We start from the raw sequence: 67,471 nt of genomic DNA, 5'->3' as shown, positions 1-67,471 counted from the left end.
CTACTAATATTCAAAATAGATTGCTACTTTCGTTTTTATATCAGGCCACTAGATGTCTCTTTCGGGCCACCAAAATTTCATATTTAAAGATTTTGGTGGCCCGCACAGGCCACTAGACAAAAACACGAGTGTTGAGTCCTGCCTAAAGGATGTATGTTTACTGGTACAGTGTACTCCCATTATAAGAAAGTCCTCGGGACCGGCAGTTTTCTTTTGTTATATTGAAATTTCGTTATAACCGAACAAATAAACAATAAAAAAAGATAGAGCTGATAATGTTGTGGTCTGAATTATTACTTCACTGCAACCGGAATTTCATTATAACCATGTTCGTTATAACGGGAGTGTGCTGTACTTCTATGCTGAATGTGGTATTCCAAATATCACATAGACCAAGTTCACATTGGTCCCCGCGACGCAGGGACAGCCACAAGAGATCTTATCTTTTTTACGACTGACCGTTCACATTGGTATCTCATCTGTCCCCGAGCTGTAGGGGCATTTTGGGGCTTGGAGCGAGCTCTGCCACTTGAATCCAGGCATAGCGCATGCGCACATTTGATGACCACAGCTGGACGCTATCAATTGCGCCCCAAGGTCACTCTCCCCTCCAAATCTTGTCCCCGTACCCGACTTGCTTCGCGGGGACGAGGGGACAAGTCCCAGTGAGCGTTCACATTATGGTTTTGGAGGAGAAAGTCCTGCGGTGTGGGACTTTCCCCACATCGCGGGGACCAATGTGAACGCGGGGAGTATAGCTCCGATTCTGACTCCGAAATGCCCGCTTTGTCTTCATCTTTCTTAATGTGTACAGTGTATGTTTGTATTGAGCTAGTTTTGACAATCCATTGTACAGTGCTTATTCCAGCTGATCAAGAATTTGTGGAGATTTGTAGAAGCAACCATTCTGGGAGGGAAGTTCTCTGAATCTACGTGAGGTGATGTTCAAAAATCTCATTTGATTAATTTCATTTTTGACCACACTGACAACCTGCAAGGCTGGATTTGAACCATATGATTGTGCATCATAAAAGTCTGAAAAAAATTCACACTGTCAGATATATTTTTGTGATATACATACATTGTTTTTGAATAAAGGTTTAAAGCATGTCAAATGTAAAGAAAGTGCTTTCTGGAGTTATTATTTCTTTCTGTCTGGGTAATTTTCATAAACTCTCATCAAAAAGAGAAAAGAAAAGAAGAAAGTGAACACTATTTTAAGCTCATATTTCTTATAGAATATTTGGCTAAAGATGAATGTATAATTGTATTATACATGTGTATCATTTTTAAAGGGATGGTATAGTTCTGGTTGAGATGGGGATTCAGGTTTTAACTTTTTGTGCGGTAATTAGAAACCACATGCATGTACATGAAATATTAAAGAGCACACAATTCTAAGATTAATTAATGTTTATTTGATGGATGTAGGTTTTAAAATGGCTGAGGTATCTAAAAACAAATAAAAGCAAAGTGGTCCTAATAAAAGGTGGGACCCACTTTGTTTTTAGATATTTCTTTTAATTCCTCTTTGAATCAGACGCTTTTTAGTATTTCATATACAGCTGTAAAAGGTTTCTGACTTATCTTGCAAGAAGTTAAAACCTGAATCCCCGTCCCAACTAGAACTATACTATCTCTTAAAAGATAATCTAGTTGGCTATCAACCTGGTAGGTCAATTTAAAAAAAAAATGGAACCTGACACATAGGTGAACACATTCATGTTTTCTTTTCCAATGCACAAAAGTAAAAATTGCAAAAATGAACAAGTTGTCATTCATATATAAGTGCTCTTCCCCATAGCAATGAGAACAAAGGGCAAATTTAAGACAATAGGAAACATTAATGAATTTGCAAAACTAAACCTACAATCTTTATACAGTGTCTTTGTAGCCCCAAGTATAAAGAAAGGCTAAGATAATGCAGGAAAATGAGTCTTCTGTCAAATCGGAATTTAAATCACAGTAGAGCAGAAGCAATATTAACAAAATTGGTAGAAATTTGAATTAGAAAATTCAAAAATGATATTTGGGTCTTGAATTTGTGTCATGTATTCCTGGATTCATGAATTAAGAGAATGAAGTAAAGAAATTCCATCCATTTAATCACATTTATGCCTTTACCTCTTAGGTAATTAGAAGTACGAGTTGACAGAAAATTTTTATTTCCCCCTTGTAGTTCCCACTTTATTTTTGCTTTAGGCTGTATAGAGATACAGAGGAACAGTCACAGTGCTGATGAGAAAGTTACTGGGACTTATACATGTAGTAAAACGGGGTGAATGCAGCAAAACACGACATCACCATAGGACCTAACAGCCTGTAACAAAACTTGGAAGCATTCCATACAGTGGGGACGCGATGGGGAATACGACATAGTCTAGCCTGACTAGATACTATGAGAACAGTAAGCAAATAATCAACGTTGGTGAAGGTGATGGGACAAACTATCACTTCCGAGGCGATCTGGATGTAGCTATCTTTCCGAAGCGCAGCTGAGGAAAGATAGCGTACACATTCAGATCGCCGAGGAAGTGATAGTTTGTCTCATAGCCTGAAACTAAAAGTTGATTATTTGCTTTATATTCCACATCTAGGGTCCTAGAAATTCCCATTTTATTCCACATCTGAAACCGTTTTAGCTGTCTTTAGGTATCCTTATTAGGGCTTAGGCTACGTGCGCTTAGATTACAAAACAAAACAATGAATTTGCTGCGCGTACCGCGCGGAACCGAAGTGAAAGTGCGTTGCACTGTGTACTATCAAGTGACCTAGGTCACATGATAGTCCACAGTGCAACGCACTTTTATTTCGCGCGTACTCATCTTACGTTAGGACTGTGTGGACTGTGTGGAGATCAGCGAAACAAAAGGGACTATCAACATAGAGTGGAACAAACTTTTCTTCTCAGGTGATGTGATGGGCAAAACTATGCTTCATCACGTGATCAGCTCTGAACCAATCCTATTGCAACATTCTTAGTATGTGGAATATAAGGTCTGATAGCTACATGTTCACTGAGGGAAAACTGGAAAGAACAAGACTTGTGTCTCATATCAGGGGAGGATCCAGGAATTCTGTATAAAGGGGAGGCGCCTTTACAAAATTAAAATTTCTTTTGTTTAACAAAAAAATAATAATAAAGAGGGGGCGCGCGCCCGGTGCGCCCCCCCCCCCCCCCCCCCCCCCCCCCCCCCCCGTCGATCTGCCCCTGCATATTGTAAATGAATGTCTATGTAGTAAATAATGAAGACAGATAAATGGATAGATTAACAGACCAAAAAAAATAAAAAAGATGGATTGATAAATATGTGAATGAGACACAAAGATGATAAAAATTAAAGACAAATACATTTCAATAAGACTTCAGTTGTCTTATCAAAATGATAAGGAAAATAATGTATCATTACAGAATTTTTTATGAAAGGAAGGAATTTTTAATGGATGGTCAAATGAGTATGAATAGAAATTAGAAATAATTCTTGTGAAATTTTCTCATAATAGTATATAAGTCGTTAAGAATTGAAATAAAGCATTATTAGGCATACACAAATAAGAATAAAGCACAAGTAAATTTGAGTACGTAGTGTCAAATATAGTATTATGTAACCTACAGTATTGCATTTTCAATGTTTATTGCATTGTGTACTTCTGAACGAAAGACATGTGGTAGTTCTTATCACGACTGAAAGAGAACATCCATGATTTTTGCTGCATTGTTCCTTGTTCGGAAATCAAACAATGACATCCTTGCACTCAGTTTACCTGTAATATGTCATAAGCCGATGACAGAACATGCTTTAGACCGTTGCATATTCTTTAATCTATAGGCCTATTGTCCCCCCCCCCCCCCCCCCCCCCACTCAACTCAGGTGGTCATCTATCTGTACGGCATGCGCGTTCCCGATTTTTCGGGAAAGCAGTATATTTTAGCAATTTGAATAGTCCGGGGAAAATTCCTTGATATAGGGGGTCTTTTACTTTAATCAGGAGTAGTTTTCAAATTTTCAACTTTTAAACCCTCGAAAATTCTGAAATAAGGTTGCATGTTTTGCTGCAAAGCATGCCAGGCTTCTTTTCGCAGGACATTTCGCCACATGCGTCGCACCAAGGAGGTACTAGTACCTCCTTAGTCGCACGTATGTCGTGCTGCTTACGTTCATGAGCAGACGACGAGAGCAGATGGGGCCTACACAATGCATGCACAGAGCAGGCCGAGGTGCAAGTTCTATTTCGTGGAAAGTGTCCAAATTGTCGGAGTTGTGCAAACTTTGACGGGGATCCAGAGTCGTGTGGGGGCTACCTATGTGCCATGGCACATTCAGGTCAGTAGTTTGTCCTGTAATTTGTAGCAAATTATGCAATATTATGTGTACAGTGTATCAGAATTTCTAACTCATTTGCCTATACGTCAGTGGAACAGAGTCCCATTTAAGTGCAACTACAAGTAAGTCAATGGTGATATATAAACAACCCCTTCCTGGATGAACTGAACTCGCACCAACACATTTGGTCCCCATCTCAAGTACTTTTAAGAAACAAAGTCCTGACTCGACTGGACTTCAAAATTTTGCTCAAAAATTTCACCTTTTCTGTAGGCTATGTGACACCACTAAAATGCCCAAGTACTGTATTGAATTTCTTTCTGAGGATCACTTCTTCATGGCATGCCCCCACTACTTGCCATTCCAGTCTGTACAGTACCATGCCCTTGTTAGTTTATATACAACATGTACGCATATCCGGGGCATATCCGCGGCATATCCGCATGGATACTACTCTAGCATAAGAATTAGCCTAATACCACTTGCCAATAATGTGCACAGCATGCCTTCATCCCTGAGCTGCGTCAGCTATAAACATTAACAAGGGTAGGGTAGGCCTATAGTAGAGTTCCATTTTTTATGAATGATTTAGATGGTATTAAATTACGTTTTTGTTAGTCTGAACAAAGTGAATTGCAATGCCACAGAAAAAGTGAAATTTTGAAAATAAGCCTTGTTCTGATCAAGAATTCACACTGTGTTGGACAAATTTGTCCTACATCACTGTCTGTTCCTCCCTACCCATACACGTAACATAAAAATGATTACCACGTTTTTGTGCATTTGACTGTCTATGTGGTCCGGCACTTACTTATTTCAATACACGATTCTCTTTATTTCTTCATCAGACATGTCCATCTGTATAATCCCAACCTGGACCTTGAGTGAAGGAAAGTGCTGTGGGAAGTACATATTTTCTGGTATATTCAACATAATAAATATCTTCCTCTCCATTCAGGTGCTGAATTTTTTTTTTTTTTTTTTTTTTGGGGGGGGGGGGGGTTCCATCCATATACGCACAGTCGTAGTCAAGCGCAGTGGCGGATCCAGGCAGGGGTGCAAGTAACCTTTTGACAAGGCCTCGTGGCTGAAGAGTGAGACAACTTGCCACACCGAGGCATTGCGAAACGGACCAAGTGGCTATAATATGCCTGCCACTCGGTCTCACGTTCACTCGTTCCCTATAGTCTTCTCCAAGCCTCAGCGTCGAAGCCTTGTCAAAAGACTAGATAGGGCGCTAGGGGCGAACCCCCCCCCCCCTTATTTTTTTCTTCAAATATATGTCTTTTATTATTCTAATTCTATTAGGCCCTACTCGCCTTTGATCGCCTTTGATATAGCGCGGTTTTCAAACATTTTCTTCAGGTTGACTATGTATGCGTCCCTCGCGACGATTTGACTTTTTTTCTTCTTCTTCTTTTCGATCTGAACCCAAAGCGATAGAACGCTGTGAGAACGCTGTATTTATGACCAACACATGCTCGATTATTTTTAAGAACGCCTTTTGAACTGCGATAATCGTAATGGATATTAGGACGATGTCGTTATTCGCTGAAAGCTACACGCTCTTAAAATATGCTTTGGGTGCGATCTGATCTAGCCAATATTATCCGATCTATAAACGCTATAGGCCCGTTATGTTAAAGACCATAATAAGCTGTAAGCGACCTCTGAGATGATTATTATCTTCACGCTGTTTGCCCGTCCAGAGAGCTGAAAAGTGCCCGATGTGCCTACAAATACCCCGATTTCACTTCCATTCCCAACCAAAAGTGGCCTAATCTGGTACAATTGTGGAATCGTATAAAGCTCTTTATTTCATCAATGGATTTCCCAAATTTCTTTGACTGATCTTCTCATAGTTTGTTTTTTTCTTTTTTTTATATCCTTGCTTTTATACCTTGTCATCTTTCTGTTGTAGACCAGATGGTAGACTGGATGGTCTGTTAATCTGCTTTGGTTTTCTAGATGTTTCATCTGCTACCACTTCTTCAGCCTCGACAGGTGTAGCAAGAACTTCTTCGTCCCCCTAGCCAGGCCCGTACCCAGGGGGGGGGGGGGGGGGGGGGGGTGCGTCGGGTGCGTACGCACCCCCCCCCCCCCCAAATTCTGAAAGGTCCACTTTTTCATAATAACGGTTTTTAGCAATTCTCAAGATAACAATCCAAATAAATATAAAGACACATTATATGCTACGTAAATGTGGAAGAGTACGTTTAACAATGTTAAAAATAATTGTACGAAACCCTTTTGTTGTATGAACCATCGGATCGTCCCCATGCACACAAACACAAATGTTATGTATCAATTTGTGCGAGCTATTATCATATTGGCACTGCATGCCATGGCCCTTGGCGCGTGTGACCGGTGTTTTTTTTTTCCACTGGCCGCCCGAGTACGTGCGATTCGTGGATGACATTGAGGTTGATACTTGCATTTTTTCACAGGAACAGAGGTAAGTGGATGAAAATCTAATAGCCTCAAGTTTACATATATGATGAAAATTAAAGAAATTTCCTCGAAATTACTATAATCGAAAACCTGAGACATTTTATATCTACGTCTCACAAAGATATAGTACATGTATATATAAGTACATGTTGGCATGATAATGCCTGGGGATAGATTATTATGTCAACTATTTTCCATTATGAATGCATGCTCCAATCAAATTGTGAAAAGGTGGTCATGAATTAGCATTTCTTACGAACGATCAGGAGAGACAAAACAAAATGAAAGGCCTGTCTTAAAAACAAGACGTATTAGTACAAACGATTTCTTGAGCCTGCACCGTTTCAGGCTCTGTTCTGGATACGGCGGTAGAAACTCATTCTTTTTTGTTGTTTATTTTATCATTATTTACTAATCTCTTTTCTAACTTACAGGTAGCGGATTTCTTTGCAGGCCAAATTCGGAAATGTACTGTTGATTATTACTTACACATTTTCTCGTGTTGTGACAGTTCTATTGGTTCTCATTTTAAAGTGAGCCAAAACCTAAGAACATTCTCACTTATAATTTCCAAAGAGTATTATGCAGGCACGCAAACTCATTTTAGTTGTATTTCATTTAAATGTAATGGGTAAGAGGGTATGAGAGAGAATGGAAAGTGCTGAGCTATGAAGTAAAATGGTAAAGTAAAAAGTTTGTCAGATAGTATTACAAAAGAAACTCATTCTTTTTAGTTTGTTTATTTTATCATTATTTACTTATCTCTCTTCTAACTTAAAGGTAGTGGATCTCTTTGCAGCCCAAATTCGAAAATGCCTAGAGACAGCTAGTAACCAAATATGCTACTATAATTTAATAAATAAGAAATAACCATTCCAGTATGTATCTTAGTGTGCACAGTAGAATCAAATAGGAAAACATCTGAGCACTAAGCCTGAGGTCTGAATTTGCACTCAACTTCTTCCAATGGCTAACGGATGTTTGATTTTTGAATTTCACTGACCTCCAAATTTCACAAAGAAAACCTTCTTAGCATGATGGTTAATATGACATTTGACTGATATTGGAGATGTTTGCGAATCGGATCTACTACCTTTAATATTATTAAATCTAAAATGATTATTTGAAAGTTCGGAAATGCTGGAAATATCCTACCACAAGGAGGCAAAATATAAATGGTTCACATTTACAATTCATTTTGTTTTAAAAATTGTCTTATTTATTTTCGTTTTTGACAAACTCGCATACCAACGGCTGATATACTGTATAGTATAGTAAAATGAATGTTTCATCTTCCAAACAGCATCCAATGGGATGGAAAACTCCAACTGAAAGGTGGACACCGTGACCATACTCGCTAAAGAAAACGCGTAATAGGGGTCGTTTTTTCTCACGGATTAGATGGAAAGTGTGATATACGAGCGTATATAATCAAAGGGTATCAAAAAGGCCGAAATTTGGGAAAATGGTATGTTGTTCAATCATGATGAAGTACTTCTTTAGGGTGCAGGAAACATTTAAGGAATACTTGTTTTTAAGGCCCGAAAAAATCATATGATCATTACTCGTTTAGGGGCCATTTTGAAAGTCCATGTATGAGCATGGTGTCCACCTTTAAATTGTCGCTACCCCTCCCGGGACAGTATCAAAGGACCGTTTTGTTAATTAACGCAATCCCCCCTTCCTTTAAAAATCCTGGCTTCAGGCCTGCTAACGCGGGTATACAATAGAAAAAATAAAAGTTAAAACAACACCAGGAAAATCACTATTCTCAATTTTGCGGCGCGCTACGCGCGCAGAGTCTCGAACACAATTAAACTTTGCAACTTCCTGGCAAAATGAGTTTTTACTATTTCCTAGATGAAATACCGTAACGCGATTGCATGCAACAGACAAAAATACAAATTTCCTCGAGACTTTAAAACGTCATTAAAACAGTCAAAATTCACAATTTGCGGCGCGCTTCGCGCGCAAATTCTTATACAACTTTTGTAGTTCGGTCGTCCAAAGAATATATATATATATATATATATATATATATATATATATATATATAATTGTGTGTGTGTGTGTGTGTGTGTGTGTGTGTCATCATTGGTATTGGTACCGAAGGTCCGTTTTTTTAGTGACCGCACCCCCCCCCCCCCCCCCCCCCCCACCCTTGAAAAATCCTGGCTACGGGCCTGCTAGCTGACATTTTCCTCTCTTGAACCACCTCCATCTTGGCAAAGCATGTTTGGTCGGCAGCGAAACAAGGGGAATATATTATGATATCGTTTGATTCGGCGAAGATGACCGCTTTTATATCGGCGAGAGCGGGATTCGGGCGCAAATAAAGCGCAGGATGCAGGAGCAGCGTAGTTGTAATGAAAACAGCGTCACTGAGAGCGAGTAAGTGTCATCTAGGGTGGATGTAGAGCGCCTGTTTCAGCGGGATAGTGATTGTCGTCCTTTGATCTTCTTTTTGTTACGTTACGTCCATTAGAAAGACCTCGCTATATTATACGTTCATCCCGATGTCTTTACGTTGCAATTACGTTCTTCCCGCTTGCCTTATACGATCCTAAGTGGGAAAATTTTGATCGGGACGATCGGCGGGAAAACTTTGAACATGTTCAAAATTTCTTGCCGATCTAAAACAAAAATGCCTGTTTCTGTCCCGTCATCACAACGGTGCTGCTACATAGAATGCTTCTGTATAAACGGATCACTGAACGCATTTGCCGCTCTTCCGCGATCTGATGGATTGAGATAATGTAGATAAGGTTCCAGATAGTGATAGTGCTGTGGAACGGGAGCTTAAGTGCATTATTCAAAGTCAATATATTGTCACTCAAAAACAAGAGGTATCATCTTCCTTCTTTGCTATTCAACAAGCAATTCATTGAATGACAATGTTTAAGTTATAGCATCTTTACCCTATAAAAAGCTCTCAAAACGTGATTATTTTTTTACATAATTATTTTTTTGGTCTCAAAAGTCCTTGTGACCGTGGGGGGGGGGGGGATCCCCCACACTTCCCTCCCCCCTCCCCCCTCCCGCTCGATTGTTAAAATTCTGGATCTGTCACTGCAGTGTATTTTTGTTTTTATATTCGCGTACATATAAATTGTCTTCGAAATAATCTTAGGGAAATTCACATGAATTCAGTGCCACAGGTTAAACATCTTCAACGCAAATGCATTATGTATTCGTAATCTGGGGGGCGTTTCATCAACGAGTTCGTCGGAGTTTTCACCGACAAATTTCCTATCAGCCAATCAGACCAAGGATTTCATTAGCTTTTAACAGTTGTCAGTGTAAATCCTTGCGTCTGATTGGCTGATAGCAAATTTGTCGGTGAAAACTCCGACGAACTCGTTGATGAAACGCCCCCCTGATGTCAATATGCACCATGTGCAGACGTCTGTAAAGCACAAATTTCCATGAAGAGTCACATTAATTTAGACATCTTTTCTTTTCTTTTTTTGCAATGTTTCCCCTTCCAGTCCAATTTGAAGTCAACTGCACAGAGTCCAGAGCAAGCCTGAAAGTCGGAATTAGGATAGCTGATACGTATACATTAGTGTATACAGAGCACGCACATAATGTATAGTCCGCCCTCTTTCTCAGTATTAGTTGAACCTCTGGCGGATCATGAATGATCGAGTATACTTCCCTGCCTCACTGCAAGTTCTTCTACAGGGAAATTGATTCATTTCGAAACCTTGGCAGACCACAATACTTAGCATAAAATCATGAAAAAAAAGAAGTACAAACGACTGCGGAAGAGCTATCCATAAAAGTATCTCGAGTTTGAAGTTTGAACCCCGGCATGCAGATATTGCGCAATCTTTGCTGAGAGGCGCCATCGATTCTCTGTTCGGGGCAAAGATCAGTGCAGGGCCGCACCCTCTGCTCAACTTCAAGGCAGGGCGTCCCCTGCAGACCACCACCGAAATGGTGATAATGAACGTCAATATTGCCTGTTTGCTCGGAGAAGGTCACGGCGCGCCGTGATCGGGCAGCTGTATGGATGTGGAATAGTTTGTTAACAACCGTGGCTCGACTGGAACAGGTACTGCAGCTGTATATATAGGCGCGATCCCGTTAATTGCACAACCGAAGGAAAGACCAAATCTTGATGTTGCAAGATGGCAAGCTGTTGCATACTGTGTCCGAATGAGAGGAAACTTAGCAAAGCATGGAGCAAAGCAATAGACAGACGGCTAAAGAAAGACGGACGGGCGCTTCTCGAGGAAGATAAAGTCGTAATGATGGGAATGGCAGAGAGTGACAGGGATATGTTTCTAAGGCATTTGCGAATCCGCTTCGAACACGATGATACCGTTGACGAGTCTCTGATCGAAGAGTTTCGACCTATCATCTACGGTAACATCATCCAAGGCGTTCAAATGCTGGTAATGGCTCTTAATCTTCACAATGTACCCTGGAGTGATCCAAGAAACGAGCAATACGCAGCGCTTATCATGGACTGTGATCGCGATGCGAAATTGGCGCCAGAAAAGTTCAGGAAATATGTAGGACCCTGTCGAGCCCTGTGGTCGGACTCTTCTATCCAAAGTATTTTTGAAGATGTTGCAGCTTTTGGTCTGGTGAGTTGACTCAGTGTGATTGCTTACACTGAATCATTACCACAATGATAGCAGTGTTACCATTACCTTTTGAACGTAACCTTGTCCTTGTTTTAGACCTTTCCTACCATCACTTTTAGGATCCTGCATATAGGGCCCGTCATGAATACAAATATTAATATTTACCCCGAGATATACCCACTGAAAGGGGAACGGAATATAGAGCAATAGTAGTGGGGCACATCAGCGAAGTTTGAGGAAAATCGGACAATCCAAAGTTATGAATCTTTAAACTTTTGGTGCTGCCATTGCCCGATGAGGAGACTGCAGTTGTACAACACTTTGTGACGTCATGTTTGGAAAACGATATACAAAGAAAATTATGTATTAAGAAAATTCCACAAAATTTCCTCTTTTTTTAATGAGAAGTACGCACTCCCTCGATTTAGTACGTACAGACATAATATAACGGTAATATTCTCCCTGCTTTCTAAAAGATGGAAGTCAAGTGCTCTTTCTCTGTGCCAGCAAAGTGAAAATATTTTAATTTTACATTTCAAAATGAAATAAAAGGTAGAAATGAAACATCCTCATTGACATTGTGTGAATTTCTTCCACAGCCGCAGTATCATTGTGATATGACAAGGTATTTTCTGGACAGAATCAATCAAATTGGTTCCATGGTAAGTTCAAATAGCATTGTTTTTTTTTTATGAATGTCAATCTTTGCTATCTTCTGCATTTTGTTGGCTCTTGCTCGTTTAATTAATTCAAACAATGCCTGCATAATGCTAATACACATTATCCCAAGGGTAACAAACCATGACAAGGATAAAGAACAGACAGGAAATTGAACTTTGCAAGCCAAACAAAGATGATATTTTGACAACATTGAGCAATATTATTGTCCAACAATTTATCAGCCTCTGAGAGTTTAGTTCAAATTTACATTTAGTTTCACTGCAGCTTACGGCTCTCTCTCTCTCTCCCTCTCTCTCTCTCTCTCTCTATATATATATATAATATAATTATATATATATATATATATATATGATATATACATATATATATATATATTATATATATATTATATATATATATATTATATATATAATATGTTATACACGTATATGAAATTGAATATTCATTTTCAAGTATCACTTCATGCGAAAATAGGAATGATGATAATCATATTCCAACAAAGCCATGTAAACAGCATAGAGTTGATAACAGAATCAGGGGACATAATAACATTATCTGGCAGATTTATAACACAATGTATCAACATCGCCCATTTTATGAATTGGGAAACCTCAACCTCTCTTTCAAACATAATATACACATTTGACATTATTATAGGACTATGTTCCAAGCAAGGGGGACATTCTACACTGTAACAGGCCAGAAGATGGGGCCAGAGAGCTGATCGTCAGAAGCACCTTTACGCATTCTCGTCTTCACATCACAGACGTCGGTGGGATGAGCATTGCACAGTCCAGAGTACGGCAGATCTTCTATGATGTGGAGTGCATCATCTTTTTCGCGTCGGCCCAGGACTTCGACCCAGTCCCCTCGGCGAATGGCATCTCAATCCCGCTCCTCGAGGCATGCGACCTCTTTGACGCTGTCATCAACGACGTTAACTTGCGATCCGTTCCCATCCTCCTCGTCTTTACCAAACTGGACGCGCTGAAAGAAAAGATCAAGTGTAGGAGCATCAAGGAGTCCTTCCCAAACTTTAAGGGTAAACCTCATGATATAAAGGACGTCAAGAAGTTCATTGCAGACCTATTTCTAGAGAGGAGTCACAAGAGAAAAGAGAAGCCGTTTCACAGCTTTGTTACGCTGACAAGTGCTGACCATGCAAATGATCTCTTCTCCCGTGTTGAGACTAATGTTGTAATGAAGAGGCATCAAAAACATTCTCTGTTCATAGGATACCATCGTTTCTAGGGAGAAAGCTATACCAAGAGAAAACCGCCAACAAGGTGATCCCTATACTGTCCCTATAATTAAAACTAAATGAAGTACACTCTTCGGATGTGGTTCACACATCACAAACTGAATTAAGCCTGCCGCACACTTATACGATCAAACCAGTCGTTTACGACCTTTAAAGGGTGTGTACAGTTCTGGTCGAGGCGAGGATTTATATTAGCTTTTAACGTTTTACGAGATATTTAGAAACCACTCTATGAGATTTCAAAGAATATTCAATTCTAAGGGGTATCAAAAGTTTATTTGATGAAAATCGGTTTTGAAATGGCTGAGATATCCAACAACAAGTTGAAACAAAGAGAACCTAATAAAGTTGTGGCCTGTCGCCTTTTATTATTATCACTTTTTTTTATATCTGAGCCATGTGAAAACCAATTTTCATCAAATAAACGTTGAATCCTTCTTAGATTATAATAATGCTCTTTCAAATTTATTTCATAAGAGGTTACTCATTATCTCACCTAGGAATGTTCAAAACATGAATCCCTCACCTCAACCATTACTGTACAGTGTGACGCCACCAGCCTTGCCAGTTTCCAGTCGTGCGACTGGATTCAGTCAAATTTTTACCATTGAACTCTTAAATTGTGTTCTTTTATATCAGATTTGCTGATATTCGAACTGGATTTCCCCTTTAATGTCAATCGTAGAGATTTCACATGCCGAATTTTCACTACCGGTGCTTTCAGCCAATGACGTTACAGTATAATGTAATGAAGCCACAACGGTCGTATAAATCCTAGTCGTGTATCGTATAGTAGTGTGTGGTGTCAAGTTGTCTCACCTCTCTGGTCGTGCGACCGGTCTTATCGTGTATAGTGTGCGATGGGCTTTAAAGAACCTATATTCGAAGGAATAGCAGAAGGAAATGGTTAAAGTCCAAACTAGACAAAAGCGAAAATAATTATGAATATATTTCAACCTCAAAAATAAAACTGAAACCAAGTTCATGCTGTAATCTATCACCAACAGTTTATTTCGGCTCACAAATTTTCGAGCGATTCGCTCTTCCTAAAGTGTTCTTGATTATCAGTATATCATGAGGTGATGGCATCACTATTTGCTCCAGATCTCCGTTGACTGTAGGCTGAATTGTATTTTTTTTTTCAGAAACATGCCATGTTTCACGATACGCTATTGTTTAAGCACTGTATATACATGTATTTTGGCTGATTGGCAGCTGCAACTGTTCATAAGGTGCTTAACTCACTGTCTGCCTTATGTCATAACCAAAGCATCATGCTGAATTTTTGATAGTAATTCTCTCTTGTCCACCTGCTTGTCATGCATGTTGTATACATTCAATTGTAATGTAAGATGAAATAATAATTATTCAATGACTGTATACATCGTCATCCACTTTGGCTGATCACATAATGGTCCTACATTATGCAAATGTGTACGTACAGTAAACTCCATGTAAGCTTGCATACGCGAGAAAATCTGTCGATTTATCCATTAAGTCATCGAGATGTCCACTTTACATAGTTATAGCATGCATGAGAAATATTTTCAATCAAATTTGCAGTTGTTGAACATTCTGATTTGTAGGATGATGTGACATTGGTCTGATGCAATAAAATTTTGTTATATCGGTATAACATCTCGATGTTTGAACACATAGACTGTCGACTTATACTCTGGAAAGTCCATGAGAAGCAGCATGAGCCAAAAATCGGACCTTTTAATTGCGTCGACAATAAATGCCCACTTTTGTGAGGTTCACTGTATTGTGCCTGTACCTGTATACATGTATCAGTGTATATGATAATGTGCATGATGTATGCGTGTGTTCGTGTGTATGTACGTATGATGCATGTGAATGAACTTGATTGAAAACATGAAGCAGTGTAATGTGAGATTTTTTTCCATCTTCCTGTAAAAGATTTGAGAAAAAAAGAGAAACATATATTTAGATGTATTTTGATCATGTAAATATTGTGTAAATCATTACACTCAGTCTGATATTGGTGGTATAGTGGCCAACACGCAAGACCAATGATATACTAGTACTTTGCCTATTAGCTGTTACATGCAGTAGATGTATTTTGTCCTCGAAAGCTAAGATAACACAAAAAGTATAACAGTTACTCCATCTATACAATAGAAACAAGTAGAAAAGGTGTATGCCCATACATGTTATGAAGAGTCGGGAATAATGATGTATTTTACATCAATCATTTCACCGTCTTTCTCTTTCAGTACTGTATTTTGTGGATTCATTTAGAACTTTATGCAGACATTTTCTTTTCCTAATTGTCGTGTTTATGTATAGCACACATTTTTAAAGTATATCGTACTAATTAAGTAGTGTATTTAGGGGCATTTCTTTATATTGTCATTATTGTGGATGGAGAACATGAAAATTTCATCTCCTGAAGGAGCATAGCGTGTGTGAAGATGTATGTAATCATTACAATTAAATTTTACACATAAACACCATCTGCTTAAAACAATCAATTTGACATGATTTTTTCATTGTGCGTGATGTGTGTGTGTCATATCAAGAGAAACACAAGAACTCATCTACACTTTCTTAATTTTCTCTCTCATTGTCATATTCTAAAGAACAATTAACAGTAGAACAAAAGGAAAACATATAGTTTGAAAGAAACTTCGGAATTTCAAACGTGGGCATCATCTGTATGGGCAGTCTGGTCAAACACTTCTAGTCCAGTCAAAATACGACAAAAAGTGGGTTAACCCCCAACTGATTGCAGCAGAAACGATTCCACTTGCATTATTTTGACCTGGAAGACCTGTCAAAACAACATATCAAAACTTCCCTAAAATTCGAGTGGTGGATTAGTGTCTAATTTGCATAAAGTCAAAATGGCCGCCATATACAACCTATCTATGCCCATATCTCGGGAAATAATCTGCAGAAAGTAAATTCTAGCGTCTAAACCTTTTTTTTTTTTTGAAGGTCAAGGAATACAATTATGATATCTGTAGTAACTTTCAAGCATCCCTATATAGTTTTTGCACACATTCGCATATACAACGTACATGCAAAATGGCCGCCATATTGCCTGTGCAAGCCCATAGGCCTATCTCCGTATTTTATCTGTAAATGACCCCTTGTCGTCTGTGGTCTTAATTCTATATACTGCTAAGAATCATTAATGTAGCACACTCTAGAATAAGTCGCTAAAGATCTGCATAAATTTACATTTTATAGTATCTATTCAAATTACAACGTGTATACCTATGTTTATATAGATACAGGTATACCCGTATATAACCTACCGCGTAATACAGATACATAACTTGCAGAACGTTACATGATCAGGACATGTGCCTATAACCGTGAGTTCAAGTGCAAAAATGTTGGCACAATACCATTCACAACCAAAATGATTATCCTTTCACCTACAACAGTTGCATAAATATGCATTGATTAATATAGTCACATTACATTTTTTTTTTCTTTTTCAGATTAAGCCTCTGAACATGTTCATGTGGCAGGAATTGTTTATGATATCTCGTAACTGAATGTAATCTGATAATTTTCCGTCCGAATGCTTACCCGTGTCTTTATTTCAATACTTTTTTCATTTATCATTTATTTCCATTTTTCTCTCATATAGCTTTCAAAGTGTGTACGGTACACAAAAATTGGTCTGCAATCATTCAGCAGAATTTTTTCGAACATTTTTGTTCTATCTGTGATGATTTACCTCCATGTTTAGTTGATACCCGTGCATGTCTTTTGTTGCAAAACTTTTGGTAAAGGCATGTTTATCAATGAGCAACGTAACGTAAGTCATATGACCGTGATAAAAGTGATTTTGTCATATTTTTGCGCGGTTTCACCCAGTGACTTTCTGAAAAATGTAATGCTTTTTTATTCACAGCCAGATACATAAAAAAAAGAAATGCCTTAACATTTCTATTACTAATACACTGGATTCATCAGTCGATCAATATATACAAACAGCATCCTTCTCGTCGGCTTCAAGCTCATACGACATAAATTCTGTCTTACTTTTACCATTTTTCATGTTATTGTTTCTGCATCATTATTAAAAGAAATGTTTTTTATTGCCTTGAGGCTTCGCACTGTTAAAATTTTTCAGCACCACACATTTTTTTTTTCCTCGGAAATGCAAGCAGCATGAAGGCTGAATTTAATCGTGCTGGTGAAAAAGCAGTCTGACGTAAGATAAGAAACAAAATACATAACATTATTCTCTGTACCCGTGCAACGTTTCCAAAAGGTCCCTTCCCTCCACTTCAGCAGCAGCTTTTCTTCAAGTTAAACAGTGGAAGGGAAATGACATGTATACAATCATTGGAATTGGGACGATTTGAGGGAGATATGTTCCGATTACTACAGAAAAAGCTGCAGCTATTAAGGAACTCCTGAATGAAGTCTGATGCAATTGCAAGACAGGCTGTTAGCAACCAACAGTGTATATAGTTGCAGGGCAAACATACTTGACTGCACACATACCAGTGACAGATGTGGGCCATTATAGATCAGGCACTTGTAATCTTACATGTCTAAAATATGTGAGGAGTCAGATGAATGCTTTCCTAATTGGTGACATAGGAATAAGGAGCATTTCTTGAAAGACATCAACACAGTTTACAACAAACGTGAGACTTACCACGCTTCTTTATTATTCATATTATACTTCTGTATGAAATGGAGCCGAGATCTTGTTTGCTTTTATATAATCAACTGAAATATCACATTAAGGCCTACCCTATAGTCTAGAATCTATGGTAAAAACATGGAATACTTTGTGTGTAAGTGGGTTTACTTGTTTTACACTTTTATCAGAGATCTATGTACTCAGAGATCACATTACACGCCTTACTCATCAGTATTTTTTGCGAGCCAGAAAATGAAAATGATGTACTGGAAATGGAAGAAAGTTTTCCTGAAAACAAGTAACTTTGAATCGTTAGATTTTAAACTCATCTTAGCCAAAGGCTCAAAGACAGCGAGCTGATATTTCAAATAACCATCATTCATCGTCTGGCGTCCGTCGTCAGTCATGCATACATTTTCCACACACAAAACACACAAAACACACACACAATCATTTTTCAGATTCTCTTTAAAGACCCCATGTAATGACAGATTTTCAGCAACAGAGTAGCATCCGTGGATGACAGACTATCAAGTAGTTCAAATATAGGCACCATGTCCAAAAGATCCAAGAACCCCGCATCAAGGAATCTATCATAAAAACTAACCATAAAAAAATAGAACCAGGTGTCTAATTATTATAGTGCAAATTCAAATATCTTGGAGACTGCATAGTTTTAAGTTTGCTTTCACATTTTCATCTTCTTTTTCAAATATTAGGCCTACGCATTTTAGTACATTGTGGGCACCGTGTCCCCCTCTGTATTTAGAGTCGCTGCTTTTATAAAACCAAAAGAGCATTAAGTAAATACATCAGTGAGTGTATTAGCCTACTTTCAAGATAGTTTATGGCAGATCCACGGGTGACCCCCTTGGGGCTAGTGCCATATAGGGACCAATTTTCTAACTTTCATCATCTTCACAAAAAGTACGTTCAATTTGTTGCCAAACTTGGCTGGTATCCATAACGGTAAAATGGTTACCATCCATGCACCCCATCCCCCCCCCCCCCCCTCCTCGCAGACAATGTTAGGATGCCCAAAGCCAAGCACCTAAAATCTGATCTAGGCGTAGCCGCCTTGGGGCTGGGACCAAATTGTAGGAGGCCACATTTGATTTCTGATCTTCTTTTTGAAAGCACATGGTCAAATTATCAACAAACTTATACTGTAGGTGTTATCTCTCGCGTCATGAATATATAGACATCATGCCTCCCTGGGCCCTGGAGGTCTCCAAAGGCTTCCAAATATGGCCCTAGAGGTTCCCAAAGTCTTCCAATTTCCTTTCTCCCATCCAGCAGTGACTGGATACTTTAAAGATTTATAACTTTTTAACAGATTGCCCGATTTTCCTCCAGTTCTTACCATTGCTTACTGATGTTTTCTATTTATATTGCTGCATTCACTCAATTCACATGTATAAGAATTCAAGGTGGACTTGTATTATAAGTTTTGACCCATCTCCTCGTGCCCCCCCCCCCACATGGCCCCCGTGCCCTGCATCAATTAAACTCTCATTAATGTTTTCTATTAATATTACTGCATTCACTCAATTCACAGTATATGAAGGTGGACTTGTCCTTTAAAGGGAGAGTACAGTTTTGGTGGATATGAGAATTAGGTTTTTAACTTTTTGCAAGATATCAAGAAAACACTTATGATGTAGTACAGAACATACCGTTTTAAGAGGAATTCAAAGTTTATTTGACGAAAATCGGGTTTGGAATGACTGAAACATCAAGAAACAAAGTAAAACAAAGCGATCGTAATAAAGTGTCGGTCCCACACTTTATTAGAATCGCTCTTTTTTTATATCTCAGCCATTTCAAAACCAATTTTCATCAAATAAACGTTGAATTCCTCATAGAATTACATGCTCTTTCACATTTTATAAGAGGTTTCTCATTATCTCACCAAAGAATGTTAGAAACCTGAAATTAGGTCTCAACCATAACTGTGCAATCCCTTTAAGTTTTGACCAATATCTCCGTGCCTCCACCCCCCCCCCCCCCCCCTTCATGGCCCACGTGCCCTGCATCCCTGATGGATCTACCATCAAATTTGAAACTATACTGTCATCAATGTCTTTATAGCCTGATAAACAGCTATCAGAGGGTTTTCACGTAAAAAAAAAAATACACAGAATTCGGCCCCGATATGCCAATCTCACCCCCTTCCGTCCCCCTTACCGGACCACAAAGAGGGCACCGGGCCCGGATCCGTCATGAGCAATGTGCATATACATACTTAAAGCAATTTCAAGCTCCAGCTGCGGTCTTGTTGCTCTACAGAAGATTTTTTTTTTCTCTCTACTATTCAGTTTGGCGCATTTGATCCCCTGTCCCCCCCCCCCCCCCCCCCCCCGGTTTGGCATAACCCCCACTGAACAAAATGAGATCATTATTATCAGAAAGATGTTATTTGTCAAGTTTGCTAAAAGTCTGTTATGAAGGGTTTTCAAGAAGGAGCTGAAAATGTTAACATTACCCCCTCTCCCCTTTCCCCGGCATAATGGGCTCAGACAAGCCATATTCCCTTGCAATACAAATTAACAACTATACACTATCGATATCCACTGTGGGAACGATTAGGCTAACAAAACAGAACCGCAAAAATACGTTATATACTAACCATGAGGTGATATGTACTACAATCCTGTCAAAGTAACATGAATAACTTGCTATGTGTATCAAAAATAATTTAAGCCGTATTAATGATACAAGTGTACCATGACGTAATTGACAAGAATACTGTAAATTTAATAAACATGCTGCTGCACATAGATGGAACAAGGTAGTCTAATCAAAGGAACAGACATAGGGCTTCAGTCTTTGCTGCCAATACAGTTCAGGAAGTTCACAAGCACAATATCTGTGCGCAAGTCAATTGGCACCTGATCCCATATATAATGGGAAAAATTTACATATAGCTGTCTTGGAAAGTCTTTGTGTGCGGGCTTTCAGATGTTGGAAACGTAGAAAAACGTGAATTGAGATAGTTTTACCCTTGAAAATGAGACCTCTTATAAGCTATGCATATTATGAAAATCTGTATAGGTTTTCAAATACATGTAGAGTCAAACCTGTCTATAGCGGCCATCCCAAGGAGACGAAAAAAGTGGTCGTAATCAGTGGCGTATCTAGGGAAAACGGCGCCCGGGGCAAGCGCGAAAATTGCGCCCCTAAATTCTGAAAAAGTGTTCAACCCCAACCCCATCCCGGTAGGGACTTTTAAAAAAGTCCACGTGATATGCTTTTTCAAGCACCTAAAAGGGGTCTTTTGAGGGTGATTTAAATGAAATAAATTTTGATGAATTTTGGCGAGCGAGCGCAGCGAGCGAGCCGAACATTTTTTTTGTATTTCAGCTGACAAAACATAGGATTCTTGTCATTTTTTGCTTATTAAATCTTACAATTCCAATCAAGATATAGTGACGGCCTTATAGATAACGATTTATACTAACAAACTAAGGACTTGAAAAAATACTCTCAATTAGTATGCGCGAGTGAAGCGAAATTTGTATATTTCTGCGTCATCATCACGTTTTGTTCTTTTTTTTTTTTTTTTTGCTAAATTTTGGCGAGCGAGTGCAGTGAGCGAGCTGAAAAATGTTGTATTTCAAGCTGACAAAACATGGGATTCTTGTCATTTTTTTGCTTATTAAATCTAACAATTCTAATCAAGATATAGTGACGGCCTTATAGATAACGATTTATAAAAACAAACTAAGGACTTGAAAAAAAAATACTCTCAATTAGTATGCGCGAGTGAGCGGAAATTTGCATATTTCTGCGTCATCATCACGTTTTGTTCTTATCTTTTTTTTTTGGATAAATTTTGGCAAGCGAGCGCAGCGAGCGAGCCGAAAATGTTTGTATTTCAGCTTACAAACATGTCTTTTTTTTTCTTTTTTGCTTATTAAATCTTACAATTCTAATCAAGATATAGTGACGGTCTGATTGATAACGATTCATACCAACAAACTGAGGACTTGAGAAATACTCTAAATTAGTATGCGTGAGTGAGCCGAAATTTGTATATTTCTGCGTCATCATCATGTTTTGTTCTTATCTTCTTCTTTTTTTTTGTTAAATTTTGGCGAGCGAGCGCAGCAAGCGAGCCGAAAATGTTTGTATTTCAGCTTACAAAACATAGAATTCGGAATTCTTGTGTGAACACAATAAACATTGTTATTTGTCCGCGTCATCATCATGTTTTGTTTTTATCTTGTTTGATTTGGTTTTCAGCCCCTCCCCCCTTCTCCCCCCTCCCCCCACCCCGTCCGGGCGAGGGTTTTTTTTTTTTTTTTTTGTTTTCCTTCTTCTTCCTCTTCTTTTTTTCTTTCGTTTTCTTCTTCTTTTTTTTTCGTTTTTTGCCCTCCAAAGGAGTGGCGCCCGGGGCACGTGCCCCCCTTGCCCCCCCCCCCCCCCCCCCTAGATACGCCACTGGTCGTAATAAACAGGTGATAGCTAGACACGTTTCTTTCATGCTTTTTCTTCGGAGGAATTTGTGTTTAGTGGTTGTATACGGCAGGTGGCCGCTACTTTAGGGGTTATAGTCTAACCTGTATATAACGGCTACTCCGAGTATAAGACCAAAAAGTGGCCGTTGTAGACAGGTGGCCGCTATAGACAGGTTCATTAACGTGTTTTTTTTTCTTTCGAAGGGAATTGTTTTGGTGGTCGTATATGGCAGGTGGCCGCTACAGACAGGTGGTCGCGAAGACGGGTTTTACTGTACAGTCAAACCAATCTATAGCGGCCACCCAGGGAAACGAAAAAACGTCGCAGTTTATAGACAGGTGGTCGCTAAGACAAGTTTAACTGTAAATAAAAAATCAATGGTTCATGCGTATAGTTCTGGTTGAAAGTTTTTCTTCCATCTGTACACAACTAATAGGTGGAGCGAATGGTTTGCACAATTCTCGGCGGCTTTTGCACATTTCCCGGCGTCACGTTTGCTCATTTCCCGTTGATGAAATTTAGAGATTTGCACATTTCCCGGCAAGACGTTTGCACTTTTCCCGGCTCCACGACAGGCCCCATCCACGATGATGGTCTCTTCTGCGGTTATTGGTATCTCTCCCATATACTGAGACAAACGGTATTTGCTTCATACTTCTTAATCTGTATATTTGTATATTTTGGATATGTTTCCTGCTGTGTAATACCATTGCATGTGTTTTTAATTCTTGTGTAATAGGATTACAACGTATAGAGGGTGTACTTTGTGACAATCTTAATCATTGCATTTGTCATTGTTTATATTATTGGAATTTCAGTTTGAATTTGTATTTTTTCTAATGCAGAAAGTCTATTGTTGTTTGTGTCTATTTGTATTCTTTTCTACGAGTATTTACAAGCTGGTCGCTTGTGATTTCTGGGGGGGGGAGTTGGCAACTACTTGATATTTTTTCTTTCATTGATTTATTTATCTATTGATTTATTAATTCATTTCCACTTTGTGTTCACGAGAACAAAGAACAAACATGATTGAGTTACAATGATCATACAATAACATTTTGTGATTTGTTTGGGGGTTTTTTTGACATCCAAAAAAAAACAACACACACACACACACTCACACCATGAAACACACATCCTAGTATTAACACTAGGCCTATTTTGCAACAAATGATCATAAGAACCATATACTAGTAGTGGGGGAACCTAAATCAAAAGCACAGCTGTGTGATTTCTAACTTTATTTTCTTGTTTGGATTTGCACATTTTGTAGTTTCCGGAGTACTAGTACGTTATATATAATCAAACAAAGTAGGCATACATATACCAGTAAATTTAGTAAGCACTCAAAACTGTCAAACTTTCTGTGGAATAGAGAACGGAATCGGTATGGTTTTACTTCCGGTTCGTGACGTCATGGGTGTGGTATGATATCGGCCACTGCACAGTCATAACTGAGTGTACTCGCACGACGCCGTATTCGTAGGGGGTACGAGTGTCGAAATTTATTCACCAATGATTATTCGCCCAGCAAAATAATCGGCCTCTCTTTTTTTATACTCGCCAAACGTTGGTACGTGATTTTTACGTCTGTACATCATGACTCACTTTACTGAAATGAACATAATTTTATATAGAGCCACTTTGATTTGCTCAACTAATGTGAATAAAAGCAATTTAGATGTTATTTTACAGTTTGTGTGGAATGTTTGATAAACTCTTCGACTTTGTAGCAAGGATCGAGGGAGCTGCAGGGAGTGCATGAGAGCACCGTCTCCAAAGATAGGCCTATGCTCACCACATTCATGTGGTATGTGTTGTGATATTAATTGCAAATAATTTGTGCTTGCGATATTGGCTCTTTCACAGAGTTCACTTGTCATAATTATAGGCATAGTGCACTCAGTATCCCAGTTTCTTTTGATGAATGAGGGTAAATAGTTTAATTATATTTAGACGCATTTATGTATTTATATTTTCCTGTATATTGCGTCCCTCATGTCTTTTTTTTTTAAATCAGACTCGCCTAAAAAAAAAGAAAAAAAAAGATGGAAGGTGCAAAATCAAAATAATTACATTGACCTATAGTTGCTACACAGCCCTGTCGCTTCACATGGGGTCTGTCGGGCTAATATTAACCCAACCTGCTGAATTTCTACTTTTCCTCTTTTGTTGCTTTTGTCATCCATGAAATCAAATAAGTCTTTCCAACTGCTGCTGAAAAATAAAGAGAATCTTAATGATTTCTGAGGGGTTTTTTCCGGTGCTCTATAATGATGTGTAATCGAAATACTCCCTGAATGCTGCGCGCTGTGGGCGTCGAGAAAAAGGGGCGAGTTGTTCGACTGGACTGCAGAGTACTGTCAGTTTATGCGACTGACGTGACGTGCAATTAGAACCGCGATTGTATATCACACGCACACAGCGTACAGTCGAACCATAGTACAGTCGACATACATTATGCATTGCAATCAAGAATTACTCGCTGTATGTAGGTGTGTATTGGGGCAAGTTATCGTAGTCTGGAGTTCATTACTGTTGCTGGATCATACGAAGTGAATGAACAGATTGGCAGACCAAGATGGCAGGGATTCTTCTAACCTGCTGCTTATCGCAGGAGGAGAAGGAGAGCTTGAGTAAAAGTAGGGCTATCGACAAACAACTGCAAAGAGACAAGGCCAACAGCCGAAAGGAAGTGAAGGTCCTGCTGCTTGGGGCTGGCGAGAGTGGGAAGAGTACCTTTCTAAAGCAGATGAAAATCATCCACGGGCAGCATTTCTCAGACGAGGACATACGAGAGTTCCGTATGATTATCTATGGCAACATTATCAAAGGCATGAAAGTGCTAGCGGACGCTCGTGACAAATTAGAGATACCATGGGGCGACCCTTCTAACGAGAAGTATGCAAGTGCTGTCATGAGTCACGATAGTACAATGACATTAGAACCATCAGGTTTTGCCCAGTATGTACAACCCTGCAAAGAGCTGTGGAAGGACAGTGGGATCCAAACGGCCTTCCAGCGGAGACGAGAATTTCAGGTGGTGAGTAACTGGTCATGACTAGTGTCTACTACAGCAGCTGTATATCTACTAATCTGGCAAATCTAACGTTTAATTAAATTTAACAGTAAGTGCCTAACAAGTTTAATTTACATCATCACTTAAGACACTAGACATGACTGTCATGAGTGACATTTGACACCAGCAAAAGAAACAGCAACACACAGCTTGGTCCAAGACAAGTACACTTTTGTAGGGTGCCTAACGTTAGGCCTAGAACTGTAAGGAAGTATGAGAAACCCACTCATGAGGGGTGCTCCCACTCAGTATAATTGCTAGTCATATTTACACTTCCACCTCATGAGCACCCTGGCCATGCTCATGATGCTCCCAGGCCCCAATTCACTTTTCATCCATCTCGCATCTGACATATAATGAATTGGAGCAACTTCGCACAGCACGGTGATTTTTTGTTACACACACATTTCCACTCTGCATGATGAAAAGAAGAACAATTCTGACTTTGCTTTTTGACAGATTTTTAATCAACCGATGTGTAGACGTCTAGTGACCCATCGAAACACAGCAGGCGCCAGCGGGTTCGTTCAATGACAATGCAGGGCTGCCGCACCTACAATCAGCCTGATCCGACTCGATTTCTGCGGCTCTCACCTCTCAGTCTCACCACACAAAGCTGAAGTCTGACATCATTTTATAAAGATTCTTAGAAAAATAAAACCAGAACGAACCTGATCTTGTGCATAGTAGTAATTGGTGTATTCCAAATTACTATCCCACACTGGTAGAGTAACTGTTACTGTATGCACCGAATATTTCGTGAGGTTTTTATTTTTGTGAATTTTGCGAGTCTGGTGCTATTCGCGAAATTAAAGACACACGAAAATGTTGACTCTGATCCCGATGTGAATATGACGTATGCGTGTACATTTCTCCGTTCAGTACAGGACTCCATGATTGCGAATTTAACCACTTGCGAAATCGTCGGGAATTCCCGATTTGCGAAAATTTAGACTCGCGAAATATATGGCGTATACAGTAGTCCAGGTGGGTACTTGAATTTGTCAGCAGACTAATCACTTTGTAGGGGTTGTTCACTTTTTTTGTGAATTCCACTGTCCACTAGCCTTTGGGCGCCTTTCATGCTAGCGTCCCACTGCATCCAGGGCAGACAGTGCGCAAACCATGCAATAAAACGCTATGTACAAAATGAAATCTCCTCATGTGCGTGTGCAAGCTCGCTCTGAAAATCCCACAGCTTTGCATGGCTTGCACGCTGTCTGCACTGGATGCTGTCGCTACACATCGGTTGATTAAAACTCTATTTTCTGTTAAAAAGTGCCGACAGATTTTTTTCTTCTTTTCATCATGGAGAGTGGACATGTGTGTGCAACAAAAAATCACTGTGCGAAGTTGCGCCAATTCATATGTCAGATGTGAGATGAATGAGAAGTGAGGTCGAACCGGGGGCCTCATGAGCAGCTCGCCCTGGGGGCCTTACAACCGTGTATGAGCATGGCCGGGGTGCTCACGAGGCGGAGGGGTCCTTGATCCTTATGAGCAGGAACTACCCTCGTGAGTGGGTTTCCCGGACTGACATGAATGATTGATGTTACATATATATCTAATTTGTACAACTACAAGGCAAAAGTAGCATACAATCACAAATGTACTCCCTCATTCCTTAGCCCCTTAGGCTTACAAGTATGTTAAGTAGACTCTAGGCCAGGTAACATCACATCACCACACACTGGCAGGTACATTTTAACATTACATTATGTGTAATGGACTGGAGCCAAATGCAAGGCCACACTACAGCTATCATACAGTACCACTACCAGTAAGTTTTAACCAGTGGCTCGGTCTGAGATGAGCCATGAGGAGAGTACTGTGGTCCTCAACGTGGTTTCGTACCGTATTTAAATGTAACAATGGCGATACCATGGCATTACCGGCACATTGCATCACCAGGATTGCTACCGTACTCAGTATGACTAAAATTTCACATATCTTTCGGCACCCGCACCTGGGTTTGACCTCCCGTACCAAGGTTCAACCATGCACAAAAGCAGAGGTTTCTTTAATGTAGCAGGCGGTCAAATTTTGGACATCATTTTGGTTGAATTATGGGCAGCTTGCTTGACAATACTACATGTACAGTATTGTAAAAAAAGAAACCTGTACACTTGTAGCAAGGTTTGACCTCCCATGTCAAAATTCATCCACACACATAAGCAGACTACATGTAGGTTTCACACATACAAGTTGTAACTGGCGGTCAAATTTTGGATGGGGCTATGGTCAAATTATGGAAGACTTGCTCTGTTACACCGCAGAAAACCAAGCACCTGCCCCCAAAGGCAGTCTAACATTACATGCAATAATAGACACTACCGACACTGTAACTTTTGCTGGCATCTAGAATTTCTTTGCATCTGTCTTAAGTGTTACATGTGTTAGCATTACTGGTAGTGCACTGCTGGGTTGTTATACAACTACAGTACACTGTAAATACAATGTAAAGACAGATTACTGTACACGTACAAACTATACGTTTATAAAAGCAGATTGTTGAAGATATATGAGGTATGAGTTTTTATTCAATTTGTCTCCCTACAGTGTATGTACAACCTTGTACAAATGAGATACAGTTGTACGGGCATTACACTACAGTAAAGGGACATTGTACATTTCTGGGATATTGGGTTATTTTCTGTTTCCAATGCACATGACACTGTTCGTAACAAGAAACATGGTTCAAGATACAAACTACAGTGTAAGAAATTCTTGTCAGGTTTAAAAAGACCTCCTGGCTGCACCACTTGGCCTTTCATTCACTTTCCTGGCAGTTAGTCTCTTATTCAGCCACAAGGCCTTGTCAAAAGGCTAAATAATCTCTTGCTTTCATCTAATCTTGTCCAAAATTTGCCAAATTCCTCCACCCCGAGATGATAGATGTAATTCTTGCGAAATGTTAATGTGAGAATATCAGTTAGATTTATTTGGTCTCTTCTTTGCAACCAAGAACACGCTGAGGGAAATTGTATGCTGTACCATGTACAGTTAATGGCCCGCTAACGATCGCCCCGTCACTGTACAGGCATGCTAACCTGGAAATGTTAAACACTAAACATTACTTGAATATGAGACCATTCTGAAGCAAATAATTTTCACACAACAATAGATATATAATGCCCACTCTTAAATGAATCCCACAAGGATTGGAACAATCATCCCCCAGCATTCCCACTGATTCCCACTGATCAGTTACTAGCCATCTAGTGGGGCAGATACAGAAGATGCTCACATCCGGCGGAAAGTATGAAATTTTGCATATAGGGGTATTTTGAGGTGCTGATTTAAAAAATTGCCGGATCCAAGAGATCTGGCCACGGGGTCGGCCGCCATTTTGAATTCCCATATGGCCGCCGTCAAAGATCCCTATCTTCAGTTCTGAATGACATTAGCCATTGGAATTTGATATGTAAAAGCATGGTGATATGATGACTTCAATAACAGACTTATTTGATATGTCTGACAAGCTGCACGGCAGCCAATTTGATTTTTTATACATATTTGCCATGTTGGAGTGTTGAAAATCTCTATCTCGGGTTTGTAATTTAGGCTGCCTGATTGAGCGCGCATTTGTAACTGATAGAGTGCGCGCTGCTGTATTTACATTGTGACGTCAGTGAAATGAGCATTATGCTTCCTTTTTGCTGCACTTTTTGACATGCCCGTGAATGTTAGTCGTGATGTTTGTCTTCGTAGCCACATTGGAATTCAAAATAGCAGACATTGCGTTTGTCAGACACATCACATCAGTTAATATTTTAACTGAGTATGTTAAAATACTTGTTTACACCTAATTTCAGGGTCACTCACCACTTAGAAACCGAGATAGGGATTTTCAATATTTCCTCGAGGCGGCCATATTGGAATTCAAAATGGCGGCCATTCGATGTTTGTCAGACACTCCAAATCAATCTGTCATCAAATTCAATGTGTCAAAACGCTCATGTGTACCAAATTTTGGTGCCACAGGTAATTCAGAACTGAAGACAGGGATCTTTGAATTTGTTTTGTCATGGCGGCCATATTGGAATTCAAAATGGCGGCCGACCCGGTGGTCAGATCTCTTGGATCCAGCAATATTTGAAATCAGCGCCCCCAAATACCCCAATATATATGCAAAATTTCATACTTTCCGCCGGATGTGAGCATTTCGACCAATTTTTGTTACATATCTGCCCTACTAATCCCCTTTAAGGGTAATATAATTCTCCTTGCCTTCTGAAAGAGGGAAGTCAAATGACCTTTTATTCAGGGAGAAAAGTGAAAATATGTGGAATTTTCTTTATATTTTCTTTATATCGTTGTACACATCCGTATGTGACATCACAAGCTGTAGTAGTCTTTTCATCCAGCAGTGACTGCACAGAAACTTCAAAAATTCATAACTTTTGAACAGATTGTCCGATTTTCATCAAACTCTCACTGATGTTTTCTACTAATATTGCTGCATTCACTCAATCCACATGTCTATGAAGGTGGACGTTTCCTTTAAAAGGGCTCACAATACCACCCCAGGGTGTAACTGGCAAATGGTTTCCAACAAGATGATTGTGTCATATGACTACATTGTATGAATTGTGTTGATGTGGGGCATCTCAGAATGTACCCTCTGCAAGCTGTTAAACATGGTACTGTTGATGGTTATCATTGAGCAAGTTACATTTTGTACATTATACAATTTTACCTATTGTTTTTACTGATAAATAATGTGCAGTCTGTTCCTGGCTAGTCTAGTCAGACAGGAAGTGTCCCCACTTCGTCTTGAGAGGGGTATTCCCCTCCAGTGCCATTTGTATTGCACACATGTTTGCAGGCTGGATGTACTGTACATGTCTATTGTCTGACCCCCTGACACCTGCAATGTACAAATCCTCTACTGAGTTCACGGACACTGTTCTAGTTACGAGCATTTTACACACAGTTACAATGTAATGGGATTTACAAGTAAATGCACCCAGTGGTCATAAAACATGAAAAGTTATACATACAACATTCTTGAGTGACCCGCACCTCGTCATTGTAGTTAAATGTTTTTATAAAATGGGTTCAAGAACGTAGCCAATAAGAAGCGCTGAAATGAGTCACGTGGGCTTTGATTACTTTAGTACCATTGCACTGCAGTACCAGTGCGCACTCAATCAGTTGTTACAAGTGCGTCGCGCACTACTATATGCGCTGTCAATCCTGTAAACAACTTCTAGTTCGGGCTGCCAGCCGGCCTTTCTTGTGTGTGTGCATGACATATTATGTGGCGTACGTATACAGTACTCTTATATACGTACAGTACATGGCGGGATATCCGAGTGCGACGTAGATACGTGCTTGACTCGACTCTATCGAGCGAGTGCTACATGTAGCTGAGTGGTAGTGACCCACAAAGGTACGTGAAAAATGCTGTTAGTTTTCGACCCATTTTATAAAACAAATGATGCATAGGATTATTTCATGGCGTTAGTGGAGATGCAGCTCACTCTCGGGTATTTACAATGTAGTGCAACATGCACTCAGCTTCGCCTCGTGCATGTTTCACAATTGTAAATACCCTTGAGTGCGCTATACGCCTCCACTAACGCACTCTATCCTGTGCATCATTTGTATAACAACGTATGCATGTTTAAATCATATTACATCACTGAAATTCTATGAAATCCCTCTAACATTTAGGAAAAATGCTGAAGATTCCAATGGAAACTCCTCAAGTTTAATGATTGATATCGGAAATTTGCAGCTATCGTCGCCAAACGCGAAAGATGCGGAATAGTTGTGCGCTAAGGAAGGGGCCCACACCTCGCCACCCCGCGCTCCCATGTACAAAGCACGTAAAAGATGTACTTGTGCGGGTGGCCGTGATGATCTGATAACATGTATTCTTTATATAAATTTTAGATTTTCAAGAAAAACTGTTCAGTTTTCAATTTGCTTGGTTGTGGTAACCCTGGAAAGTTTCACGCATACTACACATACATGTACATGTAGTAACAGGCGTACATGTACATTTTTGTTCAGTGTGCTTGTAGCAATTTTACGCAGGGTGACGATTTTAGGACCCCAGACGAGGTGCGGGTACCTCACTATACGTACCTGGCACATGTACATTGTACATTTATCCAGCATTGTGGAGAGTGTATGATACTGTAAAGGTGGACATTTTCGCACAACCAGAAACTAGCACGAAAATGAAAGCATGCGAATATTTTTGCTTGCCTTATGTTCCAGTAGTTGATGCCTTGATTCCGCTGAAGGGCAAGTCCAAGATACATTGTAAGGTCCCCTCAGAAGGCAAAATTTCATCTTTGCTCAATATTGACATATTTGGTATCATTTTGAAGCTTATGAGTTGAAGTTTTGATTTCCATGGAGGAAAAAATGATATTATGTAAATTTATGCAAATTTCAAGGGCTTTATTTGTATAAATGTAAAACACAGCGTTACGTATGGGACATTTACAAGGTTGTATAAAAATTCATATTTATTCAAAGGAAAGCAAATGATATTTGATTAATATGTGGACATAATAAGTTCATCAAATAGTTTAACTTGGTATGAAAATTTAGGGATTATGCAAATGATTATAATGCAAATTAGCTCGTGTCCTATCATGAGATGTCCCATACGTAACAAAATGAGGTCATTTTTTTAGGTTTTTTCTGAAATTGCTAAGGTTATTTGAATGCCCTTTTGGAAAGTTCTAATTTATTGTTTAGAGAAATTAAATATTATAGAAAAAAGAAAAAACAGTAAAAGAAATATTTTTTATTAGGCATTGAAATAATGTTACGTTTGGGACAAATGCGTTACGTATGGGACATCCTCATAGCATGTAAATGCATGTAGCTACATGTTGTAGCTGGGAAGGTCTCTCAGTACACAAATGGTCAATCATCCTGAAGAAAGTATCCCGACTTTGTAGATACTTTTTGAGTTATAGACACTTGAAACAATACATGTACTTGACTGAACAAATTTTCAGAAAGGGGGAGGGGAAGAGGGCAAAATACACTTATGAAAATCAGCATTAAAGGGATGGTATAATTTATGAAGAAATAGGGATTCAGTTTTCAACATTTTATGAGATGACTGGAAACCAATACTAAGTAATATGAATTACTAAAGAGCATACAATTCTAAGACTAGAGGAATTCAAAGTTAATTTGATGGAGATCCAATTTGAAACGGTTGTGATATCAAAAAAAAAAAGTGAAATGATTTTTTTTTATTGCAAGTGATACACAAAATGTCCTTATTCAGTTTTCAATAGTAGCCACAACAAAATTCATGGGTATACATACTGAGGTGTGACTCAAATCAATGACCTGACTGCTAGACAGACATCATACATCTACTCGATTACTGGAATTCTCTGCGCATCAGGTATTGCTCATCTATTAGGATTAATATTTCTTGTGTCAAGTTGTCTTTTATTGAAACTAAATTGCAAACTGCCCTTCATCAATGGAAGTAAACACTTTAAACTATTCAATTTTTTAGTAGTAACCATCCTAATAAAAATAGGGCATACATGTACATACTCAGGTTGGTCATTAAAAATATAGAATATGATTGAATATGATTATGATGGTAAATATTTGGGGGATATTGTTCCCTTGACTATCTGGATCAGTATTTGAGTAATTTCAACTGATTCCACCTCAATAGTTATGCAAAAATTTGTTTACCTATGGGTATTTTGCAAAATACCCATAAACATGGTTCTCCACACACTAAACGAATGGGGGACAAAGGGCATGCATACTCAGGTTGGTCATAAAAATATAAGAATATGATTGAATATGACTATGATGGTGAATACACTATATGGGGAATATTGTTTCCTTGACAATCTGGATCAGTATTTGAGTAGTTTCAACTGATTTTACTTCAATAATTATGTGAAATACCCATAAACATGGTTCTTTACACACTAAATGAAAGGGGGACAAAGTGTCCCATACGTAACTGTCCCATACGTAACACGTCATGTCCGTCTTTAATTAGAACCTGTAATTAGAGCTTTTTGCCTAATGACATAAAACTTACCTGTGATAATCTTGAGTGTTGTGACTTTCATCACAGTGAGTTACAAGTTGTAGAATGAAATACTTTCAGAGAGTTTTGAGGTTGAAAAAAATGTTCAAAAAAACAAAATTTTTCTGGTCCCATACGTAACGGCACATATTTTCTCTTCTAGAATATAATTGTCAAGATCATTTTTCTCAATTTTTTACATAATTATACTTCTCCTAGATATCAATCACCATGATAAAGTTCAATATGATCAAAGGCCATTAACACTATTTTTCAGGTCATAAAAGTCTCTGAATGTCCCATACGTAACGCGCGTGTTATCTTGGACTTGCCCTGAATTAAAAACACGCGAAACTCTTCTTACCCTGCCGAGCGTGAAAAATTCGTCGCGCGAAAATATCCACTCTTACAGTAGTGGCCTGCTTCCTGAAACAGTGTCTGAATGTGCAACCAAGCTGTACAATGATTACACCTTGTACTACAATGTATTGCTTGTACAACAAGTACAGCACAGTACAGGTTACACAATAAATTTTGAGAAGTACAATAACTATAAATGGAAATCTGTAGCCTCTGACTAGAATACTATGTTACCAGTACAGTGGGTGATTTCAAGTTCGGTGCTAGTGCTAGTGCTAGTGCTAGTGCTATCTCCCTTCCAACTGCCATCGAGCTCCAACACAAACATTCAGATTAACGAAGCGATTCCAACCAAAATTATTGATCACACGGCACTAGCATCACACCACTGCGAAGTCCGTGGGAATTGCGAGACGAACTCATAGTTAAAGTCAAATATCAAAAGATGTAGCTATGACTGCTTAGTTTTAGACACATGATTAGGAAGACAGATCAAAATTCCACAAATTTCATCCCTTTTTTGAAAAACTACTATCTTTATTTTACTCCCAGGCTCAGATTTATGAAGCCATGTCTAGAGTGTTCGTGTCTGTTACTGTACGTGGGCGACCATTGCATTAGCATAGACCTTGCACGTAAAATGTGCATCTACTTTAATATGGACATATTAAAATGTGGGTCTCGCTCAGCAATGCTATTTAACACTAGCACCGAACTTGAAATGACAAAAATGATAATCCCTAGGGGCTAGTGTTAGTCAGTGGGGGAAAAGCATGTAAGTCAGTGGGGGAAAAGCATGTAAATCGGCAGCAAAAACGGCGGAGCTCCTTTCAGCGCTGGTCCCGACATGTCTGGATAGTCTATAGGAGAGGTCGGACTGTAATCACAAATTGCAGTATACAATTGTACATGTGTATGCAGTCAAGACATCACTTGAAATTTCCTGTTTTTTTTTATGATACCATACATTTTGTACTTTATACTAATGTACAGAAGTACAGTACATTGTACACCATTGGCAGGCAACAAATTAAATCACAGACAGTAGGCCTACACTTTGTATCAATGTGCATTGGAGGACCTGTACAACTGTATGTGCTGATCTGTTGTATCTCTGCTACTGTTCCCTTTTGAACATAATGGCAAAACAATAGAACAGATAGTGTATCTTACGTTGTAATGATGGAACAAGTGCAAGTGTGAATGTAAAACCGTGTTAAGATACACGTTACACAGGACAGGTGTACAAGTACGATTGTGTTAAAACCAAATACTGCACAAATTGTTTTTTAAAGGGGTGCTCCTGGGGCAGGGAAGGCAACTTGAAGCCAGCCCATGTGTAAACATACAATTTTTACAGTCAACCTTGCCTAAGTCGAATCTATTTGGACTGAAGAAATAGCTCCATCTAAGAGAAAATTTGACTTTATGAGGAATTAAAATCAATAGAATATAAAGAGAAGAGGACTTGAAGAGACCTTTGACTTAGGCGATTATTCGACCTGTGCAAGGTCGACCTAAGCAAGGCTGACTATACATGTACATGTAGTTCAGAATAGAGCTGTCGCTTAAACCAGCCTTAAGTTCATGTATAAATGGTTCACCAACCCGCCTCAGGCTGACCACTAGGAGCTACCCCGTAGCCTGAGGCCGACTTTCACGTGTAACAGGGGCCTTTGATATTTTGTGATACCTCTTTGCTTTTTTTTTAACAGCACTTGGTAAGGAGCTTTGGGTCTTTTGGGCAATAAAGCTTCAGTGGGCACTAAAGCCGCAATGTTTTCCTGACGGATGCACGAATGCCAGCTGTATTGGGGTTGGTGATTCCAGTGTGTAATGGAGTGAGCTGGTGTGCAGTGGAAAGAGAGAGAGTGTGCAGTCATACATGTATGATGGGGCTGCTGACCAATGAAGTTCAGCAAGGAAAGTTTGTGCTGGGAAGCTCTGAAGCACTATTGCATTGCTGCGTACACATGGCATTCTGGTACATGTACACCACAAGTACTTCTGTAGCTAGTAAAAATTCACCGGCATACAAATTTTGCAGTTACATTGTACATTGTACACGTGTGTACATGGTACCAGGCTTTATACCATTACCAAAGAGTCTGTTGCAGTATGCATGTTGAAGCATTCTGCTTTTTAGTATCTGGTAGTCAGTATCTTCCTCACTTTCAGCATACAGCGACTGTAACATGTGTGTGCATTGTATAATTGCCACTTGCCCGATATCTCTTTGGGAAGGGGTTGTACAACAACCAAAGTACATACAATGTACACATAAATGGTTGTACACTACTGACATAGCATCATAATGCAGTACATATACATGTAATTTCTTGGAGTCATACCCGGATGCATACCCTGTTCTGCATACGCTACAAATTATCTCTCATGCCTGTGAGAAAATGTGAAAGGAAACCCAAGATTGAAGATTTTTTAAAAGCAGTGTGCATGAATTCACTTTCATATATAATATAGGCCTACTGTATAAAAATTGGAAGTTTATTTTGAGTGAACGTGTATGGGATGAACTACAATGTAATACATGTAGTTTTCCCCTCTGTATTTCCTTTTTGTAATCTAAAACTTTGCAGCTTGTTAAATGCTGTCAAATGATCAGAATTTTTATTGTAGGCTGCATAAGATGGCTCCAGAGAGCATCTAGACTCTTTATTGAGCTTCCAGAGTCCTAAAGCCCATTATAATTGAAGTCTTGTCAATATGAACAGCATAGACACTACAACCTGTACAGCTGTACATTCATACAATGTAGAGTACACTCTTTACGCTCATTTTGCAGCAATATTATTACAGCTGTACGTTCATGGACAGTATCGAAAAGTTTTAATTCATGCAACATGCTAAAATTTCAAGTTTTGGATCACCCTCAATACAGTTGAGACTACAATTTTGTACATGTCGATGTGTACATTGATAAACAAACTTGTACATTGTATGCACATGTACAGCTGTATTGTACAGCTGTAGCTTGTGTTGGCAAGAAAGCTTGCTACATTTTGTCACATTAATACGCGACACTGTGGCTTGACACAAAATATCCTCAACACAAGTTTGGCAGCCAACTTCAACTGTCAAGATGATGAATCAGGAGAAAATTATAGGGGCACTACCTGCAGTCTCTAGACTTTTTCTTGTGTACACATGTGTGTGTGTGTGTGTGCTCAGCCAGGCTCAGAGTCATGTACAAGTGTACCATACAGGATATCATCAATCACTATGAGAGTTTGGTCTGGTAGAACAAGGTGCTCTGTCACTGAAGTGTCAGGATGTATTGTTTAGATACCACCTGTTGCACAGGGGACACCTTCAGTGTCCCTGATGCAGGGCAAGTCTGGAAGAAGGCTAGTTAGATTGTGAAGGCCAGCAGCAGCTGTATGAAATGCCAGTTGCTACCAATATAAAAAAAAACACAGGAAGGAGGAGTGCTTGCTACATCATAATGACTCAGAAAAGGCATTATTTGGAGTATTGTTGCCTTTATTTGCAACTCGTGTGTGTTTGTGTCTGTGTGTACATTTGTGGGTGGGGCTGAAGATTATTGCATACTGTATTTGCCCTTTTAAGCAGATAAAAGTCAAGTCAAACTGTGAGACTCGCGCATGCGCAGTTTGGCCTTGCTCAAACTGGTGCGATTTGGAGTCACTTTTTTTTCACTCATTGTTTAAATAGGGTTCAGATCACATTTTTGTTTTTGTTTTTTTGTTTTTTGCCCGCACATGTGTGTGTGATTTGGATCAGGATTCAAGTCAAGCCTTTTCAGTGTTTGTGAATGAGCTAAATTTAATGCTAATTACAAGTACGAGTTGTACGCTGTAGCTCTGTTAAAGACAGCTTGACAGTGTTCAGTGAAACATGTCACATTAAATGAATCCCCCTCATTGAGCTGGCCGTAACTTTCATCTGTGCCTGCTTAACTCTTCATTTATCTGTCACTCATATGACATCATTTCAGTGTTCCTCTGCAAATGTTGTTGTTGGGTATTTTCCCTATTCCAAAGGTTCTGTAATTTAGTTTGCAATTCCAAAGGTTCTTTATTCCGAAACACACAAATTCTGTATAATACCTACAATTATAAGGTTCATTAATCAGGAAAATTAAAATGGGTTTGTCATTCCAAAGGTTCCTTAATCCCGAAAAAAACAAAACAAAAAGGAAAAAGAGAAGGGTATGTATACACTCTAACAAACCTTCAGAATTGCACGAATCTTATTCTGTTTTTGGAAATGAACCTTCGCAATAACAAACCATTTTTCATTTTCAGATTAACGAACCATTGAAATAATGAATCTTATTCTATTTTCAGATTAATCAACCTCATTTCGTTTTTCAGAATTATGAACCTTTGGTATAACGAACTTTAACCATGTTGTTATTTCCATTGTCAGATGGTACTTACATTGTATAAAGAGTCTATTTCTCTTCTTTCTGTTTTCTTCTTTACAGGCTGACTCTGTTAAGTACTTCTTGGATGATATCGACCGCATAGGAAGAAAGGTATGGAATAATTTTGCATGATTAATTGAGTTGTCTTGTGTTGTGATGTCCTGTTTTGATATTGCTAATAGTCTGAGAAATCAAAGAAAAGAATATTTTTGGTGAAGAATTTTACTGAGGGCATCACGGCATTGTGGAAAAGGAATTCAAAAAAACAACAGCTATGCACTTGCTGGTACATTATACATGACTAGAAAATGTAAAGCCTGAATAGCCATTGTTGTTGGAAGTAATGATTCTCATACACAGTTAATTATTTAGATGACAAAGGTTATGTGGTTGGAAAGTGAAAGGTCATTGGGATCTTATTATTTATGTCAGTTTCTAGTCCCAAATGAAGCTCAGAATGACCAGTGGTGATATGATTTGGTACAATAGCAAGAAAGGAAACAGGGAGTTTGCTTAAATTGTCAGCTTTTCATTTTTAGGCCATAACTCAGCATAAGGAGGTAGTCCAGTGGGAATTGGTTCGAAGGATACATAATATTTATGGAGAGAGATTTCCATCATACTTTGTTAGAGGTCAAAGGTCAGTCCATAGGGTCATTGGTCCAGATCAGTGAGTTGTGTGATGATGGGACACTCTTGGTAGAACATCTATTTCATTCCAAAGCCATCCATTAACAGCTTAAGTGACATTTTCATTGTTCTAATTTTCATGTGCATTGAAAAACAAATTTGATTATTGATTATGACAGTGAAAACAGTTTTGTCCATCAAGTTGTGTACAAATGTATATTATATGCACAGTATGTCTGTGGGATTTGATTTGTGCTAGGAGATCATGTACACTTTATGAAACAAAATTGAAATATTGCAATGATTTGTGTGTAGCTTCACCATTATTGCACACTGGATCAGACGTGTTATAAGCGACACAGTAACACCACAAGTGCTCCTCGTGCTAGCTTTTCTCACGTGGTGGCAGGTGTGAGGTTGTTGATAAAGTCCTCCTTCCCAGTGAAAATACTGCAGTACAGTCGCATGCACATACACGGGAGAAATGCTCTTGGGGTGCCAAAGTTCAAGTTGGCACTCTTTCCCCCCAATGCCTATGTTGACAGAAGTATTGATATGAACCAGTGCATTCACTTGTGGGTTTCAGGACACTCTTCAGTGATATCCTTTATAGTATATTGTTTAATTGTTGTGGACATTAGCGTGGTTTATTGGTGGTCCCTTCTGTTACAATTGCCATGAAACAGCAATGCCACACGACATGGTGAATACACGTACATGTAGTACGTAGATTGGAATTTTGTTGGTCTTCTACACGATGTATGTTTCCTTGCGGTATATTTTAAACTAAAACAAATCAAGTTGTCATTGCATTACTTAGGGGAATGTTCCATTGTTACATCTGTGATATTTCATGTCATAGCTTTTACCCTGACATCATAGATGTACAGTGTATTATATGATCTTTTTTTTTTTTTTTTTTGGGGGGGGGGGGGAATATCTAAAAGATATCTAAAAGAGCAGTAATGATTCTTGTTCAAGGCTAAAACCTGTTGTGAGGTAGCAGACAATGCAAGTGTGTCATCAGGTTCATTGCAAAAGCCGTTGATAACAAATTAAATATTTACTTCGACTGCTTTCAAAAGATTCTCTCAGATATATAATGTCAGTTAAGGTCAAGGTCCACTTGCTGTGATTGCTTATAAAGTTTATGTTTGATGTTATACAATGTACTCTTTCATTTAAAAAAGAAAGAAAGAAGGACTGCAAATTGAGAATGGCAGCAATTTGTGGTATAGACAGACAGGCCAGACTATTACTCTTTGTAATATTATGTGTCTATGCAAAAGCTGTTCCATATGATCACAAGCAATTTCCTTTTGTCCCGGTATGAATTCTGATCCATGGATGCGGGCTGAGATGAAAGATCATATTTTAAAGGAGAATCCCTACAAAGTGTACCTAATGTGGAAAGATACATACTCTTTCTCCACATAACTCCACACGGAAACATGATATCTTATGCTGAAATTGATCAAACATTTCTGGAGACCAAGGGATGAAAGGAAAGGTATAATTTTGGTTGAGATGGGGGTTCAGGTTTTAACTTTTTAAGAGATAATTAGAAGCTACTTAAAAGAAATAGCATACAATTCCAAAAGGAATTCAAAGTTTATTTGATGAAAACTGGTTTTGAAGTGGCCGAGATATCTTGAAACAAAGAGATCCAAATAAAAGGTAAGTCCCACTTTTTATCAGGACCACTTTGTTTTACTTTGTGTTTTAAAATCTCAGACATTTTAAAACTGATTTTCATCAAATAAACTTTGAATTCTTCTGAGAATTGTATGCTCTTTGATATTTCATATAAGTAGTTTCTAATCATCTCGTTAAAAGTTTTAAACCCAAATCCTCATCTCAACGAAAACTATACCATCCCTCTAAGATTGGGTTGTCCTCCTTATCAGACAAGATCATTGCGATCTGCATATTTTTGCAGTGCTCATAATTGGTGACCAGTGGGCAATAGTTTTGACAATATTCAAGTTGTACTTGAGGGATTCATGCAGGGGGAACATTGAGTCAAACTGAACATATATCCTCTGTACTTTGTATCTGTGAGAACAAGTGCAGAGACCTCTGTTTCATGTGGGAGTGGTCATCACATTATCTTCATTGAAATAAAATGTTGAAATTCCATGTGCTGTAGGATTCAAAATTACCTATAATGCAGCATACTACTGTACATGTACATGTACTGTGCATACAAGTTGTATCATGTATAAGGTATACTTCTGAATGAAAGTCATTTAATTCTTGTTGCAATAGGTAATTTCTGCAAGCTCCTTCGTGCTTGTTGCGCCGATTTTAAATAGAATGTGGTCATGGATATACTTGTATGATTTGTAAGTCTAGGTGTTCATTCATGTGAGGAGGATTTGCACAATGGATTTCTCATTGGAAAGAATATAGAAAGGAAAAGTGATATCCCATAATTTCAAGCATTGTGATTAAATAACATATTGATTTACACTGTAAATTTATTTTCTTTTCATATACAGGACTACATACCCCCTCAGAAGGATATTCTTCACTCCAGAAAGGCAACAAAAGGCATCAAGGAGCATGTCATCCAGATCAAGAACGTTCCCTTCCGCTTTGTGGATGTCGGCGGGCAGCGGTCCCAGCGGCAGAAGTGGTTCCAGTGCTTCGAGAGCGTGACGTCCATCCTGTTCCTGGCCTCATCCAGCGAGTTCGACCAGGTGCTCATGGAGGACCGCATCACCAACCGTCTCAAGGAGTCCTGCGACATCTTCGACACCATCGTCAACCACAAATGCTTTGCCAATATCTCCGTCATCCTCTTCCTGAACAAAACAGACTTACTGGAGGAGAAAATCAAGCACATCAGCATTAAGGACTACTTTCCCAACTTCCAAGGAGACCCGCGCAATCTCAATGACGTTCAAAATTTCATCCTCAAAATGTTTGATGTGCGTCGCAGGGAGCGAAGCAAGGCACTATTCCACTACTTTACGACGGCAGTGGACACGGACAACATCAAATATGTATTTCACGCAGTACGGGACACCATTCTACACGAGAACCTCAACAGGTTGATGCTGCAGTGATGTCGCCTGTCCATCTCTCTTAGTGCCTAGTCCCACATCTATCAAACTTTGTCGGTGCATCGTGTCAAGTTGATGGAGGATTCGTGATCATCTTTTGTCGAGTCCACGTCAGCTTTCAAGTAATCTTTTTTTCTCAAAACTGACTGTTGTTCCTGAATTTTATATATATTCTGTCTTAGTCGAAAAAGAGAAGAGTTTGGTGATTTGTCGTTTTTTTTAAATCATGCTCAAACAATTTCTTTGGAACATTTGTGATCGACCAAAGCCACCACCATTAGCCTTTGAATCAAACACACTCTTTCCAGTGTTTCATTTCTTCCTTGATAAAGACTGTTAGCAGTTCAATATGCCACATTTACTACAAGGATCGTGAATGATGTGCATGGTGGGTGGGGAGGATGCGTGTTCGCAAAGCTGGTAAAGAATGCAATCAACTGTCTTGTCTTGCATAGACCTAGGCTTTGCATTCTTTGAATTTGTGGAAGATGTTGATCTTCAAAAAAAAAATGCCTTTCACACATCAGACACCAGCGTCATGCCACGGATATCCTCGGCATACTCGCCACTTTGGTTTCTGTTTGACTGCTGACCAACAGATATTTCTGCCGCCTTCTGGATTTCTGGCTTCGCTCGCCTAACACCACTTGCAGATTCATATTGCATTATGGAGAAGCAATGATTGTAGCCATTCGCACTTTGAGACCAGCGTTGACCATCCTTGACCATACTAGCGCAGCTACCAGTTCCTGGAGACCAGACTGGTATACATGTGTATGGTCAACTGAGTGAATCCGCTGCAGATTCCTAGCGTCACATTTGGGTCGTCATTGTTGCATCAACCAAACATCTACAAAACTCCTCTCTGTGCATGCTGGTATGCCCAGGATGAAATCCTCCAGGATTCTTCCCTTTCCCTCTTCAAGACAGCTCGGAAACTTTTGCTCTTTCATTTTCCTCCCAAGTGTGATCAAGTGTGACTCTTCCATTTATGAATTGGGGATGGGGGGAATGGGGTGGGAGTTGGCTGTTTTAAGAATCATCTGTAATGTAACTGTGTGAATAGAAGAGAGTATTTTACTGTACCATGTGGAGTACTTTGCAGTCAAAAATACCTAATGGTTTAGTCGTACAATTTTGTATCCTAGATTTTATTAGTTTAGTGTAAAGCATAGTGAGCAGATCACAGGAACAAGTAAATCTTTATATTGTAGTCCTTGCACGGCAATTTTTTTTTTCCCGTTTTGCTCAAGTACAAATTGTAGGATAATTTTTTTAGCAGTGTAAAAGAAAGTATGGAAACCGGAGATGCAGTGTGAAGCAGGCTTTCCCAAACAACAAAGAATTTACCCCAAAGAGAGCATTTTGAATGAAAGCAAGCAGCAAAATGACAGTATAGCACTTTGATGAAATGGTCCCGAACTTGAGTGATACAGGTCTCACAACCTTTGGTAGCAGTGGAAGTCAATATTAAGTGAATATACCGTGGGCATCATGAAAATGCTGGAGTAGTCTTTTTACTACGCTGTTGCTTGTGCATTGCCTACGATTTTATTATCATTTAGATTCAAAGATGTTTTTCTATGACACTGCTCAGTGCCTGAACATCAAAAACATGTTGTTGTTGTTGTTGTTGTTGTTGTTGTTCTTTTGTTTTTCAAAAGGTGGAGGCAGTCAATTCCTTCAAGCATATTTAGGGGGGATAAACAGCAGCAGAGTATTCGTTCTATCTTTTCACTACCAGAAGAAGCAAAGTTACACAAATTGCATCACAGTTAAGATACCTACGACACTAGATTGCAACTTTATGGCTCATGTACACATGTGTCATGATATCCTCTTCAAGTGTACTTGCCCACATTCAAATTTAACCCTAGATTTGTCCACTCTTCTCTCAGTTCATTACATATACATTTGTAATGTTTCTGTTGCTCATATCACTGCTGTCATTCCAGAGTATGTCCTGTACTGTATGGGGTACTGACTTGATATCTTCAAAGTGCACAACGAAAAGAACATTTCATTGGTGCAGGAGAGATATGGGATACCCTGAACAAAGTCACTTTCTTTGTCCTTTTCTTATTTCCGTGTGAAGTGTAACAAAGTGGACATCTTTTTGAAGAGAGGAACAACCTTTGACCTGTTCATACCTGTGCAGTATGCAAAGAATTGTTTGAAAACGACACATTCATCAATGCTTTCTGTACTCATGTAAATATCAAGCTGTTACAGAATCAAATCCACAGCACTCGGTTTAATTTTTCTTTCCCTGCTTTTTTTTTTATATACATATCACATCAGTTTGTGATGAATTTGTCCAGACTTGTGAATCACACTGTCAATAACATGAGAAATGTAGTATGATAATACATGTACTGTATTTGTGTACCTGTATAATATGGATATTGCTATGCATGCAAGTACTTCGAGTAAACTGCGAGTTCATTATGCAAGGATCATGAATTATCAGACTGTACACTCTCTGGGTAAAAACAAATAATAAAAAATCCACAACTGCATCATGATGAACTCAAGGTCAGTGGAATCATATGATTCTTGAAGTTACAGGTACCTTTGGTGACATTTTTAGGGCATTTAATAATTCAAGACCAGCTCTGGAAGCATTAAATTTTTTAGTACATTGTACATGTACATTGTATATGGACAACATGGTAAAAGGGCATCTGATCATCTCTCAGTTTAATATACATGTAGGAATCAATAGCATCATTTGACCTTCTCTTGCACAGTACCGTTGAAACCAAAAAGTTCTATGGAGATTTCGTATCAAAGTGCTTTGAGCATCATGATGAGGGAGGAGATGCTATGTTGCACAGTTTATGTCATTTCTATCTTCTTATCACTCTCACTGTTATCATTATCATTATCCACATTACTACTATGACATTCATGATGGCAGCTTTATCCAAAACTCTTGATTCTTCGTCTCAGTTTGTGTGTGCACGTCCAGACATGCAGTTGTTGGAGTTGCCAAGCACATTGGTCCACCCTCTCTCAATAATCCTACTCTCTTGGTTGAAACCACTGCACTGGTCTTTTTACTCTTTGGAAAAATGTGACATCTCATGTTTGTCCAATGTCCCAGACATCCATGTCTTGTTTATGTTTTTATTGATGCCCTCTATTCCACCGAAGGATTGTACCTATTAAAACCCAATTCATTTTTTGATTTTACTTTTTTATAATATTTTCATCCATTTTTTTAGTACAATGCTATACAGTAGCTTTGGTACATGTACAGCTGTATGTTCACTGAAGCAGAAAGGTAGTTATCCAGAATCTAATAAGAGCTGAAACTGACGTGAAATGGTTTGTTTTCATATAGCCTGGATGTTAGTCAGATATGATTTGAATGATGATAAAGAAGCCTGTAATATTGAGAGTGACCCTAAAGTTATGAATTGTTGCTTTTCCACTTTAAGCGAGTTAAAAACAAACAATATGAATCATTTGACAGGATAACAAAGTGTACTGAACTTGCATGTGATGTGTTTTGGAATGCATAGCTATCCTGATGTTGCATTTTAGGGCCTAGAAGTGCAGTCACCCCTGGAGGTCAATGCTGCTTCCAGAGTGAGGTAACAATTGAATGGCATAAAAGTGCCATCTCTTCGTGTTAGTGCATCTTGCTTGGGCCACAAGAAGTCTCTAATACAGTATCTGCACAATAAAAACCAGGTAGCGTGGGGATTCATGGGGGCCCGGATTCATTCATTGCCCACTTTAAAAACCACGAATAGCACTGGTCAGCGAATATGTGTATGGAAGGATACACTCATCGGTAATGGGTGAGTCCAGTCGAGATTCTTCGGCTGTTTGTGTATTGCACCGAGACAAGTGATAAAGCTGTACACGATTTGTTACAAGAATGATCAAATATATTGTAAAAGTGGTTTCTTTCGCGTACAGATACTCTCGCGGTTTCCATCGGTGCCGACTTTTTTGTGTGTGTTTAAATTCACGGTCGGCAAAATCTGTGAATTCACAGTCAGCAAAAACTGTTTAATTTTGCACATGAAAACCCAAACTATAATCCAATTATTCTTTCATTTATTAAACAGATATTAAAATCAAATGCAGGCTTACCTGAAATCCCGTCTCTCGAGTACTTTATAAAATGCTTTTAAAGTTGTAATACTAAGTACATTGCACGGTATCGCTGTGTGTGTGTTGACCATCAATACACTCAATGCGCAGAATCTTCGTATGTGCATGTGCGCAATAGCGTTGTAACAAGCGGCGAGTTCAAAACATTTCCTTGCGTGGTGAATTTCGCGCGACTTTTCAGAACATTTTCGCGTGATGTTAAATTCACGGTTCAACCTCAAAGCGCGAAAAGCGCGAAAATAAAACCACCGTGAAAGAAACCACTTTTACAGTATCCGAGCCGGGCCAGCCTCTCCTCTCCTTGGTATCCCCATGCTACCAATTCTTTAACTCACAACGATTTTGTCCTCTGTGACCCGACAAGCAAATTTTGGAAAACTTCTGTTATCGTCGCTCAGATTATGGCTTGCAGAAGAAATGTGTGCACAGTTACCTCTGCAGTAAAATTTGAAGTGAATTTCCCATGATCAAAATTGCTAATCATGTGAAAAAAAAACTTATTGTATTCTCCTATCACAGCCTATGCAACTTCCAGAACACTCATGATACAGACGAAAACACTTTTTGATCAATTATGTTGTGCATTGTAGGCCCTACATACTTAGGAATGGGTCCACCAATTGAAATATGTATAACTGATAGTAGGCAAGGATATGGCAGCAATTCTTTTCAATTGCCGTTCCACATCACAAGAATTATGTTTGCTTGTTTTTTTATCAGATATCTGTAATTTTCAGGAGGCGTGATGAATATAATGCTCACTCTGCATCAGGTAAACTGGGGGAATTCAGGCCTGTTGGGAAGTAATTGCTAAATTGCTGGATTTTTTTTTTTTTTTAGCTTAACGTAGTCAGTGGTAAATAGATGTGATTTGTGATCAAAGTGTTTAATTTATTGTCATGTGTTGTGAGCGATCAATCATCATGTTGTGTAGCACATGCTGTAGCTGGGAACCAGACTGAGATGGATTATAATGTACAGTACACCATTTATTCTAACTTCCATATTGTTTCTATTTTCAGTTTGCTGCTTCTCAGTATAGGCCAATAGCTGATATTAATTTGTCTATATTAACATGTATCATCAAATTTAATACTTAACAGTTGCACATAAAAGCTGCCATATTAATTGTTGACTGTGCTACTCTGAATCATATTATCCCATACAACTGTGTAGTAAATGTCTCCCAGGAATTTTAATACTTTTTTTTTTGTCCGTAGACTACTTTCGATTAAACTTGAATGAATTTTAATGGTTCCACATTAATTTGTGTGGTAAGCCTGGTGAGTACATGGAGAGCTGAAGCAGTGTGTAAAAGTGGGGACCAAATGTAAGCTATATTCTTCCACATTTATGCATCTTATGAAGTAGTCAATTATAAAAATGTCAGTGGTGTTAACTGTCATCCACATTATACTGATAAAGAGACAATGTTCTCTTAAAGATCAGTGTTGATGGTGTGTGGTAATGCACAGTGTTTCCTATGTACACAGCACTTGAACCGTGAATGGCTGAGATGTGATTGTTCACCATCCAATGGGCCAGGTGATCCATACCCACTTTGCTCATATAACACATGGATATGACTTAAGTTAGTAGGTACAGCTCCAAATTACTATTCAAGCTGAAGCTCACCGCACACCACCATAGTACTCAGAGTATCAGTGTCCTCTAAACACATATTTGTACATGTATATGTATGTATGAGGTGCAGTCAATTTCATTACTCTTCCGTAATGATGGAGGGAAATTATACATCGTTACTGTGCATTTGCGCAGTTTTCTGGCTGCACAAGATGGCATTTTGCTTCAATAAAAGACTTTGAAAATGCAAGAAAATAAACTGACAATGTACACTCTGGAGAGAGAACCCCCCCCCCCCCTCAAAAAAAAAAAAATAAATAATAATAATAATAATAATAATAATAAAAAATGAATAAATAGATAGTAATGATAATAAATGAATAAATAAATGAAAAAAAAAATAAGAGTAAGTCCTCATATCCATATGTTCTATGATTAAAGCGTGCTCAGCACCTAGGCTGATAATGAAAGGCCAAAATGTGATTGTTTACCATTCATGTCAATTCATGTCAATGTGCCAGGTGGCCAGGGCACATCACTTGGTAGTGAATGGCTGAGATTTGATTATTCACCATTCAATTGACCACATATTTTCCTGCACATCACTTCAGTAGTGAAGTGAATTGCTAAAGCTGTGATTGTTCACCATTCAATGGACCATGCATTCACACTGTGCAGCAGACCTCTCTGCCTCAAATCTATTCAGTGACAATTAAAGCCCCGGGAGCATGGGAAAACGTGGATGATTCAATTAAATTCGCTGCTTACCAGGGGCATTCAAACTAACCACAAATAGTACCCATCAGCTAGGTGTCAGCGAATATGGACATCAAAGCGTTCATCGGTAATGGTCGACTCAAGTCGAGATTCTTCACCTATGTGTACTTGCATAGAGATCAGTAGTAGAGCTGTACACACTTTGCTAAGTGGATTTTTTAATAGGCCCATATCCAAACCAGGCCAGCCTTCCCATTCCACTGTGTCACCATGCTGCTGGGTCTTAATTGCAAAGTACAATGTGTTATTACATGTATCTCTCAGTCTGAGGTTCATATCTGAATATGTTTTCCCACACACACACACCACCCTAGGCTTACATCTAAATGTTCCCTCCCCCCCCCCCCCCCCCCCACACACACACACACGAAGGCTTATACAATTGTACCTGAATGTCCCCCCCCCCCCCATCATATGTACATTTGTATGGTTCAAGCCATTGAACGCACTGCTTACTCCCAGGTTCTACCCAACAACACTGGCAAGAATGACCATCCTGTATTTGACCTTGTATGATTGCCTGAACTCTGCCCCAATCACAAGCCTAGCTTCCATTGAGGTTGAGGAAAAAGTGACAAGTGCTCAGTGGAGGGGGAGGCAATACAAAATCACAAAAGGTTGTGCTGTTTGAATGTAACCCTTCTATCCGCCAGACTCCAGCGTGGCATACAGGCAGTTATCCACCATCAACATCACTTTCAAAAGAATGATGGCAAAGTCTAAAATCATCTGTATTAAAAGAAAGTATGAATTTCATTTCAAAGGAATGGCTGCAGAGTTCCCCCCCCCCCCATGTTAATCTACCAGTGATTGTAATCTGAACAACACCCAAGATGTAATGCATCCCGAGTTACTGTATACGCCATATATTTCACGAGTCTAAATTTTCGCGAATCGGGAATTCCCAACGATTTCGCGAGTGGTTAAATTCGCGATTGTGGAGTCCTGCACTGAACGGAGAAATGTACACGCGTATGTCACATCCACATCGGGATCAGTCAATATTTTCGCGTGTTTTTAATTGCGCGAATAGCACCCGACTCACGAAATTCGCGAAAATAAAAACCTAGCAAAATATTCGGCGTATACAGTAGTAGTTTTGTTTATCTCTTAATGATATATTAACATTACATCGTAAAGGGTTATTTATATCCATACACACAAAAAAGGAAATTACTTTTTGTTATGAACACTATTGGATAATATGCGGAATTGTAGATACTTCTATGTATTTCTACAAGATATGAGACAAGTTACTACCTCCCCTACGAGTGCACACTCTTTATTCAGATGAATTTGATTTTCATTTTTACTGTGCAACATGTGCACAGACAGTATATGAAATCTCCTGCAAGCAAATGTCTGGCTAAGGTCACATCTGCTGTCATTCTGTCAGTGTTGTTTGAGCATATTGGTGAGGGTCTTCAGACTTAACCGCTGTGTCTTTCCCTTGCTCGCTCTTTGATTGTGTCTTGTACCAATGAGCCTATACTGTGTTATTAATTTTAACCTCTTTATTTGAAATAATACTAATATTCTGGGCATCTTATGGCTGCTACATTATGTGTTAATGTTTTTTATGCATACTTAATTCTGTCCCTTTCTATATCATGTCTTTGTAATGTGTAAAAAAAAAAGAGAAAATGATGATGATAATTTTCCTTATACTTTACTGAAATTAGGCAAATCAAACCATTAAAAAAAAAACCAACACAAATAATGACAAGAATTTCATGCCGGGTGTATGGAATATCCATGAAATATTTGTAAACGGTAACTGTGCACACTGCATATTCTAAATATGACTTTAATATGTTGACATACAATGTATATATTGAACTGTATATCATTCATTGTATGATGATACATAAGTAGAATCATTCATTTTGATCCGATGAAATTAAAGTGTACTGTAGTCTGGTAACACATTAACAGAATTTTGTTTCTTTGTTTTCTGTGACTTCTTTTTAGGTGCTAGTGACAGTGATGTGACTGCAACTCTTGTTTGTTATGCCTCCGCCACGAAGTGGTGCCGGAGGCATTATGTTTTCGGGTTGTCCGTCCGTCCGTCCGTCCATCCGTCCGTCCGTCCGTCCTTCCGTCCGTCCGTCCGTAATGAATTTTGTGGACAAGGTAACTATCAAAACCTGTTGAGGTATCCTAATGAAACTTGGCATGGATGTGTATTAGGGGGTGAAGTTGTGCCTATCAACTTTTGGGTGCACGTGCTCAAGGTCAAAGGTCAAAAGGTCAAGGTCAAATACATAAAATTTCACTATTTCCACCATATCTATGCAATGCCTGAAGATATTTTCTTGAAACTTAGGGTATACATGTATTACCCAATTTAGATTCTCTGGTGGAAGTTTGGGTCATGAGGTCAAAGGTCAAAGGTCAAAAGGTCGAGTAAAAGTGTAAAAACTTCTTTTTTTTCTCTGTAAATTGGAAAATTATTCAAGGTATCTTCATGGAACATAGTGTATACATGTACTGACTGGCAGTGATTATCTAGAGAATGTAGGGTTCATCGGCTCAAAGGTCAGGGGTCAAAGGTCAAGTGCAACACTTCAAAATTTTACTATTTCCCTCATGTTCATGCAATGCCAGCAGGATTATTATTTTTTTTTACACTTGGTGTATGCATGTGTAACCTAATAGAAATTCTCTAGAGAGTTTTTTTTTCTTCTTTTTTTTTGCCTCAAAGGTCAAAAGGTCAAAGATCAAGTGAAAGTGCTGAACTAACTTTTTCCTCCATATCTCGGAAGTGGCTCAATTTATCGTGAAACTTACTGCATATTTATGCATGTTCTACCTGAACATGATTATCTTATGAATTTTAGGGTCAAAGGCCAGATGAACATGGTAACAATTTACTATTCAGTACAGAAATTGCACTTTTTCTCCATACCGGTACCATGAAAATTACTGAATGCATAAATGTATGAATGGGTCAAAGTCAAGTTAAAGTCCTTAAATCCCCAAATACATGCTCTCCTATTCATCCAATTAAACCAAGGTCAAGGAAGGTGAACATTCAACACATTTGTGACAAACTTGTCATTTCATTATTTTGCCAGTTTTGTGAAAATGTAATCACACATTGTCCACATGTACTATCTTGACCTATTAGGAGAATCATGCATTATGGCGGAGGCATACCAGTCGCCATAGCGACATTTCTAGTTTTGTCTTATTATGATAGGGGTGGGGAAGGTACATGTATGTCAAAGCCAACCCAACAGGCAGTTTCCTTATATAATATCAGATAAATGCATGAAGATTGCCATGAATATATACCGGTACTCAGGAGGCTGAATTTATCGCCTGTTGCATGCTATTAATGATTTGTGGTTTTATGTGATTCACAGCCTGTTTTCAGCCAAAGTTTTCTTCATCACCATATCAATTTGTGATTCTTTCACTTTAGCCTTTTGATGCATCCCCTCAAAAATAAAAAACAAAACAAATGGCAACTGGGTACCAGAATAGTTTGTGTCATAGGTCAGGTCAAAGTGCACTGAGTTTTGCACTTATCTAGCGCATCATATTTTTCATGAACATTAATGAATAACAGAAGTCACTGTTATGACCTATTGCCACATATCTTGATAATGTCACAAATCTTCAAGCTCAGAAAATGAAAAAAATGGTGAAAATGTAAAAATGATGGTTTGCTTTGCATGCAAGGGTTGAATATTTCCAATACATGTATATTGTACCTCCTGTCCAAAATTAAGAGACAACTCAGGTAATGCCTCCTATAGCATATAGCCGATATCAAGGGGTATCACCTCGTGATACCGATATCTGATCAATCGCTTTTGGTACGTATACTTCCAGTTTTGCGGTTCTGGAAAATCGTAGTACTAAAGATCCTTTTTTATGTAGTGTAGGATCTTTAATCGTAGGCCTACATTCCTTTCTGGAAATGTCTCAAACAAATGCACGAGTTTGACTTCAGGTCGAAGTGGTCTTTCCTGTGAGGCAGATTTTTTCACGCTCTCCACTGAACTTTGTCTGTTGGGAACTTCACCCACGTCACGTCCTTCATCTATGGATATTTTCCATAGTTTCGTCGTTTGGCCTCATCGGCCCAGCATTGGGCCGCTTTGCAGAAGAATCCCTTTAATCAAATGTAAAGTTACAGAGTAGAAAATAACTCTATTATATGCAAAGTTATAAGATAGAATTTGATACAATCTTTGAATACTAGCTAGTACTTTGGCATTCAATGTGCATAAAAGCGTACATTTACGCATCGTGCGTTCATAACCAAAAGTTTATATCCCAAGAATTAAAGGTGAATAAATAAGAGCGCCACACGCATTCGGATTCAGAGAGCTGTATTCGATAGGGAGAATTGCTATGAATCAAATGTGGTTTGTGTGTGCACTGATTTTTATTTGCTTCAGAGAGTAACCAAAAGAGAAGTGTGCCATTAAGTTTGCATACAGCAGTGAAGGAAGACCTCAGAGAACTGTCAAGCACAATCGGAGAAACATTTTGTTGAGTGAGATTTCTTTTTCACTTACTTTTTCTCACTGATTCAATAGGAAAGAAATGATAAACACACATTCTCATTTCCTTGATTGGTGCTTTAAGTGCATTTAAGGTATCTTCTTATTCATATTTGCAAGAAAGAGCTATACAGGGAAAGGTAAGGCATCAATCTTTCCATTCTGTAGCCTTACCTTTTGCACTGCACACCATATCTTTAGAATTTTAGTTTTAGGGCATGTGTTACATTTTGTTTTAAAGTCCACTAGCATGTTAAAGTGAATATCTAATGCAATACGTAAGCACTCCCAGAAGTATCGCATTGTCAATGCAGGAACGGACTGCACAAAGCCCCTACATGTATAATAATAGTGCAGATCTTGCAAGCCCGCTGGAGTTAAGGTCTAACATGATCAGCATTATCATTAGTTATTGTGAAGCATTGCACATTATGACATAATTATGTATGGCATCATTAAGGTGGTGATGCTTGCTTGTTGCTGAACGTTCATTAATGAAATGGATTGTATCATCACATGAATTCATCAAACAACACCATCAAAAACACTGTCAATGATTTCTGCTTTTACATTTTTTTTTTCTCTCAGCACACATGACACAAAAAGAAATGGGCAACACACAGTAGGGTGGAAGAGGCTTTCATGATTATAGCTATAGCCCTGTGTATATCCCACCGTCAGCCTCAGTCAGTACATCTACATGCAATATCTTCCACTGACCAGGTGGTGGTGGCGAACCATCAACCAGCACACTAATTGGTATTGCGTCACCTTCAGGCAATATCCGTGGCATTTTGGCTTCTACTCTCTGAAAGAAATTACCCATTTGCATTCAGAACACGAACTCTTCCACACAAAGCACTGCACTAGTTTAGATTGAAGTGACGACTGGTCATTATGACCAATGTGAGGGCTAAACGATTTACATGTAGTGGCCATTAGCACTACATTTGTAATGTTAACTCTATTAATAATAATAATGAGGTCTTTTGCATTTACCCAGGGTAGCCTCTTCAGTGTTGCCACTGCTCTACCAGAGGTCACTGCTATCATTATTACCCTAGCGTTGCCAGGTACCCATTTATACACCTGGGTCGAGAGGGACATTGTAGGCAAAAACCTTTTGTCCAAGGACGTAAAGCACTCGGCGGGAATCGAACTCAGGTCCTCTGATGGGGAGTCGGGAGTCTTATCCACTATGCCACAGCGTCAAGGGGGGGGGGGGGGGGAGAAGATTGCATTCTGTGAATTGACAGCAAATGCAAAGTAAATTCTGATCATTCAAGTGGTGTTAAGTACCTGGATTTGAAAACGTGGACAAGCTATTCCATCAGCAATTGTCATCTGCTTGAGGAATGTTGCTTGAAATCTCCATCATGGCTTCACTTGTAAACGGACTCTTAAGTTTATAAAGTTTCTATTATGTGTATATATTTCCATTTGGAGACCACCTGGGATGCTCTTGAAATGATGGAAGCTACAATAACATTGCAGAGTCCTGTAAGGCTTCCTTGTGATTTAAGGGAGTGGGAGAAACCTGTCTCCTTCTGCTTGATACAGTCAATGCTGCAAGTGGGGAAACCCCTTATTTTCCGTGGTACTTTGGCTACTGACTCACAAGGCAGGAATGTGACTCGAGATCAAAATTCATAGCACCAGCTCAAGATTTATGGGCATTCATGCTCATCTACACTGTTTTTTGCAGCACTTCATTCCAAATCTCTGCTCAGAAGGATCTCCCCGACAGATATTAACCTATTATGGCGGGAATGATTGAATTGCAACATCCTATGGCCTTTTGCAATAGTGGAACTGAAACTTTCAAGTTTCACTTTTGTGATGACTTGGGTTTTGAGACAACTTTAAGTTACTTCAGCTTTCTTCACAAAGAAAGTGAAACGGAAATTCAGGGATCACTTTGGATTTTCACTAGTAAACAAAGAGTTCATGGTTCGAGCTGGAGTTCGTCACATAGTCTTTTGACCCCATAGGGCATTCTCAGGTCAATTTTGTTGCAAAATAGACGCTTTCGTGAGAGGGTTTCTCACATTATTTAAATGCCCAAAGATATATAAAGGGTTAAAATAGTTACAGGAGGGGATTACCCATTCCCAATGCATGTGATAGCTTATGATCTAGATAGAAATTCAAATGTGCTATGCTGATGTTGTCCCAGTGCCAAATAATACCACATATATAGATAATATCTACAAACAAAATATTGAAAGTACCTTAGCTTGCAAATAAGAACCATCAATGTACTAATTGAAAGTAGCCGCACTTCATGAATTTCTTGGTGCATTCCAGGAGGTGTCTGTGATTTTGAATTGATCATGGCCTGTGAGAAGCAATATTCTATTAGAATATGATGGATGTTAGAGTCTATATTGAAGAGGGAAAAAAAGAAATGCCCCCAAGCTCAAATACTCCATGAATTTTTCTCCTTTGCCTGGATATAGATTACTTACATGCTTTTATTTGCAGGCCAAAGAGAAGCATGTTACATTCTGTCTTCTACTATATTTACCTTCACATCATGAAAATTGAGAGTAGTTTATTGTCGACCATAAAAAGTCAAAATGTAAGGGCAACTGTGCTTATCATGAGTGAAGGCTACACTGAGCAGCGTTATGTGCTGTAGCTGGTGTATAATATAGCCCTGAACACTTGGCCATTTTAAAATGTCATAGAACGTCGAAGAGATACATCATTAGCAATACATTTGATGTCCTAGACGCTTACTGCAGGTTCTAATTTCTGGCTGTGTCCCTATAATATGCTCTGAAGTGGGAATATACTTTCATGTCCTTTCTTTGTTTACATATGGGGGAAAAAAAGGAAAATGTGTGGATGGCAGTTTACTTCACCCACAGTATTTAGTTTGTTTGTCTTCCTGTTTTTTATGGGGTGGGAGGACAGGGGAGGCAGCTAGTTTTTTAAAGGTGTTTATGTTCTTATACATGCATCGCCCGGAAGGGTTCTAGGATTCTTTGGTTCTCCCATTTTGGTGCTGACCTCCCAAAAATTGTTCCCTTTTTTCTTTTCTTTTTTTCTTTTTTTCACTTGGGCCTGTATAGAGTGCATGCACGGCACACTTCTGCAATTCGCCGGCACCAATACTTTATTTACATCTTATTATTGACTATTCTTGACATCTTTGGCATATTTTCTTTTCTTTTAAACATTATCATGGGCGCATTTCATTTCATTTCATTTATTTTGTTTTCATATATCCAAATAATACAAAATAGTTAGAAAGTACAGTAGCATAATCAATTTGTACAAGAAAGTGAAATGTCGTGAAGCACTGATACAAATTCAAACAATGATATTACAAAAGTATAGTATATGTACAGCTGCACCTACAAACACATGCAAATACACATAAGATAGCAAAGTCCGTCAACTTTATAACTAGTATATAACATGTACAATGACCTGAGTGTGTATATAGGCCTACACTCAAGATTCAACGTTCATAACGCTGACCAACATGGCAGGATAGGTGTTTCCCCTAAGCTATACGCGCTCCTCTCAGCTTCAGTAGGAGTTTTGAGTTTATCTCAAGGTGCCCTAGCCTAACAATAAATATTATTCATTGCCAAAGTCCACATTTATGTCCAAGTTTGCTGTGAGAAATATAACATGAGCACCCCCTCTCGGTGTGATTTAGACATCTTCATATCTCACATACATGAGGCCTTCTTATACCCACCCTTCCAAAGTGATGGGAAATATGAATCATACGTGCCGATTAGTGTTAGAATGTGAAGGATGAATTTCAGAATCACTTGTCAAGTCACGCAATGAGATGTGAAATATTTTCTCAGTGATTTGACATTTCCTTTAGTACCAAGTTTGTGTATGTTTGTTATAGTCAAATAGAAATAGTCATTGAATGCATACAATATAGAATTAAAAGTTAAAGGTAAAAATATGAAAGAATTTTTTTTTTAAAATCCTACGGATGTGGCCATTTCAGGTCAGAGATATATTTGACTTTGCATCTTTTGTTATTGGAAATGATCTATGAAAAACATGAAACTGGGGTCCCTTTTTGTAGTTTTTGTCGTGCATATACAATAAGTGGTAATATGTGTATTATATTTGTTGCTACTTTTTCCAGACTGCCTGGCAAACCTTTTTTTATTTGAAAAGATTCTTCATGGCCCTCCATATTCTTGAAGAGAGGTGATGTTGAATCAGTGAGAAACAGTGTGTTGTAAGAATGTCAAAGTTTGTTTGTTTGTTTGGTTTTTGTTCACAAAAAAAAACAACAACAACTGAATAACACCATAAATAAGTGGGTATTATATATGAGAGAAGGTCTTGTTTCCATTGTAGCCATAGGTTAGACACACATGCATCTGACACCTCATAACCTCTTGCCTCTATAATATAATACTTTCACATGATGATGATGATAATGAAACAGCATTTATATAGCGCCATTTACCAGTAGAAACATTCAAAGGCGCCCAGCTCCCACAAAGTGCCACACATCATTCACACAGTTGCTGGAAAATATAGGTCTTCAGCACATGCACTTTAAGATACATGATTTGTCTGCTTAGTGTGTGCAATTGGTTAAGGTGATTAGGACATTCAACCTGTCTTCAACCTGTCATTCGACCTACAGTAGTCTCACTTTTCCTATAGTATACATCTTCAACTGATTTCTTTGACTTTCCCAGATTTCCAAGGGTATGTTGCTAGTATCTGTGACCTGTAATAGGATACAATACCAAATAGGGGCACCATGCATAGGAAAATGTCATTTTAGATTTATGACATCTTTCTTTTCAGAGTGAGCTCAATGAATTTGTGCACCATGCCGGTGATGGAAGCATTTTATTTCAGTGACACAGTATGTCCATAAATCAAGATGTGATGTGTACCTTCTAGAACAACATTGTCCATGTTTTAACTACCACCCACATGTTTGTGAAAATGAAACATTGCTTCAGTATAAACAGTCTCAGTAAATTTCCAAGTGATGGTATAGGATAGAGAGAGAGAAAAAAAAATATGATAGCCTGTGCTGAAACATACATGGGCATGAGGGACTATTTTTTTTTCTTGAATTTATAATAAGTTGTAAGATGTTGGCCTGAAGCAGTTGCTCAAATGAATTTAAAAAATTGAAAAAACAACTCACGCATAAACACGTTATCATAGAGGGTCTGGAAGAAAGTTTATCTATTGTTTTATATATATATATATATATATATATATATATATATATATATATATATTTATTGATTTGTTTGTTGTTTTTTTCATGGGGGAGGGGGCAGGGAAGGATGGCAAAGTTCGACTTCCAAAAAAAAAAAAGACACTCAAGCTTCAAGGCTTCACAGAGTGCACATGGCAGCCAAAAAGCTTTGGGCTTAGCAGCGGAATTAATGCTGGCCGTGGGCTACATGTACAGGAGAATTTTGTCACAAGGATTATAGTGTAAGCTGTGACAAGACGCATATAAGATATGCAAGGGACTTCACTGTGGCTGGCAGTGATCATGACATTCACTTTTTAGTGCATGCAGTCTCTCTCTCTCTCTCTCCCTCTCTCTCTCTCTCTCTCTCTCTCTCTCTCTCTCTCTCTCTCTCTCTCTCTCCCTCTCTGCAGTCTATCTTTGGAGTCTGAGGTCACTTTGGGTTATTTCTGATGTTAAACATCAACTTGTCAAGTGCATGCCCCGAAGCAAAGGCTTGTTAACTCTCCATAGCTCATATACTTCAGTATGAACGGATCTGTTACCCTTTCTTCACACAGGCATTAATTCCTGATGCCATGACTTAGTGACCTTTGTCTGATGTTCGCAAGGCTCAGAAATGGGTTGATGATGTTTTGTTGATGATGGCTTGTTCTCATCATCATTGATTTACAATATGTCATCTCAAGTCCGGGGATTGCTAAGGGGGAGGAGAGAGTAGTGTAAAGTGATGCTCAACTCAATCTGTTAGAAGAGTGAAAAACTTATTTCAAATCATGACACAATGTTTGCTTGTATTAAAATGTGCTTTTCGTCATCTTGTCTATCATAAGGACTTGGAAAGTACTGATGGTTGATTATGTCATGCTCCTGTTTACAAGAGATAACTTGTGGTATGTTGTGAGTGTAAGGAGGGTCTGGTTTTCTGCAGTTTTCATCAATTTAATTAACCCTCTCTTCACTTGGTGACAATTATCACTTAACACAGAAAATAGAAATAAATGCAGCACAAATTCCACAATAGGACAAAAATAACTGTGTAATACTCATGCCAGTATGTATCAAACATTTTCCTATTTTTCATTATGAATGCCCTCAACATATAAGCATATTATTTTCATTATGCTGGCTATAAGAGAGGAATCTTTCTCCAAAACAATGTTGATTAAGGTTTTTATGTATTTCTACATATAATGGCCAGAGTGTCAATATCATGTATCAATGTGCATTTTACATGTATTTTTAAATGTATTCTTTGGTTCGTGCTTTATGAACTTTTGGTACCCTTAACTTTTCTAAGTGACAGTCTATATTGAGAAAAATGAGGAAAATTAAGAATGAGCACTTTTTATTTATTCATTTTTGCAAGCTTCGAAATTTAGAATTTATAGCAGTTTATTATGGCCTCTGTTTGTTTGTTTTTATGCCTCCACCACGAAGTGGTGCCGGAGGCATTATGTTTTCGGGTTGTCCGTCCGTGCGTCCGTACGTACGTCCGTATGTCCGTCCGCTTTCGTTTACGCGATAACTTGAGTAATATTGACTGGAATTTTACCAAACTTGGTCCAAGTATAAAGTATGATGGGGCATTTACTTGATTAGATATTGAGTGAAATCGGCCAAAGGCCAAAGGTCAAAGGTCAAGATCAAATCATGAAATTGTATCCGTTTACGCAATAACTCAAGACTGGATCTAGCAAATTTCACCAAACTTTGTCAGAGGATGATGTATGATGGGACAATTACTTGATTAGTTTTTTAGTGAAATCGGACAGAGGTCAAAGGTCAAAGATCAAGGTCAAATCCTAAAATTTATCTGTTTACGTGATAACTCAAAACTGGATGAAGCAGCTTTCACCAAACTTGGTCCAAGGATGATGTATGATGGGGCAATTAGTTGAGTAGATTTTAGTGACATTGGCTAGAGGTCAAAGGTCAAAAGGTCAAGGTCAAATGCTAAAAATATTGCTATTTCCTCCATATCTATACAATGCCCGAAGGTATTTTCTTGAAACTTAGTGTAGACATGTACTACTGCATAAAGATTCTCCAGAGAGAGTTTCATGTCATAAGGTCAAAGGTCAAAGGTTAGGTGAAAATGTTGCAATATCACTTTTCTGGCAAATAGTTCAATGTATCTTCATGGAACTTGGTAGGCCTACATACGCATGTACTGACTGGCAGGGATTATCTAGGGAATTTAGGGGTCATGGGTCAATAGTCAGGGGTCAAAGGTCAAGGTCAACTCCTCAAAATTTCACTATTTCCCTCATATACTAATATATGCAATGCTTGCATTATTAGTTTTAAAACTAAAAGGTCAAAGCTCAAAGGCCAGGTTTCAATCCCCCCCCCAAAAAAAAAAAAAGAATCTATTTTGTACTGTAATTACACCCTTTCTTCACACCTTGGAAATTACTCAATGCATAAACTTATAAAAGGGTCGGTCTGAAGTCAAGTAAAAATTCTCAATTCCCTAAATATGTGTACCTGCATTCTTGGACAATTATAGCAAACCCAGTTCAAGAAAAGTGAAAATTCAAGATATGTCTGACAAACCTGACATTTCAATATTTTGCCAGTTATGTGAAATTGTCATCACACATTGTGAAGACATTGTATTGGGAGAATCATGCATTATGGCGGAGGCATCAGTCGCCATAGCGACATTTCTAATAGTTTCTTCAAGTAGCCAATAGTTTATTTGTCACATTTTGTGCTTATTATTACTGTCGGGTTCCATTCAAGTCATTGCACTGATGTAGTAGTGGCAATTAAAGAAATTAGAAATGATCACTGAACATTAGCAATCAAGAAATTAATCATTATACTGATGGTGATGGTGATCATGATGATGATGATGATGATGATGAATGTCTGGATGTAGGATGTTCATCTTGTAAAAGATATGCATGGAATACATCAGCAGTAGCACCCCTGTATTAAAACAAGTGATTTTCTTATCAGCAGGGTATATAGTAGGTCCCTATATGCTGCTGTTGTACTGCCAAATTCCTCTTTCTTTCTTTCTTTTTTATCTAAAATATATAGCTTAGTGTACTATTTTTTTTTTCAGTTTGGGGTAGCATAATTATTATGTGTTTGTAACAACTAGGAGCAGTTTGAGTTTGCAATAACTCTGTTACTATGTGAAGTTATTACTCCAAGCTTGCCAAGGACTGGAGGAGTATGAATTTCATATCCTGTAGGCCTACTCGCATCTCAACTTGCCCTCTTGTATAAATGCAGATAATTATTATTATTATCAACAAGCACTGATAATGTACGCTGCAGGGTAGCTATATAGGTAAGTGCCAAAAATGTCACATTTTCAAAGGTTGTTTCAAAATTAAGTACTAAAATGGTTTTTAAAAAAAAAAAAGGTCAAATGATGGGTCCCAGGATGGTAAGTCTTGTTTGGAAAGTCTTAGATGGTGGGTCCTGGACAGTGACATCCCCCCCCCCCCCCTCCATTTACCTTTTGCTGTGTACCTACTGTGCCAACATTGGGCGTGAGCTGTTCGTGACTCTTGATGTCGATAGTACCACTTGTGAGTTTTTATCATCAAATATATATATATATATACAAAATGTATATTTGTATCTAAGCAAGATTTTAACCTAATGGTGTGAATGTATTCAATCTATCATATTGGTATTTCTCACCCAACTTAATAGTCAAATACGTTCCCAACATAAATCGTTGTTATGACTGTATGATCTGATTCATACTGTGTTCCTTGCATTATACAGTATATTGCATTTCCTACAGCCAAGCTGTCTGCTGTTTCTGATGACAGACCATCCATCTTTTTCTGAGCTGACTCTAAGCAATCTTTCCATATTCTGTCTCCCCACTTTACGATTTTTTTTCTTATAAGTGAGTAACTCCATAAATGGCAGATTGTATGTTATGCTGAGATTGCTTTGAAACATTACTCACAAATAGTGTGCTATTCGGGAAAATTTCGTCATGAAAAGTGACGGCGTTTTCCAAATTATATATCATCAAGTGTCAAACATACCAACATTCTGAAATAGTTAAGAATATACATAATTATCATCACTTGAGGCTCTTTAAACCAATCACTAAAGGATACATATTTTATCCAAAAAGATAATATTGTTTATTCCATTATTTGTGTTAACCTACCGCGTCATTCCCCTTCAAACGATCAGCGGTTTTGACGTAGACAAGTTTCCAGGGGCATTTTCTTTCATGCAACCATCTTTGATGCAACGATCAACAAAACGATGAAATGAAGCTAGCCGGTAGATCTGCTGGGTGCACGTCACGAGACCAACACCCACGAGTCATACAGCCCACGAGTCATACAGCTCACAAGTCATACATCCCATGAGTTATACTGCTCACGGGTCATACAGCCCATTAGTTCGACACTATTAAAGCTAACAAGGCCCACGAGACCGACACAATAAGCGGGGAGCCCCGTGTTGTATCTGTCGAACTCGTGGGCTATTTTTACCTATAGTGTCGAACTCATGGGCTTTATTTGCCTAGTGTCGAACTCATGGGTTGTATGACTCGTGAGCTGTATGACTTATGGACCTGTTTTCAATGTCGAACTCGTGGGCTGTATGACTCGTGGGTGTCGGTGTAGTGGGATGACCCCTATCTGCTGCGCGCGCCACTAAGCGGTCGTTGTGCACAGTTCTTACTTCTCCAGCAGAAACCTAATCAGTTACTATAGGAGGGACTGGCGGTCGCTACACACAGCAGCAGTAGCCGCCGCGGTCATCCATTTGCAGATGAAACAAAAACCCAGCCCTTTAGTGCTTCAAAATAGTTCTAAAATGTGCGTTAGGGATAGACACAATCAGTGTAAAATTTTAATCAGTATGGTCAATATAAGTATCGTTGAATACATACAAAATGTGAACAATAGCTATAAATAAAATTGTTTCTAAACTAAACCGTCTACAGTTATGGTTTGATAAGAAACACAGTAATATCTCCTTATATTTCAGGTTTTATTGAAAAAAAAAAATTATTTGATAGGATGTTTTATGATACAACTGACCTATACACATATGCATCAAATGTGAGAACACGGAAATTTTTAAAATCACTGCTCCCAAAGATAAACTGTACCATAAGTTTAAACTTCGAGAAGTCTTCGCATAGCTTGCTCGTTCGTTTACTGGCAGCCAAACTTCTCGAAATTAGGGTCACGGATGGTGCGAATGAGCAAAATGAAAAAAAAAAAAGTGTGTGCCGTCCGTCAACTAGTGATTGTGACGTAACAATGTAAGCCTACACACGTAGAGGCACATGAGCGCGTGGCACGCGCTTCGGAGGCACCGCCCGTAAACAGGTGGTGGACTGGTCACGTGACAAACCTCGCCAAGTTTTGATAAAGCGGTCGGCCAGACTGCATCATAAAGATTGGCGGGGGGTGGGGGGATTTCCCTAGTTTGAGTGAAAAGTTTCGCGAGCAGTTTTGCGAACGAGAAGTATTGCGAGAAAGATGGTGAGCCGGGCTATGTAGATTATAGAGCCGGAAGGGGGTGGGGTGGGGTGGGTGACTCCGAGCCCCCCCCCCCCCCCCTTCCAGATTTCTGCCGTCAACCGCGCACGACGAAGATTGCGACGTATGCCTAATCCACTAAACTGTAAAGCTGATTTTTATATATATCATGCTAATTGAATGATATATTGATTTATGCAAATGTAATCTGTGTGAAATCAGACCATGCTATCAATCACTTAAAGCTTTAAAAACCGACACTTTTCTTTAAAAAAAAATGTCTGAAAGGACAATTTGCATTGATCTAAATTGTGAATTAATTCACGATTCTGAGCAATTGATCAATCAGGCATGTACAGATTTATGTGTAACTTCGAAAAAGCGTGCCCTGGCCGTGGCGTCGCGAGTATGGTCTCAAATGATGCGGGAGAAAACGTCATGAAACATTGTAGAGATAGCCGTTTGCGATGGCGACATATCGCTCGGAATATCGGTGAAGGTGAGGGGGAGCTAGGGGTGGGGGAGGGGGCTGCTTCAAAGGCGTCGTCGTGGTAAATATTTTAGTAATCTGTAAACAATTAAAACTATGATGAAGATGATGGTGATGCTTATGGCGCTGACGACGACGTTGACAACGATGTGTGATGATGTTGATGTTGATGATGATGTGATGATGCTGTTATATGGAAGAATGAGCCAAAGGGCAGGGATCGATGCTAATCTATGTCTCAAACAATATTAACAATACGCTGTAAAAACATCGGTGTTAGATTTAACACCACGGGTGTTAAATCTAACACCGATCAAACTTCAATAAAGGACCACACCCACAGGTGTTACAAATGCACTGTGATGGTGTTGAAAAGTGTTCACCTGACACTTCGTGGTGTTAATTTGACACTGTACCTGGTGTTATTTTGACACTGTACTGGTGTTAATTCAAAAATGACACCACATGGTGTTGATTTGATATTTGTTGGTTTTAATATCAATGGTTTAACACCCGTCCAGCTTCAATAAGAGACCACACCAGCTGGTGTTACTTTGGTGTAAATTTATTTTCACATTTTTTCAAAAATCTAGTATTTTAATGTAAAATTCTTGATCGTCTTGTTTAAATCAAAAATCAACAAGAAGTGCAGTTACTAAGAAACTCTTCAAAAACAGTTTAAAATTTGGAAATGACACCCGGAGGTGTTAATTTAACACCATAAATGAGCACCGAAAATTTAACACCAGCTCGGTGTTCACTATTTAACACCGGACTTTTTGCAGTGTAGCTATTATAAAACACGGCTTGTTATATCCATATCATTATTTTGAAGCTAATGGTGGAACGGAAAGAAATCCTCATAATAATCCAGGCACCCATTAATACGACAAAGATAAATCGAAATCTTGCATGCAGCGTTGATCGCATGCGAAAGAGACAATGTTTCTTCCGACTGTAGTAAGCCTACGCCCTCTCTGGCGAAGTTCTGTGAAGCCATTCATCTCCGACAGTAGGTGATAAAGCACTGCTGTTGTGTGTGAATATCGGGGCTTCCACACCTTGTCTGTCAGTCAACATGAGAGGTTTTTCACAAAATACGACAAAACACCTCGATGCAATGAAGAGTTTTTCAGGTTGAACGTCAAATTGTGTATTATTAAAACATCTTACATTAAGTACACCATCAGACAGAGCAAGATAAAACCTTTCAAAATATGACACCTCACTGGGTCTTGTTGCAAAAACTAGGAATATTTTAGAAGTTACTATTGAAAATTTCCCATATTTTCTAACTTAATTTTTTTTTATCAGGTTTAATCGTGAATATCTCAAAGTGACAGAATGGTTTGTGATCAAACTCTTCAATTATAGATTTTATGCTTGAAATAGTGTCCCCGTATTGTGAAAACTTATTTTTCTGAAGGCTGGGTGATGACTGACACATTTCCAAGAATGCTTTGATTGGGATTTTTATTTTTGAAAAATTTCCTGGATGTCGCGACATCAGAGATTCCTTTTCCTCTATAAGGCGCTTCCTGTTGTTTATTATTTTCATACGTTATTACATGATTAAAGCATGTGTGGACTATCACAGACCAATCCTGATGGAATGTAAGGGCGATTTTAGCTTGTTATACTCTCAACAAACGGGTAAAAAGCTTACATCTCCTTGATTAAAAAGAAGAAAAAACACTAACATTCACACGATGGGATCAAAGGGCTCTTAGCATGCTTCATTCTTTTTATTTTTATTTTTATGATGCACTGTTATTACGACAATGAAAACTCACAAGCACAAAAATCATACCATTCAAGCGGTTTTACTGACCTATGCTGGCATGGCTGGGTTTTTGTTGTTACTGTTGTTGTTGTTGTTGTTGTTGTTGTTGTTGTTGTTGTTGTTGTTGTTGTTGTTTTGTTAATACTGTGTATATATATAGACATGTTATGAATTCCCCTCAACTATAACCAACTTTTCACTACTGAGGGGAAAAAATAACAACATCAATTCGCCGCATTTCTTTCATGTCCGTTCATAATTGATGTGTAGATTTAAACGCGGAAACGCGGGAAGATTACTTACAGAAGAAACCGCCAAACAGTCCTCCAAACACGGTTTGTAATTTTGTCGATGAACATAATTATGAGGGGAAAAACGGGGAAAAGTGAACAACGGAAATAGATTCGTATACGCCTGGCATGTAACACCATCTTTCCTGTTCTACAACATATCCATTTCCGTATCAGCACGCTAGGGCGGATGCGGTAAAATTTTGTGTTCACGAAGTATAAAACTTCATATACAGGTGGATTGAGTGAATGCAGCAATAATAGTAGAACACATCAATGAAAGTTTGGGGGAAATCGTGCATTCATGTCAAAAGATAAATTTTTGAAATTTTTGAAATTTTTGCGCAGTCACTCCTGGATGAGAAGTCTACGACAGTATATGATGTCATACACATGCGGAGAAGGGTATAGGGAAAATATAAAGAGAATTTCATTTTTATGGGGGGAAAAAAGTGCACATTTCCTTGACTTGTCACTGACATAATCATGTTCAGGGTATATGTTATTCCCCTGCCTTCTGAAAGAGGCAACTCAAGTGTTCTTTTATTATGCCATAGCAGAAAAGTGAAAATATGTTTAATTTTCTTTATAATCATTATCTCGTTTACATATCATTCTACACATGTCACGTCACAAGCTGTAGTAGTCTTCTCATCCAGCAGTGACTGCGCAGAAACTTCAAAAATTCAAGACTTTTGAACCGATTATCCGATTTTCCTCAGATTCTGGCTGATGTGTTCTACTAGTATTGCTGCATTCACTCAATCCACATTTCTATGAAGGTGGACTTTAAGAAGGTGAAAGAGAGAGAGAGCGGGAGAGATGGAGAGAGGGAGGGAGAGAGGGAGGGAGAGAGAGAGAAATGTGGACAAAGAGAGAGATGATTAATCTTAATCAGATTTGTAATAACAGTAACACTGCTTTGATATATAGTATCTTCTTCTTGCTCTGTCAATCTAAAAGTTCTCGCACCCTCATGATGAATTGAGTTTGACATTTCATGACTACCCTCAATCAAACACAACCAAAACAGCAATGGGAGAGTAGGCCTGCTGATTTGAAATCTGTATAGGCAAAACTACACATTTTTCCTGAATTTTAGGATGTGTTAATTTTATCATCGCGGAAGAAGGGCGCCCATATTATTGTAAACTTGCGTGCTAATTTAATCTTTGTTTGTTCTTTTTGTTGTTGTTTCCCGC

General features: G+C 38.7%; 2 protein-coding genes across 2 annotated transcripts; both read left to right on the top strand.

Annotated features, from left to right (window-relative positions):
* The first annotated feature begins 10,909 nt into the window (after positions 1–10,909).
* LOC139710142 (guanine nucleotide-binding protein subunit alpha-13-like) lies at positions 10,910–13,303 on the top strand. Its single transcript, XM_071622074.1, has 2 exons — positions 10,910–11,371; positions 12,710–13,303. The coding sequence occupies exons 1-2, from the start codon at positions 10,910–10,912 to the stop codon at positions 13,301–13,303; spliced, it is 1,056 nt and encodes a 351-aa protein (XP_071478175.1).
* An 11,569-nt stretch (positions 13,304–24,872) lies between these two features.
* Positions 24,873–42,422, top strand: LOC139710147 (guanine nucleotide-binding protein subunit alpha-13-like). Its single transcript, XM_071622078.1, has 3 exons — positions 24,873–25,453; positions 38,359–38,409; positions 41,430–42,422. Exons 1-3 carry the CDS (start codon positions 24,992–24,994, stop codon positions 41,997–41,999), a joined length of 1,083 nt encoding a protein of 360 aa, XP_071478179.1. The 5' UTR covers positions 24,873–24,991; the 3' UTR covers positions 42,000–42,422.
* The last annotated feature ends 25,049 nt before the right edge of the window (positions 42,423–67,471 follow it).

This window comes from Diadema antillarum, unplaced genomic scaffold (genome assembly GCF_040938485.1).
Source record: "Diadema antillarum isolate AM-2024a unplaced genomic scaffold, OU_Dant_1.0 seq00001504_RagTag, whole genome shotgun sequence".
NCBI classification, from domain to species: domain Eukaryota; kingdom Metazoa; phylum Echinodermata; class Echinoidea; order Diadematoida; family Diadematidae; genus Diadema; species Diadema antillarum.
The sequence above is the reverse complement of the archived record's forward strand: the minus strand, read 5'-3'. Positions and strand labels throughout refer to the sequence as shown.

Coding starts and splice junctions, on each gene's coding strand:
- LOC139710142 (XM_071622074.1), top strand. CDS start 10,910: ATGGCAAGCTGTTGCATACTGTGTCCGAATGAGAGGAAACTTAGCAAA. Junction 11,372..12,709: donor ATGTTGCAGCTTTTGGTCTG/GTGAGTTGACTC, acceptor ACATTATTATAG/GACTATGTTCCAAGCAAGGG.
- LOC139710147 (XM_071622078.1), top strand. CDS start 24,992: ATGGCAGGGATTCTTCTAACCTGCTGCTTATCGCAGGAGGAGAAGGAG. Junction 25,454..38,358: donor GGAGACGAGAATTTCAGGTG/GTGAGTAACTGG, acceptor TCTTCTTTACAG/GCTGACTCTGTTAAGTACTT. Junction 38,410..41,429: donor TCGACCGCATAGGAAGAAAG/GTATGGAATAAT, acceptor TTTCATATACAG/GACTACATACCCCCTCAGAA.